The sequence below is a fragment of the Leopardus geoffroyi genome, chromosome C2, assembly GCF_018350155.1.
Source record: "Leopardus geoffroyi isolate Oge1 chromosome C2, O.geoffroyi_Oge1_pat1.0, whole genome shotgun sequence".
NCBI classification, from domain to species: domain Eukaryota; kingdom Metazoa; phylum Chordata; class Mammalia; order Carnivora; family Felidae; genus Leopardus; species Leopardus geoffroyi.
The window spans coordinates 71,847,457-71,910,810 of record NC_059333.1 but is presented as its reverse complement, the minus strand read 5'-3'; the positions used below and the strand labels follow the sequence as shown (position 1 = coordinate 71,910,810).

The window sequence follows — 63,354 nt, the reverse complement described above, 5'->3', positions numbered from 1 at the left end:
CCAAGAATGTAGGCTTAATGCTCAAAAATCAGTGTACCCAGCAAGATCCCACCTATGTATATACCTCAGTGAGATGAAAACATATGTCCACATAAAAGCTTACACGTGAGAGATCACAGTAGCATTATTTCTAATAGTCAAAAGCTAAAAACCCAAATGTGGTATACACATACAATGGAATATTACTTGATAATAAAAAGGAATGAAGTGAAGTAATATCAAGTAATATTATGGAAGATGGCAGAGTAGGAAGCCATTCCTTCACGTAAATAGCTACTGAGCTGGCAAGAACTGTCTGAAGTAATTATTCTGGAGCTCAGGAGTCTAGTTGGATGCTAGCAAAGTCCAGGGCAGAGCTTGATGAAGAGCATAGTAAATTTCAGTAAATTCTAGTCAATTTTAGCCTTTCATGTAGTGGCCACTATCCCCCACTTCCCGGCCTCAGAGCAGAAAGCTGAGAGGAGGGATGGTGGCCCGTGATCCTGGTGCAGCTTCCTGGAGCCAGGGTAGGCAACAAGGATCTTGTCCTCTAAATATCAAGAGTTGTGTGTTTTGGGGCGCCTGGGTGGCGCAGTCGGTTAAGCGTCCGACTTCAGCCAGGTCACGATCTCGCGGTCCGTGAGTTCGAGCCCCGCGTCGGGCTCTGGGCTGATGGCTCAGAGCCTGGAGCCTGTTTCCGATTCTGTGTCTCCCTCTCTCTCTGCCCCTCCCCCGTTCATGCTCTGTCTCTCTCTGTCCCCAAAAAATAAATAAACGTTGAAAAAAAAAAATTAAAAAAAAAAAAAAAGAGTTGTGTGTTTTGACTGACACTTAGTGCTTTTGATCACTGCTTTTGAGCCCCTGTTGGCTGAAGTGACTTACAAGGGTTTTAAAGAGACATGATTTCTCTTTGGGAAACAGACATTTAAGGAAATCTTTGTCAGGTCACTGGCTGACTGCAGAGATAACAGAAACTTGAATGACCACACACAAGCAATACACACTTTGCAAAAATAGTTTGGAAATGTCACAAACACATGGCTTTAATCCTTAACAAGCAAGATTTAACAATCTCTGAGGAGTGAGAATTAGATTTCCAGAATTACCACAACATAATGCTCAGTATGTCCAATTCTCAGTAAAAAGAACAAAACAAAACAAAACAGGAAACAGAAAGTACAGCCCACGGTGGGGGAAAAAATTGACAGAAATCACTCCGGAGGAAGCCCAGATACTGGAATTACTCACTAAAGATGTTAAATCAACTGCTTTAAATACGTTAAGTGAGCTAAAGGAAACCATGGACAAAGAACTAAAGGAAATTAGGAAAACTATGTAGAACAAATGAGAATATCGGTAAAGAGATAGAAATTATAAAAAGAAACCAAACACATTCTGGAGCTGGAAAGTAAAATAAATGAAAAACTCACTAGAGATATTTGATAGCAAATTTGAGCAGTCAGAAGAAAAGATCTGTGAACTTAAAGATAAGGCCATTGAAATTATCCAGTATAAGGAGCAGAAAGGAAAAGGATAAAGAAAAATGAACAGAGCCTAAGGGACCCATGGAACACCATCAAATGTACCAGTGTAGGCATTATCCCCGTGCTAGAACCCAGTCCCAGCCTTCGTTGATATCCAGCTGGTCCTCTCAATGAATCCCTTGAGGTGCTATCTCATCACCCCCAACCAAGTGCATAGAGACTGGGCCACATATAATCCTTATATGTAAGTCCTCAGCTCCACTAAAATAATGTTCACTCTCTTCCACTTGTTTTTGCAGCACAGCTTTGGAATGGCATATACATGTATGTGCTAGAGCGGTTAGGGAGTTGGGTTAAAAGAGAATCAGAGTTTGTATCTGGGTCATGGAAATGCTAATCCAAATTCAGTCACCACTCTTAAATTGTTGGGTATCCTTGGGTAACGTGCTATATCTCTCAGAACCTCAGTGTCCTCACTTCTACATGAGGGGGTTAGGCCTGATGTTCTCTGATATTCCTTGTAGCTCTAACACAAAATCCTTCTCTCACTAAGAATGTGTGTTTCCTCTTTCAAACCCAGATTCAGTTCTCTCCTTTAAGGGTGCCATTATAATCCTTTCTTCTCTTTCCTAAGAGCACAGATGTACTATTGATGAGACTGTTAATCTGAATTTATCTTGTAGACATTCTTCAGGCACTTGTTCAGGTGTCCTGGGTGTTCCCCGTGGTCTAATGATCTGATCACCTCTTTTGGGGCTGTTGATATTAAGGTGTCTTAGATGACTAAAACTGATTATTCCAGAACTTGCCTTTTTACTATGGACAAGCCCACTATTGCAGGAGTTGTAGGTTAGTATCCTTGCTGATGGTGACTTGTATTTGCTGTTCTGGATGTTTTCCTGGTTTCTGACATACTGACTGCCTTATCTTCTGGAAACAATTTTCTTAAGTTCTAACCCACAGACCTATCTATCTTGACCTCGTTTCAGCTGGTGCTCCATCTGGACCCAATTTCCCACTCTGTTACCATAACCAATCACTTGCCGTGATTTGCAGACTACCTAGGGGGAAGTGGAGAGCAATTATAAGTTCTTGAGTAAGGGAGTAGGTTAACCAGTGTTTTAGAAAGATTAATGGAGAATTAACATGGAGACAGAGAGGCTGAAGTCAGTAAGGTCAGGAAAGAACATTTCCAGTAAAACACCATTCAAGAGTATAAATATCACAGTATCATCGTGTCACATCCTTAAAGTTTCCAGTGAAGGGAGAAACAGAGGCCTTCTGATGAAAGGCTTTGTTCCACTTCACAGGGAAGTAAATGCATAATTAGATACGTAGCATTTCAAAGGTGCTTGATTACTATTTATTTAAATGCTTACTTATTTTGAGAGAGAGAGAGAGAGCAAGCGGGGGAGAGGCGGAGAGAGAGGGAGAGAGAGAATCCCGAGTAGGCTCTGCGCTGTCAGCCTGGAGCCCAATGCAGGGCTCAGTTTCACGAACCGTGAGATCATGACCTGAGTGAGCCGAAATCAAGAGTCAGATGCTTAACCGACTGAGCCACCCAGGCACCGCCTTGATTACCATTTAAATGAATAAATGGTGTGGCGAAGGTGGGTCCTGGGCCTGGATTCTCCCTAACTGCGCCGAGGTGGTGGCTGAGAGGAAGCCAGTCTGGAGACGAGGCAGGAGGGTGGAGCCCTGTGGTGTTTGGGGTCTGCACAAAGTGCTATAAGAGGAGCTGGATAAAGATGCTGTAAAGGACCTGAGGCTGGTTTCTGGGCAAATGAGAGAGCTAGGGGAGTAGGGGAGACAGAGCTGGATTTGAGAGTTTGGATTCGGTTGCCCCTTCCTCAGATTGCTGTGACCAAATGCAAGTGTCTGGGAGTCAACATCATTACTCTGGAGGCAGCCACTGATGTGGGAGGCTGTATCCACGCAGGCCTCACTAATTCGGATGTGTGCGTGCGTGTGTGTGTGTGTGTGTGTGTGGTGGGGGGAGAGGTTAGTAGACATGAGCTCACCAAGCTGAAAGGGTGTCTCAAAAAAGCAGCTGCTGGGGCTTCTCTGGGATGGTCATTGTTGGAGCAGCAGGAGAAAGGAACAGACCACAAAGGACTGTGTTGTGTCTACACTACCAATGGGGAGATTTAACAAAAGGAGAGAGGAAAGGTGAAAAAATACCTCCTCTCCATTTAAGAATAAGCCCTGACAGCTCATTTCCAAACTTAGTACAGTGAATTCCAGGGGAAGCTAGATTTCAGGGACGTAAAGGAGTAGGTAGAGCATAAAAGGAGCCAGGCTTCAATATGTTTAGTCACTAGCAGTTTCTGGATTATGTACATTGGGCCATGTCTTACATGACCATGCCAGACACTGGCTGGACACATAATAAAATCTTGAGAACCTGTACCACTCGGTCCTTGTTCGTTACTAAACTTCAATTCTAGGTGTCCACCAGGGGGCGTCGGAACCCAGGTCTGTGGTGTTCCCTTCTGAATAGCCTGTGTTGATCCAGGGTTTGTAATCTCTTGGCTCATTTAGCCCTTTCTCTAGCTGGGCAGAGGGGCAGGTGCGTGGGAGCAGCTGGCAGCACCTCCTCCCAATGCCCTAGTAAGGTTTTGCAACTGTCTGAATTGCTTAGGGGCATATGAGCCGGCCCATCTGAGCAGTTCCAGGCAGCTCTGGCTTCCTTGATAGGGTAAAGGCACAGTGTGTTCTCAGTCCTGGGAGGACATGGCCTGGGCTAGCAGATAGCCCCATGCCTAAGAATTCCTTCAGAAATCCCTCCCCTCAACCTCCTCCAGTAAGAGACAATTGGTCTCTTAGTCTCTTCCCGACTAAGAAATCTTCTGCCCTTTTTCAAATCGGTTTGTTTGCAAATTGGTTTGTTTCCAATGTAATTATTCTGGGGTGGGGCCTGGCCATCATTGTTTTTAAAAGCTTCTCATGTGATTCTTATGTGCAGCGTAACTGAGACTCTCTGGGTCCAAGGCCTTGCTGCTCAAAGTGTAGACGCTTGATAGGAATGTAGGGTCTGAGCATCCCCTTCCAAACCTGCTGAATCAGAATCTACATTTCAAGAAGATCCCCAGCTCATTCAATTGCACACTGGAGTTTGAGAAGCACTGATATAATCAGTATATTGTTCTGCTTCACCCATGCTCATTACCTGGCCTGAATCGGAGCCTCCACAACTTTCTCAAGCTGGAGCAGTGGGCTTTGGGAGCAGAAAGTTTTGAGTGTGACCTGCAGAAAGAAACCGGTTGTATATCAAGAAGTAGAGCACATATGCACGTATAATGAAACAAAAATGTCACAAACACAATACCTTTATTAGCTGTGATGCACTCTCATTCATTCAATATACATTTCTGGCACCTACTAGGCAGTGTCGTAGGTGTCTGTGCCAATCTGCTCGCAGACAAAAACCTCTGTCCTTGTGGAGTTTACATTCTGTGTGTTGAGAGCGGGGAGGAGGGTTGTCAGAAAGTTAAGAAGTCATGAATATGAAGGGTATGCTAGATTAATATAACAGTTATTTAAAAATTAAATTTGTGGAAATGCAAGCTGGTGCAGCCACTCTGGAAAACAGTATGGAGGTTCCTCAAAAAACTAAAAATGGAAATACCCTACGACCCAGCAATTGCACTACTAGGCATTTATCCACGGGATACAGGTGTGCTGTTTTGAAGGGACACATGCACCCCCATGTTTATAGCAGCACTATCAACAATAGCCAAAGTATGGAAAGAGCCCAAATGTCCACCAATGGATGAATGGATAAAGAAGATGTGGTATATATATATACAATGGAGTATTATTCGGCAATCAAAAAGAATGAAATCTTGCCATTTGCAACTACGTGGATGGAACTGGAGGGTATTATGCTAAGTCAAATTAGTCAGAGACAAAAATCATATGACTTCACTCATATGAGGACTTTAAGAGACAAAACAGATGAACATAAGGGAAGGGCAACAAAAACAATATAAAAATAGGGACGGGACAAACCATAAGAGACTCCTAAATATGGAGAACAAACTGAGGGTTACTGGAGGGGTTGTGGGAGGGGGGATGGGCTAAATGGGTAAGGGGCACTAAGGAATCTACTCCTGAAATCATTGTTTCACTATATGCTAACTAATTTGAATGTAAATTAAAAAAAAATAAAAAATAAAATAAAATAAAAACCAATATGGATAGGGCTAGAGAGTATAATGCTAAGCAAAATAAGTCATTCAGAGAAAGATGAATACTAAATGACCTCACTCATATGTGGAATTTAAGAAACAAAACAAACAAGCAAAGGACAAAAAAAAAAAAAAAGAGAGACAAACCAAGAAACAGACCCTTAACTATCGAGAATAAACGGATGGTTACCAGAGGGGATGTAGGAAGATGGGAGAAATAGGGGATGGGGATTAAAGAGTACACTCATGATGAAAAATAAAATAAAATAAAATAAAATAATTTTAATAAAATATTGAAAAAATTCTGCTGTTTGTATTTTCTCTTTGACACAAAAATTGTTTAATAAACTTTACATTTCTAGGTAGAAGAAACTTTGGTTTCTGACTTTTTTCCTATTTTCTAATTTTACTGTATTTTAATAAAAGAATATCATCTGTTTTGTTTTTTTAAAAAATAAATAAAATAAAAATTAAATTTGGAAGTGCTTCTAGATGCTGGTTACGTCCTGTTTCCTGATCTGGGTGCTAGGTACCTTCACTTTGTAAAATGTGCACGTGTTTGCACTTCTCTGGATGTATGTCATACTTTAATCAAAAGTTCAAAAAAATTACATTCTCATATTTTCTATTGCATTATTGTCCTCTTCCACTAAAAAAAAAGCCAGTTAAAACCTACTGAATTCAGTTCACCTCCTATGCATAGGTTGCAACAGTAGTTTAAAAAAACATTGCTCTATAAAAACAAAAAACAAAAAACAAAAAACAAAAACAGAACAAAAACCCTTCAGCCCAATCACTCAGCAACATTCACCACTCTTCGCTGAGCACTTGCTTGCTGGTATGAGCCAGGCTGCCCTGTCACCACCTTCCTTGTCCTCCTGTATACCCTGCAGTGCAGTCATCTCGAGGTGGGGATTCTTAAGGGCACCCCATAAACCTCCCTCAAGCAGCTTGGTTCGCCTCCATTTAGAACTAGACCTGACAAGCCCTTCTCCCTGCAGTCACTCTGCTGTGGGCAACCTTCCTCAAGTTCCAGATCTGGGAAGAGACTGGTACAGGCACGTTAAAGGGTTGGGGTTTATCCCCACAGCCACCTTTAAGCTCCTGAGCCTTATGCTTCTAGACTGTGTCTCATTTCCTCTAATATGCTGTCAGCTCCCTGAGGGCAGAGCCGTCTTCCTAGGTGTCTCTAGGCGATATAGTACTGGACTCACAGAACAATGCAGGGGAGACAGACAGCCTCAGGGACCTCTCTCAGCATAGCTCCTGGTGCTCAGCGTGGTGGTGGAGAGAGTCCAAGAGTTGGGACTAAAAAGGATGGAGGAAGCTTTTCTGTGAAACTAAAGCTCCAGATAACCTTGCACTAAGCATGTAAGAAGGATGGATCTGGCTCTTGTGGGCAGGTGGAGGGGAGGTGGAAGAATGGGGACTTGGGCTCCCTTAAGAAAATCACCTAGCAGGACTGACCAGGATACAAGTGCTTTGCTTCTTTGCTTTGATGTGGAGCTTGATTTACAGGCAGAAAGCTTGCTCCAAATCAGTTGTTTGCATCTATTGACTCCCAAATTTAGTCAGACCTTATACATCCCAAAGTGAGGCTCCTGGGTTTGGCATTGCTTTGTTGTGCATCAGTGGTATAGGGCAGACTTTGGAGTCAAAAACTGGATCTGAATCCTGGTTTTAATGCCACCAGCTGTATGACCTAGAGCAAGTTACTTAACAATGCAAAGTCCATCTTTAAAATGAGGATGGTAATATGTAACATCATTTGATTGTGGTGGCCGGTAGATGAGAATACATGCCAAACGCAGGGCCTTACCCATAGGAAGTCTCCATAAACCTTAGCAATTGTCATTACCGATGTAGTGTAAAGGAGCTTGGGAGAGGACTCCCCTCAGATTCCTTCTCCCTGACTTCTTCCTCTGAGATCAGGCAGCAAGGGGGAACTTGGCTGAACCCAGAGGTGGCGTCAGGAGTCCTGCCTGCCCTAGACCCTCCCTTGGACCAGGTAGGGTGCATTCACCCCATGCTCTGGCTTCCTGATTAAGGTAAGCTGCTACACACACTGTTATCAAATGATTTAGTGGAAAGATGCCCAGCCTATCTCACAAGGCAAGACACCAAGACCCAAATCCACCCAGTCCAGCCCCCCCTTAGGTGTCTCTAACCCATCCCGATCTGCCCTACTGCTTCCCCCACCTCCCGCCAGGGCCCTTGAGCTCAATGCTGGACAACAGGGGTGCAGAAAGAGTCATCCTACACAGTTCTTTGATGTCTGATCCTTGGGACAATTCTCTCTGGACTTGTTTTATTATCGTACACATTGCATAGATGAGGTAGTCAGTAACAGTGTCAACTGGCCTTAAACCTTTGGGTTCTAAGCACCATGCCTCAAGGCTGCCTCCAACTAGCTAGGATCTGGGTGCGATAGCTGCTCTATCAATGGGAGGAGGACCTCTGAATTTTCTCCTTCTTTGTGGGTACAGGGAGGAAAGCACCCAAGAACGAGAGCGGTGCAGGAGGGAGGAAGGCCCCCTTTACCTGGGACTGTTTATGCCTGTGTTCCCAGCAGAAAGTGTCATAGGTCTGAAACCACCTCTCCCTTGTTGAAATGTCCTCCTTTGGCCCCAGAGAAAGGATGGGGGTGGCCCAGGTTCCCAGGCCTCTGGGCTGCTGCTGAGAGATTATGACTCAAGTCCACTTCTGCAAACACTCACTGGATTGTGGCCTTGGAAACTTTCCAATCCAACCTCCTCATTTTAGAAACAAAGCAACTGAGACCAGATGGAAGTGACTTTTTACACTGTCACGTGGTAAGTGAGCAGCTGCTGAACTGCTGCTACTGAGAATTCGAGACTCCTGTTTCAGTGCTCCTCCACTGGGCCCAGTTAACTGCACAGTCTCAGTGTAACTCCCTACCTTCGACTTCGTCTCTCCTCCGGTAGACACACAGGAAGGCGCAAGCTGTGCCTGGGGTGGGGGAGATTCTGGAGAGTAAAGCAGGAGGATGGGTAGTGGGACTGGAGAGAGGAGAGAGGGGAGGAGCTAGCGGGACCTGGCTCCTTAAGAGGGCGGGCCAACCCTGCTGGACTCCGCCCCCCTGGGGCGGCGCAGGCGCAGGCGGGCTCCAGGAACTCAGGCGGGAGGGCGGGCGCTCCTGGCTCCCGAGCCGGCGCGCGGGGCCGCAGCACCTGCGGGGGCCGGCGCTGGGCGCGGCGCCCGGCGGGCGGACGTCGACGCCGGGAGGCTAGGACGGGGAGGCGGGCCTGGGACGTGGGGGTGGCCGCGGAACCCGCGGGAAGGCCAGCCTGTAGCCCCCTCCCCAGGGGGACCGGGCGGAAGGAGCGGGGCAGGGGGCGGTGTAAGCGGGCGCCGAGGGCAGCACCATCTGGAGGGGTGGGACCGCGCGGCCTCTTGGGGGCAGGCGAGTGCGCTGGGCAGTGCCGGCGAGGGGCCCCGAGCGGGGAGCGCAGGAGGAGCGCGGCGGACTCAGTCCGGCGCTGCCGGAGCAGCAGCCGCAGCGGGTCGGAGTTCTCAGCTGGGGCCCGCAGCTGCTCCGCGGGCTGAAGCTCGGCGTGGAGGAGCAGGGGGGCGTGGGTCCGGCCGTGCAGGAGGAGGGCGGGGTGGGCCCGGGGGTGCAGGAGCGGGGCGGCCGTGGCCACGAGCCCAGCCTGGGGGTGGTGTGGGCTCCGCCGGACGGCGCGGACTGGAGGCGCCCGCCGCCGTGGACGGGCTCGGCGGGCTGGCCTGTGGTGCAGGAGGAGGGGTTGGGGCCCCGCAAGCAGTACCAGGAGAAGGGGGGAGGCAGCCCCGCAGTGCAGGAGCGTGGGGAGGCCCGCGCCGGGGTGCAGGAACAGGGGGAGGGGAGCCCACGCAGGCTGCTGCAGCAGCCCGAGCCGCTCTCCGAGTTCGGGGACCGTTCCTGGGAGCGCGGGGAGGGGCTCGAAAGTTCCGGGGAGCCGGGGGCTCAGCACTGGGAGAGCTGCGGGCGCCTCAGGCGGGAGGCAGTGGTCCTGGGAGCGGCCCCGACACGCCGCGAGAGACTCGAGCTGGTGGGGAGGGCCAGGCCTGTGGGGCCCCAGGGGCCTGAGGGGGAGGGGCGCCTGGGGGTGCAAGAAGCAAATTGGTTGCCCGGGGTGCAGGAAGGACAGGTGGTGCGGGCTGTCCAGGAGACATACCTGGACGGGAAGGGGTCCCAGGAGGGAGAGGGGCCCCCCGAGGGGCACAGGATCCGGAGGCGCCGGCGGAGGAGGAGGTGGTAACCTACAGGCCGGCTGCCCAGCGCCCGGATCGCTCAAGGGCCGTGGTGAGCGCAAGATGTAGGGGTTTGGGGATTGGAGCATTGGAAGCCGCTGCCCCAGAGCGGGCAGTGTGTCCTGCTGGATCCTCTTCTGCCACCTCAGCCTGGACATCATCGAAACTGTGTCTGCAGGGAGGCAGCCGAAGGCAGCAGGTAAGGAAACCCAATTCCCTTCCCAGCGGGAGTTGGTGTGTTTTGAAGCAGGGGGCTGCAGTTATTTCAGGAGAGGGTAGTCTCCAAACTGCTCTTGTTCACTTTGCTGTGTTTAAACCTGGGGAGGAAGGAAGCAGTGCAATTTCAACAGCGAGGCAGGACCCCTCCCCCCAGTACTAAAAATGCCAACTAGAGTGATGGGGCATTTCCTTAGAGTCTAGACTGGAGGTGAGACTGCGAGGCTACCAGGCCTGGGCAGAAGGCAGAGAGGGGTAGCCCTAGGCCAAGGTTGCGGAGGAGGTAGTCACCCCTCCATCAGTCTGCCCCTGGAGATAGGAGTGCCTCCGTGCCAGGGCTGGGATGGTGCAATCAGCACAGGTTTTCTCAGGTCCTCAAAACAGATTCCAAAAAAGGGAAGGGGCAGCATTGCATTAACCGGACTTTATCTAGTAACCCTGTTAGCCATGTGATGTGAGTGTGGCTGCCAGTGACTTGAGCACGAGCCTGACCTGCTCCCGCCACACCTTCTTGTCACAGCTGATTAATAATCGAGGGCTCAGAGCCAAGGATGAATAGGGGTAGCAGGGCAGAGAACTACTGGTGAGGCCTTCTGTCTGGGTGTGGGCTCTAGGCCTCTAATTTGAAAGGGACACTTTGAGGAGAGGGTGTTTGTACTACTGGACTCTGGGCATTCTCTGTGGCCCAGAGCTCAGCCCCACCCCATGGAGGTGGACAGCTGTGGCATCATAGGTTCTGTACCAGCCAAGGCCAGCTCCTGTCGCAGCCTAGAGGTGGGGCTTACAGGGTGGGGACTAGATTTGGCTTCCTGTTGACTCTCCGGTGGCCCAAGTGCCAGGCCTACTCATTCCTGGCCCATAGGGGGTTGGTTGGCCAGTTTATGGGCCTCATCCTCCTAGGGTTGTTCACCTCTTACTTGGCATTTATAAGTTCCTGCTCCAATGGCCCTCAGGTTGGGGTGGGTGCAGAGTTGCTGCTTGCCTTAGCTGGGTCCTATGTCTGAGTCAGGTGGCCCCAGCCGCTTGTCTAAACCAGAGTGGGTGGAGATAGTCCTCTCTAGTCTGGACAGGGGGAGTGGTGGTGGTGGTGGCTGGGGCAGCAGAGCCATAGGCAGGCAGCTCCTGGGACTATGCTGGAGGAGCCGGTTAGTCTGCTCCTCATGCAAACCCCAAACCGACTGTCAGCTTCGTCCCACGTCCCACGCCTGCCTGTCACACTGCTACCCCAAACACTCATGCACCGGAAGTTCAGCTGCTGTGTCCACGGTGCCTGGCCCTTCTGGGGTGTCCAAACTGGTTCTGGCTCTCTGGAGCCAATGGAGAGATTTGTCTGTTCTAAACACATAGACATAAGCATATACCTTTATCCTGTTTCAGGTCAACTTTTTTGAATTTGTGGTAGATGAAGAGAAGCACTTTGACAGTTCTGGGTTTAGACCATCTACTACCTGTGTAACCTCCTGGGGCAAGATAACGTCTCTGGGCTTCAGTTTCTGTGCAGTGGGCCATGGTTTTCCTTACACTGTCCTGAGAGCAGAGGGCTCAGTCCCCTTTTTGGCAGTTTGGTGCCCACTTTCCCGGGACCCCTGCTGGCAGATGTTGGGGAGGAGCTGTCTGTGCTCCCAGACCTTTTCCTCTGGTCCCTAAATTCACAATTATCCCCTGTCCTGTGCTTTATTCTGGAGAAGGAAGTGGTTATTCTTTTTGTTTTTAATAGTGGCTTTGGTTATTCTTTTTGTTTTTAATAGTGGTATGAATATATCTGTAAAACCACCACCACAATAAAGATAATGAACATACCTATTATTCCCAACCAACCCCCATAGTTCTTTGTGCCCCTTCCTAATTCCTTCTTCCCGCCCCTCCTTTGCCATGCCGTTTCCCCAGGCAACAGACTGGTCTGCTTTCTGTCACCATACATTAGTTCACATTACCTGGAATTTTATGGAAATGAAATCAGACAGCATGTGTCCTTTTTTGCCTGGCTTTTTTTTTTTTTCAGCATAATTATTTTGAGATTCATGCATGTTGTGTAAGCTTCAGTAGCTCATTTTTTATTGCTGAGTAGCATTCCATTACACATATATGCCACAGTTTATCCATTCACCTGATAATGGGTTGTTTTTAGTTTTTGGTTATTACAAATAAAACTACTGTGAACATTTGTGTAAGTTTTTCTATGGACATACTATTTTATTTCTCTTGGGTAAATCCTTAGGACTGGAATTGTGAATCATATGGTAGGTATACATTTAACTTTTAAGAAAATTGCCAGACTTTTTTCCAAAGTGGTTGTCTTATATTATATACCTACTAGTTGTAGGGCGCCTGGGTGGCTCAGTCAGTTAAGCGTCTGACTTCAGCTCAGGTCACGATCTCGCAGTTAGTGAGCTGGAGCCCCACATTGGGCTCTGTGCTGACAGCTCAGACCTTGGAGCCTGCTTCAGATTACGTGTCTCCCTCTCTGTCTGCCCCAACCCTGCTCACACTCTGTCTCTCTCTCTCTCTCTCAAAAATAAACATTAAAAAAACTTTTTTACATACCTACTAGTTGTATATGAAAGTTCAAATTCTTCCACCTCTTTGTCAGCACTTGGTATGGTCAGTCTCTTTATTTTAATTTAGCTTTTATTTTTTTTTTAATGTTTATTCATTTTTGAGAGAGAGAGAGAGAGAGAGAGAGACAGACACAGAGAGCGAGCCGGGGAGGAGCAGAGAAAGAGAGGCGGACAGAGGATTCAAAGTGGGCTCTGCCCTGTAAGTAGCAAGCCTGATGCTGGGCTCAAACTCATGAACCTTGAGACTGTGACCTGAGCTGAAGTCAGATGCTCAACCGACTGAGCCACCCATGTGCCCCAGTTTCTTTAATTTTAGACCTTCGAATAGGTCTGCAGTGGTTATCTCCTTGATTTTAATTTGCATTTCCCTAATGACTAATGTTACTGAGCATCTTTTCATGTACTTATTTGCCATTTGTATATCTGGTGATATGTCTGTTCAAATTGTTTACCCATTTTTTAATTGTGAGGGTTTTTTTTGTATTGAGTTTTATGAGTTCTTTATATATTCTGCATACAGATCCTTTATTGAATATGTTGGGATTGGATATGTTTGATTTGCAAATATTTCCTTCCATCTTTGGCTTACATTTTAATTTTCCTTACGGTGCCTTTTTTGATGAGCAGAAATTTAAAATTTTAATGAACTCCAGTTTAACAACTTTTTTTTTTGTGGTTTATGCTTTTGGTGTCACGTCTAAGAAATCTTTGCCGAACCCAAAGCACAATGGTTTTCTCCTGTTTCTCTTCTAGACATTTTATTTATTTATTCTTTTTTTTTTTTTTTAAATTTTTTTTTCAACGTTTATTTATTTTTGGGACAGAGAGAGACAGAGCATGAACGGGGGAGGGGCAGAGAGAGAGGGAGACACAGAATCGGAAACAGGCTCCAGGCTCTGAGCCATCAGCCCAGAGCCCGACGCGGGGCTCGAACTCACGGACCGCGAGATCGTGACCTGGCTGAAGTCGGGCGCTTAACCGACTGCGCCACCCAGGCGCCCCTTATTTATTTATTCTTAAAACAATTTTATTTTTAAGTAATCTCTGTGTGCAATGTGGGGTGCGAACTCACAACCCTGAGATCAAGAGTCTCATGCTCTACCGCCTTCCCCCTTCTAGAAATGATTTTTAGGTTTTACATTTAGGTTTAATGATCCATTTTGGGTTAATTCTTGTGTATGGTGCAAGGAATGAATTGAAGTTCAGCTTTTTTGCTTGTGGAGATCCAACTATTCCAGCACCATTTGTTGAAAAAACGTGTCCTTCCATGGAATTGCCTTTGCACCTTTGTAAAAAAATCAATTGTCTGTATATGTGTAGATACAATCTGGGCTCTCTTGCTTCATTGGTCATTTTGTCTATCTTTATCCTAATACCACACTGTCTTGATTATTGTAGATTTATAGTAAGTCTTGAAATCAGGGTAAAACCTTGAACGTTGTTCTTTTCAAAATTGCTTTAGTTATTCCAGCTTCTTTGCACTTCCACATGCATTTTAGAATCAATTTGGGGATAATTTCTATAAGGAAGCCTCCTGGGATTTTGATTGGGATTGCATTGAATCTGTAGATCATTTTGGGGGAAATGTCCATTATCTTAGCAATATTAAACCTTCTGACCCATAAACAATATATGTGTCTGTATATGGACTTTTAAGAATTTCACCAGTGTTTTCTAGTTTAAGTATACAGATTTTTCATGTGTTTTGTCAGATATATACTTAAGTATTATGTAATTTTTTTGATGCTATGTAAATGGTATTTGGCTTTCTTACTTTTTTATCTTAATTTTGGTAAAATATATATAACATAAAATTTACCATCTTAACCATCTTTCAGGGTATGGTTCAGTAGTGTTAGGTACATTTACATTGCAACTATCACCACCATCCATCTCCAGAACTTTTTAATCTTGCAAAATTAAAACTCTGTACCTATTAAACAATAGCTCTCCATACCCTCTCCACCCTAGTCTTTGGAACCACATTCTACTTTATATGAATTTGGCTATTCTAAATACCTCATAGGAGTAGAATCATGCAGTATTTGTCCCTTGGTGAATGGCTTTTTTCACTTACCATACATAATGTATTTGGAGTTCATCCATGTTGTGGCATGTGTTAGAATTTACTTCTTTTTTTAAGGCTAAGTAATAACCCATTGTATGAATATGCTACATTTTGTTTATTCATCTGGTGGTTGTTTCCCACCTTTTGGCTGTCGTCAATAATGCTGCTATAAAATGGTATTGTTTTTAAATTTCTATTTCCTATTGTTGTTAGTATATATATATATATATATATATATATATATATCCAATTGATTTTTGTATATTAATCTTGAATCGCACCACCTTGATAAATGTATTCTAGTAGCTTTTTGTAGCTTCCATTGGATTTTATACATAGGCTGTCATGTCATTTGTTAATAAAGACAGTTTTACTTCTTTCTTTCTGATCTTTATGCCTGATAATTACTTGTTTTTCTTGTCTAATTGCACTGGCTATATCTTCTGGTATAAAGTTGAGTAGAAGAGGGGTTACTTGTTCCTTCAGTCTTTTCACCATTATGCATGATATTAGCTGTAGGTTTTTCATATATGATCTTTATTAAGTTGAAGAAACTTCCTCTGTTCCTATTTTACTGAGATTCTTAAATTTTTTATTAAAAAAAATTTTTTTTTAACGTTTATTTGAGAGAGAGAGTTGAGAGCACGAGCAGGGGAGGGGCAGAGAGAGGGAGACACAAAATCAGAAGAAGGCTCCAGGCTTTGAGCTGTCAGCATAGGCCTGACACGGGGCTGGAACTCACGGACTGCGAGATCATGACCTGAGCCGAAGTCGGATGCTTAACCCACTGAGCCACCCAGAAGGTCCTGAGATTTTTAATAGGAATGGATGTCGGACTTTGTCAAATGTTTTTTCTGGGGGCACCTGGGTGGCTCAGTCGGTTAAGCGGCCGATTTCGGCTCAGGTCATGATCTCCCGGTCCGTGAGTTCAAGCCCCGTGTCGGGCTCTGTGCTGACAGCTCAGAGCCTGGAGCCTGTTTCAGATTCTGTGTCTCCCTCTCTCTGACCCTCCCCCCCCCCCCCCCCCCCCCCCCGTTCATGCTCTGTCTCTCTCTGTCTCACAAATAAATAAACGTTAAAAAAAAAAAAAATAAATAAATAAATAAACAAAAAATGTTTTTTCTGTGACTATGGGATTTTTTTGTTTTAGTTAATATGTTGAATTACATTGATTTTCAAATTTTTGTGTTTTTTTTTTTTTTTTTTCAACGTTTATTTATTTTTGGGACAGAGAGAGACAGAGCATGAACGGGGGAGGGGCAGAGAGAGAGGGAGACACAGAATCGGAAACAGGCTCCAGGCTCCGAGCCATCAGCCCAGAGCCCGACGCGGGGCTCGAACTCACGGATCGCGAGATCGTGACCTGGCTGAAGTCGGACGCTTAACCGACTGCGCCACCCAGGCGCCCCATAAATTTTTGTTTGTTTTTTAAATGCTTATATTTGAGAGAGAGAAAGAGAGAATGAGCAGGGGAGGGGCAGAGAGGGGGCAGGGTAGAGGATTTGAAGCAGGCTCTGCACTGGCAGCAGTGAGCTTGATGTAGGGTTCGAATTCACGCACCCTGAGATCATGACCTGAGCTGAAGTCAGTCACTTAACCAACTGAGCCACCAGGCACCCCTGATTTTCAAATGTTAAACCAACCTTGCGTTCCTTAGACGAACTCCACTTGGTCATGGTGTGTTATTCTTTATATGTATTGTTGAATTCTGTTTGCTAGAGAATTTGTTAAGAATTTTGCATCTGTGTTTATGAGGATAGTTTTCTTTCCTTGTACTGGCTATGGGATTCATAATACACATCTTTATTTTAAAAAAATTTTTAAATGTTTATTTTTGACAGAGTGAGCAGGGGAGGGGCAGAGAAAGGGGGGTACAGACGATCCAAAGCAGCCTCTGTGCTGGCAGCAGACAGCCCGATGTGGGGCTTGAAGTCACAAACCGTGAGATCATGACGTAACCTGAAGTCAGAAGCCTAACTGACTGAGCCACCCAGGTGCCCCAGGATTCATAATACACATCTTTAATCACAGTCTGCCTTCAAGTGATAATAGTATGAAAATTTATATTTTTATTTCTCTCCTCCTTTTATGCTATTATTCAGAAATTATCCTTACACACGTTGTAAACCACGCTATTTGGTATTATTTGTGTTTAAACAATTTACTTTTTAAAGTAATGTACATAATAAAAATGTCTTAGGTGTCTACCCCTGTAGTTGCTATTTCCAGTGCTTCATTCTTTGCATAGATCCATATTTCTATATGGTATTATTTTCCTTCTGTCTGAAGGACTTCTTTTGACATTTATGGTAGTGCAGGTTGGTGATGAATTCTTTCAGCTTTTGTATGCTTAAGTTTATTTAGCTTTTATTTTAAAAAGATATTTTCATTGGACTAGAACTCCATTTCATTAGTTTATTCTTTCAGTACTTTAATGATGTTGTGCCACTGTCTTCTCATTTTCATTTCTGCAGGAAATCTGTTGTCATTTTTTTTTTTCTTAAGTAAGCTCTGTGTGCCCTTCATGGGGCTCAAACTCACCACCCGAGATCAAAAGTTGCATGCTTTCCCAGCTGAGCCAGCCAGGCGCCCCCTCTGCTGTCATCTTTATCTTTGCTCCCTGTCTATAACATGTCTTCCTCACCCTCCCCAGCTACATTTTAAGATTTTCTCTTTATTACTGATTTTGAGCAATTTGATTATGAGGTATGTTGGTACAGTTTTCTTCATGTGTCTTGTGTTTGGAGTTCATTGAACTTTTTGAGTCTGTGGGCTTATAATCTTAATCAAATGTGGAAATATTTAGGCCATTATTTCTTCAAATATTTTTTTCTGTTTCTAGCTCTCTCTCCTTTCCTCAGGGAACTCCAACAATACAAATGTTAGGCCACTTGAAATTGTCCCATTGCTCACAGACGCTTTGTTCATTTATTTTTTTTCTTTTAAATTCTTTAAAATTTAATATTTATTTTGAGAGAGAGAGAATGAGCAGGGAAGGGGCAGAGAGGTAGACACAGAATCCGAAGTTAGCTCTAGGCTCTGAGCTGTCAGCACAGAGCCTGACATGGGGCTCAAACCTATGATCCGTGAATTCATGACCTGAGCTGAAGTCAGATGTTTAACTGATTGAGCCACCCAGGTGTCCCCCCTATTTAAAAAAAATTTTTTTTTCTCTTTTTAAATTTTTATTTAAATTCTATTTAGTTAACATACAGTGCAATATTCTTTCAGTAGCAGATGCTTTGTTTATTTAAAAAAGATTTTTTTTTCTTCTCTGGAGTTAATTTCAGATCATTTCTATTATTGTGTCTTCGGGTTCACCAGGTTTTTCTTCTGCAGTATCTAATCACCTTTAATTGCATTCAGTTTATTTTTTTCATCTCATGCAATGTAGTTTTTATTCTAGAAGTTCAATTATATTCTTTTTAAAAATATATGTTTAAATTTTTAAAAATCTTTATTTTTGAGAGAGAGAGAGAGAGAGAGCAAGTGGGGAGGGGCAGAGAGAGAGAGAGGCACAGAATCTGAAGCAGCCTCCAGGCTCTGAGCTGTCAGCACAGAGCCTGATGCAGGGCTCAAACTCACAAGCTGTGAGATCATGACTTGAGCTGAAGTTGGATGCCCAACTGACTGAGCCATCCAGGTGCCCCTTAAAAAATATTTTTAATAGCTATATAGTTTTATAGTAATAATAGTTTTAATAATTGTTTTAATGTTTAATTATTTTAATGTCCTTGCTAATTCTACCATTTGTGTTAGTTCTGAGTTGGTTTTGATTAATTGCTTTATCTCCTTATAGGTCCTAGTTCCTGGCTTTTGGCATGCCTGATAATTTTTTATTGGATGCCAGACAATGTTAATTTTACCTGGTTGGTTGCTGGATACTTTTGTATTCTTATAACTATTCTTGAGCTTTATTCTAGGATGCAGTGACTTGGAAACAGTTTGATTATCTTGGGTCTTGTTTTTAAGACTTGTTAGGACCAGAGCCATGTTCAATCTAAGGCTACTAATTTTCCTGCTGAGGCAAGACCCATCTGTGAATTGTACCCAGTGCCTACCTTTTCTAGTTTGGCTGGTGGGAACAGGCACTTTTCCCAGCCTTGGGAGCACCAGGCATTGTTACTTCTAATCCTTTTGGGTGGTTATTTTCCCTACCCTTGGGTAATTTCTACACATTCACATAGATGATTAGTGCTCAGCTAAATACTTGAGGGGAACCCTTTATAGACTTCTGTGGTACTCTCTCTTCTTTGCTGCTCTGTTCTGTGAACTCTGGCCCCCTAAGACTCCCCAAACTCTAAGCTCCATCTCCTCAACTCCTGGAGTCTTTTGGGGTCTGACAGTTTCCCTTCTCTGTGCTGTAGCCTGGAAACTCAACCATAGGGCTGACCTCTTTTATTTCCTGACTCACAGGTATCACTGTCTTTAGTTCCCTGATATCTGGTATTTTCAAAACCATTTTGTATATTTCGTCCAATTTTTTGTTATTGCAGTCAGGAGAACAAATCTGATCCTTATTATTCCATCTTGGCCAAAGATGAGAATTTGAATTTAATTCCCCCATTGCTACCCTTCTACACTTCCCATCCTTCAGTCTCTTCACTCTACTGTCTGTGTTTATTGTTACGGTGTAGTAAATTGTGATGACTTTTCCTTTCCTGCACAACTTTTTGTTCTTCCTGGAGTTGCTTTTGTTTGTTTGCTTAGTTTTCTGTGCACCTTTCAATTAGCCAAATTCCAGTAGCTGTCTAAGTTTCTCAAGATGTCAGTTCCATCAGATATTCTATCAAATTTATCTTTCTGAAGAAGTCTCTTTCAGAGCCTTGTGCCCTGAAGCAACATGGTCTGGTTGGTGTCTATCACAGGTGCTTAGCCATCCTCTTGGAACCTCCTTTCAGCATCTGGGCATCTCCTTCACTGCTCTTCTGTGTTGGATCTCCTGCATCCCATGTCTTCTCCTTTGTTGGTTTACTCTCTAGTTTTGGTAGAGTCTGTCCTTTAGTAGCTTCCTGAGGGAGGAGGGTGTATGGGTGGGAGATTATTTGGAGACCTTGCCAGCCTGCTATTCACTCAGCTGAATATAAAGATCTCGGTTGGAAATTGCTTTCCTTCACATCTTGAGGATATTGCTTTTAGGTTCTAGAATTAACACTGAAGTCTAAGGTCACTCCAAATCCTGTATGGGACCCTCTCCCTTGCCCCAAAGTGTGTAGGATCTTCTCTTTATCTCCAGTATTGTGTTTTGTAATGATTTCCTAATTAAGTAGCTTAGTATGGGTCTGTTTTCAACTTGTGCTGTATGCTCAGTGAACCCTTTTAGTTTGGAAACTTGTACTTCAGGTCTGGGAAGTTTTCTTGTATTATTTTGGTCATCTCTCTCTCTCTCTGTCTCTCTGAGCTCCTTTTGTTTAGATATTGGACCTTCTTATACTGATCATCTGGTTTTCTTTTCTTTTTTTTTCCTCTCCTGTTTGCCATCTTTGTGTCTTTTGTTCTCTGTTGCAGAAGATCTGAACTTTATCCTCCATCCCTTCTATTGTAGTTTTAGCAATTATGATAGCAGTAAATGTCTGTTGATACTATTTTCTCCCATGTGTGACATGGATGAGGTAGACACAAAACTACTAAATTCAACTTTAGTAATAGAAACCTTGGGAGAATGGGTTAGGATTTTTGATTAGGGAATTATCCACATTTCACTAAAAAACAAAACAAAAACAAAACCTCCTTCCCAAAAGGGCTTATTAACCTGATAAAGTTTCAAGGTCAAGGGTAACAAAAAATTAGATTAAGATAAGTGTGAGAATTTGATAAGGAAAACATTCTCAGACTGAATTTATTGAGAATTCAGTAGAATGATTTTTTTCATCCATATTAATGGGACTCAGAATTGAGAATCACTATCAGTATAATAAGTAGTCCCATAAACTGATGCTCATGGCTATGATGAGAAGGGCCTTTGAGAGAGTGGTCAGTGTCAATAATGGGAGAGAACATCTGAGAACAGGACTGTTCTGGCCAGGTCAAACGAATTGGCACAATTACAAGCTTTCTACAGAGCAATGGTATTCAACCCCAGTCTGGATTCATCTGAAGAGGCTTCAAACTACGATGTCTCAGGGGGCGCCTGGGTGGCTCATTTGGTTAAGCGTCCACCTCTTGGTTTCAGCTCAGGTCATGATCTCACTGTTCATGAGTTCAAGCCCCACATCAGGCTCCACGTTGACAGCACAGAGCCTGCCTGGGATTCTCTCTCTCCCTCTCTCTCTGCCCCTCCTCTGTTCTCTCTGTCTCTCAAAATAAATAAACTTAAAATAAACTAAAAAAAAAAAAAAAAAAAAGATACGCCTCAGGGGTGCCTGGGTGGCGCAGTCAGTCATTTAAGTATCTGACTCTTGATTTCAGCTCAGGTCATGATCTGACTGTTGTGAAATTGAGCCCTGGATTAGGCTCCACATGCTGAGTGTGGAGCCTGCTTAAGATTCTCTCACTCCCTCTCCTTCTGCCCCTCCCCTGCTTGCGTGTGCACTTGTGCGCTGTCTCTCTCTCTCTCTCTCAAAAAAAAAAAAAAAAAAAAATGACACTTCAGTCTCACCTAGGTCAAGTTGATTAGAATCTCAGTGGGTGGGGTCTACACATTGACACTTTCCTAGCTCCAAGGTGATTTTAATGCATAGCCAGGGCAAAGAGCACCTCCAGAGTTTATTGAAGACCCTTGCTTCTCAGAGTGCGGCCTACTGGACCAAAACATGTGTCACTTGGCAGCTTGTTAGAAATGGAGAATCTTAGGCCCTATCTCATATCCATGGAATCTGTATCTGCAGTTTAACAATATCCCCAGGTGATCTGTATGTGCATTAAAATTTAAGAATCACTACCTCATTTATCCATTCAACAGGTATTTATGAGCAAGCACCTGCCATGGGCCAGACTCTGCTGGGTGGGTTGGGGATGGGTCTGTTGAATTTTGTATGTACCTATTGTGTTTGTAATTTTTTGTTTCCCAATAATATCCTGTTCTTATTTTGAAGATACACTATCTTGTCTCTGAGGGTATATTAATGAGCATTTTTTGGTCTGAAATTTTCTTCTGCATAGTCTGTTTCCCCTTGGTTGCTTTTTTCTGTGTGTTTTGCTCTCTCTCTTCCATGTTACAGGCTTGTCTTGGGTGTCTGGTAATTTTGTGTTGTCTGCTCTCAACGGAGGATGGGGAACTACAGCACTGAATGGTCTTGTTGATGGAGTTTCTTTGTGTGGTGACTAGATGGGCCATTTGTTGGGAACTCCTAGTGTTGGTATCTTTATATCTTTCTTGGCCAGGTCAGAGTTGCCAGAAAAGACACTTGTGTCTCCTGCCAAGATGTGGAAGCCTGGCTCCATGTTCCAGGAGCAAGTCGAGAAGGGGATTGGGGTCTCAACATCCATGCATGCTTTCCTTGTTTGGGATGTAGCACCTGCCTGCTGCTCCCTCCCACCCCCCTGCCATCTTCCATGAAGCCCACTGTGCCAGTCTCAAGATGTTCCATTTATCCACTGTAGGGAAATCCCTGTTTTTTGCAGGGTGGTAAAGGGACAGTCACCCAGTGGCTCTGTATTGGGGAAGGAGTATGGTGGTGCTGGTGGTGGGGTCTTACTGCTTCTTAAATAGCTTTTAAATAATCCTCTATTTTTTAGCACTTCCCTCTCTCACCTCTTCTTCTTGTAGGGGTTTCTGGGGCTTCAAATTCCCAGGCCATTTGAGGATTCTGTGGGATCAGTCAGGTGCTTCTCACCTTGGGAGTTGTGACTTTTTTTTTTAGGTTCTGCTCCTAGTTGTCACTGGCCCATCATCTGCTTTCCAGCTTGTTGTGGTTGTTTCCTCTGCCATTCAAAAAATTTCTCTTGAGGGGCACCTGGGTGGCTCAGTTGATTAAACATCCAACTTCAGCTCGGGTCATGCTCTTGTGGTTTGTGGGTTTGAGCCCCATGTCAGGCTCTGTGCTGATAATTCAGAGACTGCTTCAGATCCTCTCTCCTCTGCTCAGATCCTCTCTGCCCCTCCCCTGCTCATTTTTGTGCTGTCTCTCTCAAAAATAAATAAATATTTTTTTAAAAATTCTCTTTAGAAAAATAAATTCTCTTTAAAAATGTAGTTTTGGAGGGGTTTTGAGAAGGAATGGAATTATGTGTGCGTGTGCAATTTACTGTTTTTTTTCCTGGAACCTCTGTCCCCTCTTTAAACTTCCTCATAGAATCCATGAATTCATTCAATATCCAGTATATATTTAATGAATAGGACTATAACTCTGCCCTCCGTGGGCTCACGTCATTGAGCCAAGAAATTTAGTGTGCATTTATTTGTATATGGACTGAATCCTGGCTTCAGCTCTTACTCTCTGCATGACCTTGGTCACTTCTTCAAAACGTCAATTTCTTCATCTGTAAAACGGGGATAATGTAGAATAATAAGGGGAAGTTTTTAATCAGTTAGTGAAGATAAAGCTTTTAAAGGACTGCATGTAGGGATCCCTGGCTGGCTCAGTTGGTAGAGTGTGCAACTCTTTGATCTTGGTGTTGTGAGTTCAAGTCCCACATTGGGCTTAGAACTCACTAAAAAAAATAAAAGTAAATAAATAGATAAAAAAACATTGCTTTCTATTAAAAAAAATAAAAGAACCTGCACATAGTGTCTTCTTGAGGACCCAGAACATAACTTCCCTTTCCTGTTTCCCCAAAACCCTAACACAGGGTGAGCACATAGAAGGTGCATGGTGAGTGACTGAGGCGGGGTTTGGAGTGAGAGTTTTGGCTTGGTCTCTTCCTTCAGCAGCTGTATCTCCTGGGAGCCCTGGAGCCAAGGGCCTTAGCTGGGTGTAAGAACAGTGGGCTCTTCCTGTCTCTGCCTGTCTCCTGTATGCTGTGTCTTCTAATAAGGCAAGGCCTCCTCTTCCTGGGTCCTTAACGTTTATTAATCCCTGACCTTGGTGTGGCTGCTCCTCTGTGTCTACAATCACCACTGCTCTGAACTATTGATCTCCCCTAGTTCCTAGGGATCTGTTTCCAAAGATAGCTCCGTAAGTGCCTTGTTTCACAAGTCCCTTCCCCTTTTAGGATCTCAGTTTCTTTATTGCTAAAATGGATAGGCAGGATATAGTGGGAAGGTAGTCCAACATTTCTTTTACTCCTAGGTTCAGTCCCTTTGTCTCCTGGGCCCTGCAGCCTGTCCTTCACTGGGTGTTGCTAGCTCCTGGGGTTCTGGTATGGACATGGTCCAGAGGGGATGAGCAGTCCCTCTTGCAGAATAAATGCTCTACCATTCACAGCTCTGGCTTCTTTCCCCACCCCACCTCCGGGGCTCAACAATAGGCCCCTTCAGCTCTAGGCTCTTGCTGAAGGGGTGGGGGTGGGGTGAGGCCTGAGCCAGCAGGCAGAGGACCAGCCAGGCAGCCTCTGCGCAGCCCCAGCCCTAGAAGAGCTCTGGGAGTGGCTGGCTGCTGGGAGCTGTGCTGCATCCTTCCTCCCTTCCCGGGAGTCACTGCATCGCTTGGTGTTGTGATGATGCCTGGGCCAGAGGATTGGCAAGAGGCAGCTCTCTGCAGTGGCCTGCATCTGAGCCCTGGCACCAGGGTGTGCATGGTGTGCATGTGCACAAGACCCAGACAGCTGCCGGAATTTATCCTCTGTCACACATGAGTAGGGTTTTGTTGGTGGGAGGAGTGCTCCAGGAATGTGTTAGGGCTCTCAGTGTCCTGTCTCTGAGTGTCAGGGTTGGCATGCCAATCTTGAGCCACTGGAGCATGAAACAGCAACTAAATACTTTCAAGATCAAGTTGGTACATGTGGGGAGGTATTGAGTTCAATGTGGGTCTGGATAGTGGATAGGTTCTGTGTAAAGGTAGATTCTTTCCTTTCTTCTCTGAAAGTCACACCTCCTTTTCTGTTGGAGTCGAAGATAAGGCATAGTGGGTCCCTGTATCTGATCTGGGTCCCTGCTTCTGTGCCCTGCCTTCCCACCCTGTTACTCCCTTGACCCCCGTGGTGAGGCTGGGATGCCTGACAAACTGAGCTTCCTTCCCATCAACATTGTTGTATCGCCTACCCCAGCTGTCCCTGCAGTCTAGTGAGAATGCAGCCTTCTGCAGAAGGCCGATTCCTGGCCCTCCCTCTGCATAAGCAACTGACTGGCCTTGTCATCCCTGGTGCTGAAACGGCTTTGTGGGAGCAAAGTAGCTTACTGGGACTGGAGTGGCTGTAATGAGATTGGCAGCCCCTCTTTCTATGAAGGTGCTTGCTTTTCTGGATTAGAAATACTGGGAGGGAGCAAAGCCTGGGCGGGGGTGGGGTGGGGGAATGAGGCTTATTTCTGATACCCTCTGGAAGTAAAGCAGGCCCCCTTTCTCCAGTGTCCATCTTATGGGTTTGAAGTCTCTTTCAGGAAACTCCTCTTGACCAGATACCTTGCCAGCTTCTGCCTTCAAGTTGATAGATAAAAACAGCTGGTTACTTTACAGGGTACAAACTACAGTAGAGGTGTGTACATAGAATCTCTCAGTAGAATTATATATTGATACAGAGTGCTATAAGAACAGTGAGCCTTTAAGGATCAGAGCGTGATGGATAATTTGAAAATTATACATTGATTTGGCTATTTTCCACATGTACTACACTATAGTTGACTGTTGAACACGTGGGGGCTAGGAGTGCTGACCTCTCACACAGTCTAAAATCTGTATATAACTTTTGACTCCCCAAAAACTGAACTACTGATAGCCCACGGTTGAGTGGAAAACTTAACCAATAACATAAACAGCACATATTTTACATTTTATATGTATTACGTACTATACTCTTAGAACAAAGTAAACTGGAGAAAAGAAAAGGTTGTTATTAAGAAAATCATAAGAGAAAATACATTGTACTGTACCGTATTGAAAAAATTCACACGTTAGTGGACCTGCACGATTCAAACCCATGTTGTTCAAGAGTTAACTGTATTGTGTGTTTATACCATTCCTGTTTTCAAATATTATTTTAACGGAATAACATGGGAAGCATGGCAAAAATAACCATTTAGAGGTAGGAAATGGCAATTTACAGAGGAGATGACATGGGTCTTGGGGATGTGTTGGAATTCATCATGTAGACAAAGAGAAGGACTGTCACAAAGAGAATAGCTCAGAGACATTAAAAATTTTTTAATGAGAAATGTTCTTTTTTTTCCTAAAGTTTTCTTTCTTGATTTTTGAGAGAGAGAGAGAGAGAGAAAGAAAGAAAGAGAGCAAGTGGGAAAGGGGCAGAGAGAAGGAGAAAGAGAGAATCCCAAGCAGGGTCCACACTGTCAGCACAGAGCCCAATATGAGGCTCTAACTCACGAACTGAGATCATGACTTGAGCTGAAATCAAGAGTCAGATACTTAATTGACTGAGCCACCCAGGCACCCTGAAACATTAAGATTCAAGAAGGGAGTGGGGCGCCTGGATGGCTCATCGGTTAAGCGTCCAGCTTCGGCTCAGGGTCATGATCTCAGGGTCTGTGGGTTCAAGCCCCACATTGGGCTCTGTGCTGACAGCTCAGAGCCTGGAGCCTGTTTGGGATTCTGTGTCTCCCTTTCTCTCTGCCCCCTCCCCCGCTGTCTCTGTGTCTCTCTCTGTCTCTCTCAAAAACATTTAAAAAAAATTAAAGAAGGGAGTGTGTGTAGGGAAGGGCAAGTATTTAATTTGGCTGGAATATGGATATTTGAAGAAAATGATGAGGTATGGAGGTGGACAAATAGGCAAGGGGAGGATCTTGAAGGGCCTTGTATTTGGCTCAATGAGGAGTTACAGAAGGATATAAGCAGGGGAGGGACTTCAGATGACAATAATAGCAATAGGCAGCTGTGTGCCAGGTGCTGTACTAAGTGTGCTGTTCATTATCTCACTGAATCTGCACTCTGTGAAGGAGGTGCTGCTATTTCTTCCCATTTTACAGGAGAGGAAATTGAGTCTTAGAGGTTAAGGTATTTGCCCAAAAGTTGCTCAAGTACAAAGTGACAGAGCCTAGATTTCAGATCTGGTCTGTCTGACTCTTGATCCTAATGGTATTGATTGGGAGGACTAATGAGGAGGCAGAAACAAGATTTTGTGTCCTGCCCAGTGGGGAAGGTAGGAAGTTATAGTTGCAGGGGGGCCAGGGGTGAGGTTTCTAGCCTGGGTGGCTGGCATTGGCTTGTGATATTTTCAGTTGGGATATAGGAGCATGCCTCAGCTAAGTTGAAGGGGGTGATGATGAGCTCAGTATGGTTATACAGAATTTGTGGTACTTGTGCATCCTCCTGGTGGAGCTGTCCTGTAAATGTCTGTAAATGTGGGCCTAGAGCTTCAGGTGGTCAGAAATAAAGACAGACAGCACATGGTAATTGGAGCCCTGGGGCAGGGGAGGGAGAGGAAGTGACCCCCCAGGGAGCAGAGCATCCACTGAGAAGAGAAGGAAGGGTGAGTTCAGAAGTCTTGGGGAAATATCAGTAGTTAAGGAGGACAGGAAAGAGGCTCCAGGGCTAGACTTGGGGCCTATGGGCCCAGCACCACTAGCAAATATGCCTCAGCTTTGCCTCTCCTCAGAACCACAGCTGCCAAGCTCTCCTGGGAGGGAGGGGGCCCCTGTGTCCTGGAGATGGAGAGGGTGTGGACAGCCATGGTGTGTGTCTGAATCACCCCCTCTCTCCATTGGCCCCAGGCCAGCCTCCTCCCCAGATCTGTGTGATGTCAGAACTGGGCTGACCTGAAGGTGTGGGGTTGTTTGGTGCAGTTCCCTCTGGGATGAGGTCCCAAGGGGAGCCAGCCTGGCCTTGGTCCAGAAGTTTGGGGCCTGTGTATGGAGGGGTGAGTTGAAGTTGACTGGGCTTTGTGGGGCTGGCATGTGGAGGCAAGATAATCCTCTGGCTGGGAGAGGAACTATAAGCCCCCCCCCCTTCCTCCCAATATGTTGTTTTCCCTCTAGAGCTTAGAGAAGAGGGAGGGCAGGGGTGGAGAGGGCTGGCTTGGAGGTGAGGTTGGCATATATTCCCAAGAATACGGTAGATTGTTTTGGAAAAATCTCTTGGCCGGAAATTACATGTCATGTCTGCTCCTCAGTGTGGATTTGTCACTTCACTGATGCTGCTGGAGAGGCTGGGGGAGGGGAGTGGACAGCAGAGGCAAGCTGGTTCCTGGCCACTCCCATCTCTCTTTAGAGATATGGGGGCAAGTTGTAGACTACAGGGGTATACATGTAGGGTAGATCCCCCAAGTTCTAAAGGTAGTTTGGATCCTGTGGGAATCTTGGCAGGATGGCATTAGGAAGGGAGGGTAATGGGGGGTGGGGGGGTGGGGAGGAGATAGGGAGAAAGCAGGAAGGAGGAATAATTTGGATCATACCATTCATCCAGTGAAGGGAAGAATGGATGGGCCTGGCATTTTCATGCTCTTTTTCTCTGACTTTGGGTCAGGACAGCTTCCTGACTTTGGCTGGGTTCTTGCAGCTTCCCACAAAACTGCTATAGCTGCTGTAAGATACCCAGGGACTTCTGCCTGGATTAGATCTCCTGCCTGGCAGGGTCATCCCCTACCTCAGCATGCTTCAAGGTGAAGGAACTTGTGAGGAGATTGAGCCTTATAGGAACTCACCCAGTATCCTCTTGGGGTCCCTTTCCTTAGCCTCAAGGTTGAGTTGGTTGATGGGAGGGCAGGTGTCTCAGCATCTCCCTCCTCCTCTGCCCCAACCCTCCCGGAAGTGGAGGGTGCCCTGAGCTCAGCCCTAAATACCTGGTACTAAGGAGTCAGTGGATGCTTCAGATGCCAGCACAATGAAAGGGTGTGCGTGGGGCGCCTTGAGGCCCTCAGGGCGGGAGGGAGAGGAGGAGCCTCTGCAGTAGGACTTCCTGATCACTAGGCAATGGCCTCGCCCCAGTGCTGGGTGGCAGAGCCCGGCGTGGGCACGTGTTGGAGCAGCTCCTACGGCGGGGAGTGTGGGCACTCGAGGCACTCTACTGAGGCCAGAGGTCAGCCCCAGCACTGTGCCCTGCCCTGAGCTCCCCTGCGCACAGCCTGTGCAGTCTTGGGGGAGGGGGACGGGGAGGCTAGGGAGATGTCAAGGCTGGGCTGGGAAGAGGCGTGGGGCAGGGGCGGGCTGTGGTCTCCCTCCTGGTGCCGGAGGCGTGGCTTCTACGACTGGGCAGGTTCTCGGGGCGCTGAGCGAGTGGAGAGCAGTGGAGTGCGGAGTGGAGCGGCAGGGAGTCCGGCAGGTGGGCGCATGCTTGGAGCTTGGTGGAAGCCGAGCGGATTGGGGGGATAGGCTTCAGGCCCCAGTGAACGGAGGGGGGATCTCAGGCCGAGTCAGGATGGGGCTCCTTTTCTGTGAGCCTCTTGGATGGACCTCCTTATGTGGGAGGTCTTGATTCCCCAGGACCTAATTGGTGGCAGTGGAGCTCAGAGATCATGGAGGTAGCCAAGGGGCTGAGGGGAGCTGTGGCCCTGCGGTCAGTGGAGGGGGGTCGAGGCACCTGGATGTCTCCGGGGGTCAGCAGGTGGTGCTGCGGAGAGGGGAGAGGCGGCGGCTCCTTGGAATGGAGGCTGGGGACGTGATTGGGGGAGGGGCCAGTCGCAGGCCCGGCATAGGTGACGGCGACCATCCAACCATCCGGGCTCGGCTCCGGCACTGGCCAACCAGCGGTGGATATGAGGCTGTGGGTGGGTATGCTGTGGGGTACGGACCGGCCTTCTCGGTTGAGGCGCTCAAGCAGCCCCTGCCCTCCTTCTGGAGGATGCTGGAGGCCCGGCCCCTCGGGACGCAGGGCAGTGACGCTGCCGCTGCCGGTGCCGCTGGAGGGGCGGGGGCTGCGGGAGGGCTCTGCTCTCCTCCCTGGCTCTAACGCCCGGGAGTTTGGGTGCCATGGGGGAGAGATCTGCATATCAGCGCCTGGCTGGGGGTGAGGAGGGACAGCAGGTAATGGGAGAGGACTGGGGGATAGCCAGGTAGCTGGGTCCTAGACCCCATCATCTGCCAATGAGCTGAGGGCCCAGCCCTGCTCCGCAGCAGCCTCTCAGGAGTGAGGGGCGTCTGTGCTTCTGGGCCCCAGGACAGATCCTGGGGGCTGAGAGGCTGGGTAATGAGGTGTTTTTGTGTGTATGTGGTGGGTGAGGGGCAAGTCAGTGGTGGGAAATTACTGATGCTGCCACCTGCCTCAGTGTCTCCGGTTTCTCTGGGACCCAGTTAAACTGCCTTTTGGGCTTTCTTCAACACCCGGTGGGAGCACCAGAAGCAGTGCCAGGCTTTGGGTGTAGTCTTTTATGGGCACTGAGTCCTTGTTCCCTGGACATTCCTGCTTACTTTTGAATATGCATATCAAGCTAAATGCCCTTATTTGCTTTAGGAAATATGATCGTTATTCTTGGGGCTGCTTCCCTTCTGCTTGGAGATCAAGCACTTTCTCTCTTGGTCGGCAGAGGGCGATAGCTGACAGGACTAAGGGGGACAGAAAAGGTGGAGGTTGTTTTCCGTGTCTGAGAGAAGGGGTCCAAGAAGTGGCCTGAGCTCTGACCAGGCTTTGCTTTTCCTCACAGCCTTTTGCAGCTGGATTGCTGACCAAGTTGCTGAGGCTTGTTCTTACCCAAGGTGTAAGGGAAGAGTCAGGCATGGGGTTCTGAATGATTTGGGACACATCTTTTGGGGGTGGCTACACTCTTTAATCTGGCCATTCTGATCCAGCAGCCCCCCTTTTGCAGTAGAGGGAGTAATTTTGCTTAAATTGTCCCCTAAAGTCAGGTCCCTGGGGCTCCTTCAGGGTGGTGCTTGGTGGGAAGTAGGCAGTAGGCTTCTCTGAGCCAAGGGCATTGTCTGCCAGGGTTTTGGGAAAAGTCATTTCCAGTGTGATCTCAGCCCGGCCTTATCTTGTCTATTAGCTCTGACCCCAGCCTCAGACTGGTGATTCACTGGACCAAGGGGAGGCTATACCTGGCTGGATCCCCGAGCTTTGTGTGGTAGATGACACAGGGATGAGGAGGAGGGACTGAGAGCTTGAGAGCTGGCATGTCCCCCAACACCCACACCCCCTACCCCTCCACAGGGTTGGACCAGGAAATGGCTGACCTTTCAGGTAACCTCCCTGCTAAGAAGGCTGGGCACTAAGAGAGGCCCTGGAAAGTGAGCCTAAGATGCTAACTCCCCAAAACTCTCACCCAGCTGTCTGCCCCACCATCCAGCTGGGGTTCCCAGAGCTGGTAGCCAGCTGGATAGGGACAAGAGAACAGTGTACAAGAAACGGGCTCTCTGGACATGGCTGCTGATGGGGGGAGGGGTTGCTGAGGGAGCCTGCGAGGACTTCCTGCAGCTGTCAGGTGTGTCTGGGGGCTGTAGTGAGGGGGGTGTAGGAGCAGCTGGTACTCTTGAGGAGGGGCAGAGGGATCATTTGTCAGCTGTAGGAACATGGGGGGCCAATGGGGGCTTGGTGGAGTTTCTCCAGTTCTTTTTAGCTGAGGCTGTTGCCTGTGTTTGGGGGTGCTATACAAGAAACATCCTATAGCCTAGAATCCTATTGCTTTGGAGTGAGGACATCCCAGCAGGGTCTAGGGGCATATTTGTTTGTTTAGAGGGGCTTTGGATCTTAGCTAGCTGGTCTGGGGGAGGAGGCACCCTGGATGTTGTGGGCAGTGCAAGGCAACCCCAGGGGAGGGGGTGGAGATTCCTCACCCCCACAACCCCCCTCGCTCTTGGCTGGACTGCCCCACTCTGGCAGGCTGCCGGCCTCCTATTTCCGTCGGGCACCAGGGTAACAGGGCCACATTAGGGCCTGAGCCAGGAGACGCCCAGCCAAGACTGGGACTGGGAGATGGGGGAGGGTCTCTGAAGGGTCTGCCTGCAGGGCCCAGGAATGTCTGTCTGGGGTCCAGGCCCTCAACTCAGGCTGTGTTCTAGCCCCCACAGCCCCAGACAAGCCCATGTAGGAGCCTGTAGCCCCTCTTTGTACGTTGCTGCTTGATTCACATAGCCCCCACCCTAAAATCCCAAGAGTTGTCTGCAGCTATGGGGGCTGGGGTGGAAGCCAAAGACAGGGGGCCTTGTGTATGGGGAGGCAGGGGGGCCAGTGCGGGTGGCTGGGAGGAAGAGTCCCCTCATTCCCGCCACCCTTTTGGCAGTGATTCAGAAAGGTCCTTTTTCAGCCAGTGTCAGAGCTGCTCAGCCGGGGAGGGAGGGACGAGGGAGGGAGGGCAGTCAGGCGGGGGAGCCAGGGAGTAGGGCTGAGCTGTGACCACTGCACTGAAGAGAAGTCAGAGAAACAGGACAGAGGACCCAGGCTGCAGCCAGCCCAGAGAAGAGCTCACCTCCTGCCAGACTAGCCAGCTGTGGAAACAGCTGTGCAGCAAAGAAAAGGAGCCCACCCTCTTCTTCTGTCCCATTTCCCACTCCTGTTGTGGGATTTGGGGGACTCCTGGAGCAGGTCTTTGGCCAACTTCCCTTCTGGGCAGAACCTTAAATTCAGGAGCTAAAGGCTCTGCTCCCTCATATCTTGGGCCAAAGTCCCAGGGTCCCAGTCAGGGGGTCCAGCTCCGTGGAGATGCCAGCAGCCCGTCGGTTCCCTGGCCTGGAGCTTTCTTTCCCTCTCCTGGCCAGACTACGGCGACGCCTGTACACAGTGAGTGGGGGCTGGGGATGTGGGTAGGACTGACTGGGGACTGGGTCAGCCCCTCAGAGCCAGCACTTCACTGAGGAGCAGAGGACAGGACCGGGAATGGCTGAGGGCTTGATAGGGGTTCTGAGACCAGGGCCTCTCCCCTCAGCTGCTGCATTCTGGTTAGTGAGCATGTTAGCAAAGTGTATGCGGGAAATGTGCGTGTCTGGAGAGTGCCACGCCACACGTCAGACACAGGTGTGGGACTGTGGGTGTGCTGGGGGCCAGGCACACGCACAGCTGAAGACTGTGAGCAGGGTGGGGGGGAAAGCTTCAGAGACAAAGAAACTTGGCGGGGAAGGGGCACTTAGCCAAGGGGAAGGGGCTTATCCAGGGTCACCCTGGTGGTAGAGACAGAACTAGGACCCTGATTGCTTTCTTCTCACTGGGATCCCAGTGTTCTTCCCTGTCCCCCACACACCCCTACGCAGAGCAACCCTGTCCCTGGGGCTGGTGAGCAGGGAGGGGAGTGTCCAGCTGAGCAGGGAGATCTGTTAGCTGGTGTCTCAGGGAAAAGGAACATGCCAGACTGTGCTTTCTGCACAGCTTCAGGGGAAGGGCTGTGTGTCTCCCCAAGTCCTGACCACCCAGGGCATGGCTTTGAGCAGTTGCCCCCAGAGGAGGGTGGGAGTGGGGAGTCTAGAACCCTAAGACTTGGAGACTGGGCAAGAAGAGGAGGGAGACTTCAAACTGCTTGCCCTGCTGGCAGGCCACATCGTGGGGCATGTAGTGGGTGCAATTGCTTTGCTCCAGGGACAGGGTAGTGATGGTGGAAGTGCTGGCTGGCCCTGCCTGGCCAGGCTGCGGAGAGACATGGCCTAGGTCAGTGATTTTCACAGTGCACCTTTGGGGCCTTCTTCTGGAAAGCAGCAGTGCCCTGCCCTCTTAACGTCCATGCACTCCCTTGTGTGTAACAAATGGTTTTGTTGAGGATAAGTGAGTTAATACAGCTAAACGCTTAGAACCGTGCCTGGCATATAATAAGTGTAGTTGAAATGTTAGAGTTATTTTTGTAGTTCTTCTTAAATAAAAATAATAAAAATATAACTTTTTTACTGTGTGTGTGTAGTCAGTCAACACGATATCACCTGTAGTATAAAGGAGAAATAAAAGGAAAGTGATGATAGCATTTCATGTATTCTGGTATGTCTGTACACTCTGACGTGATGAGGTAGTCAGTGCTAACACCTCTAGGAGGACCACCGTGGAGGCAGCGTCTACAAGTGCTGACCGAGAGCGGGGTTTGGAAATAATAAGGGCAGGTTGCCTTCAGTGACATTTTTCTGATTAGTGAACAACTTTTGCTAAGTTCTGAACAAAGCAAAGGTCAGTGTTCCCTCATTTTACACCATAGTTCTGTTCTAGAAGATTCAGTGTGTATTAAAAACCAAAAAATACATTTTTGCTCATGTTAAGATGGAATTCGATTCTAGGTTCAGATGTTTATTATAAACCAGTTTTTCACCCGCACGAATTAAGTTGTGTGGGATTTGGGGACAATGTGTGAGACTCCCCTGCACATTACAGGATAACTTACATTCTTGTCCCCCAGTCACCCACTAAATGCCACTAGTGGCCCCCCAACATCCAAGAATGTCCCCTAGGAGGCTGCACAGACCTCATGGGAACCATCTAGGTAAAGGGTCACAGCTTGAAGTTTAAAAACCCCCCTCTGGCCCAGCTGCCTTGGTGGAAGAGCCAGGGTTTGAACTGAGGGCTTCTTATTCCCGTTTGTCACTCTTTGCGTTGCCCTGAGCTGCCTGGGAAGCTCTGATGTCCTGCTGCTAGGCTGGCAACACCGCTGGGAACTGTGGGGGCAGGAGGCTCATGCTCCGCCTGGGCTGCAAGCGCCGGCTTCTCTTGGTGAGCCTGTGTTGAGAGCTGGAGGCCAAGGCCACCTCTGACTTGTGGGGTGTCGAGGGGCAGCTGGACTTTTCCTTCTTGTGGGTTTTCCTCCGTGGGGATTGAACACAGGTCAGGGGCCGGCCTGGACAAGCTCTCAGCTCTGTTGGGTCTTACTTGGACAAGGATGGGCTTGGTGTCTGGTGGGCCAGGCTGCTTTGTGTTATGGGTGCCCTGTCCTCTTTCTCTGGACCGCACAGAGTGTAGGTCAGAGGTCATTCACTGGTGGCCTATTGGCTGATTATAGCCTGCACATGTGTTTTGCTTGGCTTGCACAGCATGTGTGTGTGTGTGTGTGTGTGTGTGTGTGTGTGTGTGTATTTCAAACTTGAATTAGTCGATATAATTAAAAAGTCAAGAGAAACATGTAATGTTAAGTGAAAACAAGGAACAGAATGGTGTGGGTAATGGGTAAATGTGTGTGTGTGGGGGCGAAACAAAGTCTGGAAGGATGTGTAAAAGTCATTTATGGCAGCTGGTTTTGGGGACAGGGGGCTAGGTGGCTGTGCAGTATGGCAGGGAATGAGACTTTATGGCTCCTGTGTGCTTTTTGAATATCTTACCATGTGCATATATTACCTTTTCAAAAAGAATTTTAGTGGTCAGATTTCACATATAGATTCAGATTTCCAGTATTTCTTGAAAAAATTAAAAGCTTTGATGACATTGGGCAGTAGTCTATGGTGACAACTGTTGATGGAGCTAAGCAGGGCTGCCTCTTTGAGCTGGCATCTGAAAGCTGACCCCAGCCAGCCTTTGCCTGCCTCTTGTCTTCCACTCACTGTGGTTCTAAGGGCACTTGAGTGGTCTGTGGGATGGTGAGGGGACAGCCTCTGGTGGTGTCAGGCATTGGGTGAAACTTAGCTAGAGCTCATCTAGTCCACAGTGCTTTCTTTCCCTGGGGTCCACCAGGTCCAAGGAGCCTCTGGATAGGTCTCAAGGGACCCTGCACCCCCCCTCCAATTGTTTTTTTTTTTTCCTATTTTTTTAATGTTTATTTATTTTTGAGAGAGAGACAATGTGTGAGTGGGGGAGGGGCAGAGAGAGGGAGACACAAAATCCGAAGCAGGCCCCAGGCTCTGAGCTGTCTGCACAGAGCCAGACATAGGGCTTGAACTCATGAACCGTGAGATCATGACCTAGCTGAAGTCGGATGCTTAATCGACTGAGGGGAGGCACCCCTCCCCCACCAATTGTTTTTTAAAATATTTTAAAAATATTTTTTAAGTAATCTCTACAATACAAAACCCTGAGATCAAGAGTTGCATGTTCGACTGATTGAGCTAGTCAGGCGCCCCACCCCCCAATTTTTTAATGGAAACTTCATGAGTAAGAATGTGTATGTTTTCTTGGAAACATAATCGATAGTTTTCATTGTTCTCAAAGGGCTTGTGACTCTCTGAAAGCAGAGAGGTTGATCTCATATCACTCAGCCACAGATCACAGAGTTTGGGCTTAAGACCCTGACTCCAGGGCCTGGGCTGTATTCCAGTTACCCTAATTCTACCCTTGTTGCTGGCAGGAAGAGGGGCACAGGAGTATAGGCCATTCTGTACAGCTGTTTTGGGGAGCAAGAACATGGTTTGAGTCCTTCCCTTGAAGCAGTTTAGTAGAATGTGGGTGAGCCTAGGACGCTCAGGACAGGGTCCCCTGCCACCTCCCTGTACCCCTTGGTCCCTGAGCCATTCTTCCCTCCCCACAGAGGCTGGGGAGCAGCAGCATGCAGCCCGAGGAGGGCACGGGCTGGCTGCTGGAGCTGCTGTCCGAGGTGCAGCTACAACAGTACTTCCTGCGGCTCCGCGATGACCTCAATGTTACCCGCCTGTCCCACTTTGAGTATGTCAAGAATGAGGACCTGGAGAAGATTGGCATGGGCCGGCCTGGTAGGTGGGGATATTGGCCTTGCTTGTTGCTTCCCCACTGACCGTTTACCTCCTCTATCCTCAGGATTGCCAGTTGGAAGAGCCCTCCTCCTAATTCCATGGGGTGGCATAGCTGAGAACTCTCGCTGCATCAGTAGATGCTGCACGCAGTGAGTGCATGAGAACAGTTAGCAGTTGTAAAGGTGAACTGGAGTGTGAGGAGAATGAAGTCATACTTAAAGCTCTGGATTCTCAGGATTGAAAAAATACTGCTTTTGGTTTGTTCAGACGTTTGTAGGATGTATTTCCTCCATCTCCTCCTCCTTTATAAACATGGCATTGAGTCTGCTCTGTTCACCATTCTGAACATCAGAGGGGTCAGTGTCCAGAGATCTGTATGGAGAAGAGAAGATTAAAAACCCTCAGATGATTTGCAAATTTTCTCTTAATCTGTCTGTTTTTCTCTCTCCCTCGCAAAGATCTGCTTTAAATTGAACTCATTCTGTCTCTTTCCCATGCACAAAAATATGCTCTATAAGTTTTTATCCTAAAAGTAGTGATCATAGCATCTAGAAGCCATGGTATTCCTTGTAGAGCATTAGAAACTTATTAGTATATTCAACTTAAAATAGCTGAATAAGTAATAACGTGCTAAATTAGACACTGACGTAGACTACTTTGGGATTGGATAGTTGGTATCTGATGCTAGTAACAATAAAATTTTATGGGAGAAAAACACAAAATTGGGTAAATCCTACACATTGCCTTTTTTTCCCCCCTTGAGGGTTGGAAAAAGACCACTGCTGTTCAATTTTGGTGGTTAAACACCTCCATCTAGTTCGAGAACCACTGCCTAGAAGTGGAATGCTGTGACCATCTGGCTAACTATGGCCCCTGGTTGGTTAGAATGGTCTGTTTCCTTGGTGTCATTGGGCAGTATCTAGTGGTGGGCCCACCCCAGGGGGACCAAGGAAGCATGCAGGTGGGGGCCCTGGGGGCTGTGAACTACCTTAACAGCATTTGATTCCCCTTTTTTCTCTGCAGGACAGCGGCGATTGTGGGAGGCTGTGAAGAGGAGAAAGGCCATGTGCAAACGCAAGTCTTGGATGAGCAAGGTGCGTGAATGAGGAACAAGATGGGGTGGGCAGCCTTGCAGGCCCAGCTCTGATGTTAGTCTTAGGAAACTCCCCCATTCCCAGGCAGGTATGATCTTGTATTTTGTACAGACCTCCCTCCTCCAAGGTCTTACCGGGCAGGGTACTTGTAGGACCACCCAGCTAAGTGTCTGTCTCCACCAGAGATGGCACGTGAGTAGCCTGTGTGCGGCGATGGCTTTACCTCCCCTCCCGCTGTGCAGTGGCGCTGGGTGTGGAGCAGGCACCCGTTGACAAGTGCGCCGTAACTTGATCCCTTGCTCAGTCTGAGTGTTGGGGCCAGTGTCCAGGACAGAGTGGTGGGGACTGTCTGGACCTAGCACATCTTTGCCTTGCTTCCCTCCCCCACCCCCCGCCCTCCCTAGTCTGCAGAGGGTTTCTCTGGTCATCTGGCCCTGCTGACCACTTCCTTCCCCACAATCTGCCCCCCTTTCCCTTTGCCCTAATTTGGGTCTGTGGAGTGGTGAGTCCCTGGTCTGACTCAGTGGAACTTTGCCTATTGTCTGGAAGACAATGCGAGAGGAAGTGAACCAGCCAGGGGCCTTCCCTCCCCACTTCTGGCCTCAGGGCTGGGATGGGGGGTGGGCAGGGCAGAACAGCTGGACTAGGATTGGGCAGCAGAGATTTCCTGGCTGCGATCTGGCAAAGGGGCTGTCTCTTGGGAGCCTGTGGCCTTTTCTGGGGACACTGTCCTGGTCCCTTGCCCAGGTTTTAGGGAAGGATGAGTTTGTCGGGCGGGTGAAGGTAGGAGGGAGGAGCTGTGCGGTGTGCCAGGGTTTGGGGATCTTGGACCACCATGCAGGAGGTCTTCAGGTCAGTCAGCGAACCTCTCCAGACTTGAGGCATGTCTTCAGTAAAACTGTGGTGGTGGCACTTGTGCCCAGCTCCCCTCACGGGGCGGCGGAAAAGGTCCCTGGAGATAACGGCTGTGAAGGGCCTTGTTAGCTGAACACTGCTTACAAACATAAGGGATTTCAGTTACTAGGATGAAGGACGGAGCAGTGGCTAGAAGAGGCTCTCAGATTGGAAACGCGCCTACCCCATACGGACAAGGTTCTGCCAGCCTTTGAGGGGCAGGGGCCCAACTGGACAGAATCTGCAGCCTGAGGCCAAGGCTTTGGAAGCCCCAGTCAGACTAATGGGGCCAACTGTGCTACTCAGGGTCTCCTTCCTTCTGTCCCTTGACCTTTGACCCCTTCCCTCCACATCCCAGGTCACAGAGTCACCTCCAGTCTTCGTTTCCCAGCTCTCAGCTCTAGCTCCTCCAGAAGCCCAGCTGTCTTCCCAGGCCTTTCCCCAGCAAGACCTTGCTTCATCTGCACATACCCCCCCACCCCCACCCCGCACACATTCACGGTCCAACCTCAGGCTCAAATTATCCTCTCCCCTGGCAGGATGAAGGGCAGTCAGCTCCCCAGGGAGGGTGGAGACAGACAGCGCCAAATGGGCAACCCAGAGAAGGGGCCAAGGCTAAAAATGGACAGGGAGGTGTTTGTGGAGGGCCCCTCAGGCTCCTGCCCATCTGCTCTGGTTAGGGGCCCAAGTCTGTGCTGGGTAGGGGGATAGGGAGGGACAGGTGGTGCACAAGATGGGTCTGGAGTGGCTTTAGGCTGTCCCTGACCCTACAGCTGGGTGTGGGGCTATGGCAGTCATGAGCTACATGCCTGTCAGTCCATTTCTGGCAGATACTCTGAGGCCACACTGAGACTGTGGGTTCCTGTTTGAGGGTGTGATCTGGAGGTGGGGGGTGGGTGGGCCTCCAGCCAGGCTGCCCCCTGGCAGTTTGGCAAAGCCAGGACCTCTCTCGAGGCCTAGCCGAGGATCCTGTGGGCCGGACTGAGTGACTGGCTCTGGGACCTCAGAGTTCCATCTGGCCCCTGGCTGCCTTCAAACAGGTGTTCAGTGGAAAGCGACTGGAGGCTGAGTTCCCTCCTCATCACTCTCAGAGCACCTTCCGGAAGACCTCGCCCACTCCAGGGGGCCCAGCAGGGGAGGGGCCCTTGCAGAGCCTCACGTGCCTCATTGGGGAGAAGGACCTGCATCTCTTCGAGAAGCTAGGAGATGGCTCCTTTGGCGTGGTGCGCAGGGGCGAGTGGGACGCCCCCTCGGGGAAGACGGTAAGCTTTCTGGGTCATGTGGGGTGTGCCAGAGGGACAGGCCTCTAAGAGACTCTGGCAGAGTCCATCCCCACTCTCCCTCCACCCTGACCTTCCCCGACTCTACCCTCTGAGGCAGATCTTTCCCCTCTGCTGGGATGGTGGTGTGGCTGGGCACAGATCAGAAAGGGGCTTCCTCTGGACTACATGCTCAGGTTTAATTAGACACCTCTGTTTCTTTTTTCAATTATGAAAATAATTTACTTACTGTAAAAGTTTGAAAACTTTTTAAAAAATAAGAAAAAACAATTGTTTGTAATCCCCTCACTCAGGGGAAGCAGAGTTAGCATTTCTGCTTTTTTTCACCCCAGGTATTTTGTTGAATTTGGTGAAGATACAAATTTTGAATGCAACTTGTAAAACCTCGCCTTTTCATCTTGGTATTCTAAACATTTTCCCCAGAAAGATAGGTAGCATGTATACAATAAAGCACATAGTTCTTGAGTGGACAGCTTAGTGAATTTTTGCATATGCACGGACCTATGTGACCACTGCCCAGATCATGATTAAGAGCAGTTCCAGCACCTAGAAGGCTCCCTCCTGCCTCTTCTACTGAGTATCCTCTTTATCCAAGGGAAGCACTATTCTGATTTCTGTCACTATAGATTAGTTTCTTGTCATTATATTTACAGCATTTTCCTTCCACACCAAAAACATTTTAATATTCCATCTTATTACAAGATTTTAATATTCTGTCATCATACTGATCATCTCTTATTTTGTGGTTGCTGTTTAATCTGGACGTTCCCCCAGGAAGGAGAGGCCCAAGGGAGGGCTGCCCTCTCCCAGCCAACCCACAGACACCTGTGACGTACATGCTCATCCATCCAGATGAGCAGATCTGAGGCAGGGATATTTGGGCTGAGTTGGAGGGAGGGACAGGTTGGCTCAGAGTGTTGGGGCCTGGGACCTGTCCTGACTTCTGCTCCCCACTCTGGGCAGGTGAGTGTGGCTGTGAAGTGCCTGAAGCCTGATGTGCTAAGCCAGCCAGAGGCCATGGATGACTTTATCCGGGAGGTTAATGCCATGCATTCCCTGGACCATCGAAACCTCATTCGTCTCTATGGTGTGGTGCTCACGCCGCCCATGAAGATGGTGAGTGCTGTGGGCAGAGGGCAAGGTGCTCAAGCAGGGTCTCTGGGCCCCCCAGATCTGCCCCTCCTCCTGCCTGTGTGGTGGTTACTCCCTCCATCCTGACAAAGATGCTTTGGTCCCCCACCTGATGTGGCAGACTGGCTCCTAGGGGGCCCAGCCTGGTACTGTGTCCGCTGGAGCCCATGTCTGTCTTTGGATTTTGTTTGTGCTCATTGGCAGAGAGTTGCACTCACAGGAGGGACTGGCCCTAGGGTTTATTTTTTATTTTTTATTTTTTATTTTTTATTTTTATTATTATTTTTTTTAGAGTTTAGTTTTTAGAAATTCTAATCTGAGCCTCTGTGGGTTGCTTCTCTCGGGCCTCAGGTTCCCACGTTACCTGGAGGGAGAGGCTTAGGAAGCTGTAGAACTCTCAGAGGTCCCCCGAGGGCAGGCCAGGAAGGAGCATCCAGCTTGGGGCACTGAGGGAGGGGCAGGGCTCAGCCACGCTTATTCCTCCTGCCTCCTCCGTGGCCTCAGGTGACAGAGCTGGCGCCGCTGGGATCGTTGTTGGACCGGCTGCGCAAGCACCAGGGCCACTTCCTCCTGGGAACTCTGAGCCGCTACGCCGTGCAGGTGGCTGAGGGCATGGGCTACCTAGAGTCCAAGCGCTTTATTCACCGTGACCTGGCTGCCCGAAATCTGCTGTTGGCCACCCGTGACCTGGTCAAGATTGGGGACTTCGGGTTGATGCGTGCACTACCCCAGAATGACGACCACTATGTCATGCAAGAGCATCGCAAGGTGCCCTTTGCCTGGTGAGGGACAGGTGCTGCCGGCTCACAGGGCCTGGACCCCGTCCTACCCTTCTTGGTCCCTGTGTACCCGGGCCTCAGAGTTTCCAGGCCTTCTGTAACCACAACAGCCTTTGTCTTCTCTGGGTCTGGGATGCCCTTCTTGTGCGCAGTCCATTCACTCATTCATCCAGGAATTCTCTGGGCCCATGTACCAGGTACTGTGGTACACGGGGATAAGTGCTGCGGGAGTTCAAAAAGGCATCCTATAGGACTCCGTATTAAGCTTCTGAAATACCAGAAGTTCGCCAGGCAGACTGGTTGGCAAGTATGTTTCAGGTAGAGTTAGCTGCAGGCAGGGCCAGACCATACTGGGCCTTGTAGACTGACCAGGGATGTTTACCTGCACACTGAGGTGCTACCTGGCCCTACCCTAGCTCCTGTGTGAACTCATCCTGTGCTGACACCGTCGTGGTCCACTGGCTTTGGAGGCACCCAGAGGAGTGTAGTCTCCTTGTTTTGGGGCCGGAGGAGTAGATCTAGTTCTTGCCAGAGCACCCTTCTCACCCAGGATGCATGGTCACCCTAACTAATAACTGATTTTATATGTAGAGTGACCATACATTTCAGATTACGTTATGCCTGTTGTTCTGGAGTAATTAATAGCACCCCCTTCACACCCAAGCATCCTGGTTTGGATGGTAAATTATAAGGTCCCCTTATAATAGCACTGTGAAATAAGCAGATTATTGTTACTCGCATTTCACAGATGAGGACCGTGAGGCTTTAGAGATCTTGAGTGACTGTCCCTGGGTCCCACCCCCTTTGAGTGGGAGGGCCAGCTCTCCAGTCCTGGGAGAGAGTCTTTGATACTCCATTCGGTCAGCTTCCCTGTCGCTCTGTACCTCACCCCACCCCGGAATACCCCTTTGCTGGCCTCACTGCAGTGACATTTCTCTTCCTCACCTAAAAGGGAGTCCCAGAGGGAGTGTGGGATGTTTGGGTGAAGTGAGTGTAACTATTTCCACCCGTTTTGGTTCTTCCCCAGACCCTATCCAAATTTCCCACCCACACCTTCCTGCTGAAATGACCCAAATCCCAGGATCCTGCCCCAAATCCGGAAATTGTCATCCTCCCACCACAATTAGAAAACAGCCTGAGATCTTATCCCCTCATCAACTCCTGTAGCCTCTGACCTCCTGGCTTCCCTGACCTGGGAATTTCACCCTCTTCCTACCCCAGGCTTCATGTGAATAAAGACATGAACATAGATGATTTTCTCCATCTGTGCACCCCATAGTCAACATGTCCTGTCCCTGTTCACTTTGCACGTGTCCCAGTACCTGCTGTTGAGGCTGGCACACAGGGTAACAACACGTTTGTTGAATGAATATGTTCTGTCCATTGGGCTGATGTGGGTGGGTGTGCTCTGAGGGGCCTTCTTTTTGACCCCTGCCTCTGCCAGGTGTGCTCCCGAGAGCCTGAAGACACGTACCTTCTCCCATGCCAGTGACACCTGGATGTTTGGGGTAACATTGTGGGAGATGTTCACCTATGGCCAGGAGCCCTGGATTGGCCTCAATGGCAGTCAGGTGAGTGGCTGGAGATGTGCTCCCTACAGGATGGGTGGGGGTTGATTTGATTCCTGGTTCCCATCCTGGCCCTGTTGGAACTAGCTCTTATTTGCTGGAGTTCCTGTCCCCCTTGCCCGGTGTCTGCATGACCTCTCAAATAGTTGAGCAAAGAGAAGAGCCTCCAGTGGTCAGGAGAGGGGCAGACTGGGGCTTGCTCACATTCTTTTCCCTTGTAATAGCCACCTATCAAGAGGCCCCAGCCAGGGGATAAGGGTCAGAGGCCCAGGGATAGGCTCCTGGAGACAGACCTTTTCTTTGGGGTGCAGGCATGGCAGCCCACAGCTCCAGTTGTTCCATGGGCTGGAGGGAAGGTGGGAAGTGAAGATCTGGGTGCTCTGCTTGTGCTCAAACTGCACCACCCCACCACCAGATTCTGCATAAGATTGACAAGGAGGGGGAACGTCTGCCGCGGCCTGAGGACTGCCCACAGGATATCTACAATGTCATGGTTCAGTGCTGGGCTCACAAGCCAGAGGACAGACCCACCTTTGTGGCCCTGCGGGACTTCCTGCTGGAGGTGAGGGCTGGTCTGCCCATGGGGGCTGAGGTATCCCAGCAGGGGTCAGTCCCAGGGTGGGCAGTGACGGGTCTCCGCCCCCAGGCCCAGCCCACTGACATGAGGGCGCTTCAGGACTTTGAGGAGCCAGACAAGCTGCACATCCAGATGAATGACGTCATCACCGTCATCGAGGGAAGGTAGGGAGCGTGAGGCTGCGCCTACACTGCCTTGAAGGGTGCAGGGTGGAGGGGCCTGCTGGCTGAGAGCTCTTCTGCCTCCAAGGTTCCCATGGCAACACAGGCTGTGGGGAGCCTGAGCTGTGCAGTAAGGGGAGGACAGGCCCGGGTCCAGTCTTGAGTGCCTGGGGTTAAGTACCAGATGCTGCTGCTAAGAGGGATTTTCCCTGCCTAGCACCACCCTTTCACCCTTTTCCCACTCGGCTCCAGCCCTGGCTGTGTGGGTCAGAGCCAAACTGCCGATATGGTGAGGCGAATGAAGTGGCTCAGCCTTGGCCCTGGGGCCACAACTAGGGACTCTGGAACTCCTGAACATTCCTCTCATCCTGTCTTTCTTCCCTTCCCACCTCCTCCCAGGACAGGGACTCTAGACTACCCGGCTGGGTACCTGTCAGAACCCCAAAGCAGCCCCACCCTCTTCCTGGCAGTCTCTGCCCTCCCACTGAGCCCCACTGTCGCCTCCTGGGGCTCCCCTCCATTTTCTGCTGGGCTGCCCACCTGGGCTCCTTTGTCCCCAGTCCCCATTCCTTACCCGCCCCTGCCCAGACACCTGGGACACACGTCTCTGCCTCCAGGCAGCATCTCCTGAGTCATGTCTCCTACCTGTAGCCCCCATTCAAGCCCTTCTGCTAAGGAGGCCCTACCCACCACTCACCCCACCCTCTGTTATCTGATCCCCAGGGCTGCCAAGGAACTGGTTGGGGCAGGGCGGGGTCGAGGTGCCTTTGGGGTAGGGGGTGAGCATGGAGGACCAGGAAGAGGAGCAAGGCAGAGGAAATCCCCTGTGGTCCCAGCTCCTCTGACTCAGAGCCAGGCAGGGATGAGGACAGGGTTCGCTTCCTACAGAGCCCTTTCTACCTGGGCTTCAGGTCTGGGGGTCTGGGGCCTTTAGTTCATTCAGTCTGTGCCTCATGGGGTGTTGGTGAGAGGGGAGAGCTTCTGCGTTTGGTCAGAGTGATAGGGTAGGCCCTGGAGCCCAAGCTGGTTGTGGAGGAACATGACCTACCCTCACTGTGGCCCCAGCACCTCTTCCCCAGGCCAGGGCTTGCCTAGCCTTTGGGCCCAGTCTGAGAATATGAATGACAAACCAACAAGTTGTGGGGGTGAAGTTTGGGGAGTTGGTGGTAAACGAAAGCAGAAAGCTTTTAGATGGAGAGAGGCTCAGGGGACAGGAAGGAAGACAGTCTGTGGGTTTGGGGCTGAGGAGCCAGACAAGGGACTGGGGCGCATTCCAGAAATAGGAAGATTAGGGTGAGGGCCCGTCTAGAGGGGCATGGCAGGGTGTTAATTCAGAAGTCTGGACCTATATCCATTCCTACCTACAAGAGCAGGAGGACCTTGAACCTGACCCATCTTGTGCACCGTAGCCCTCAGGTCTTTACCTCCCCCATCCCTTGCTCTCAGTGGGGACCCAGTGGTCCCCAGTGGGTGACTCAGTTGCTTCTTGTGTTCCTGGGGTGTGTGTCTCTGGAGCTGGCACCCTGGGTTACCACCAGAGCTAGGCGGGCAACAGGTGGGGCCCCAGGGGAGCCGCTCCTCTTGGGAGGCACTGTGGTCGTGCCCTGCCCTGCCCTTGCGTCACAGCCTCCGGTTGGCCTGGGCTGCTGGCTCCGCAGCTGCCTGCTAGTGTGGGCTTGCTGGGCTCCTCCTCCAGGGCCACGGCCGACTTGGACCACAGTGCCTGCTCTTGGTTCCTGGAGCTGCTCAGGAGGTGGGAGGTGAGGGGCAGGAGGCCACAACAGCTGGTGAGGCTTTGGGGGTAGGCCTGTATGCAGATGGTACCAGAGCTTTAACTCTGCCCCCTTGTTTTTTCAGTGCCCAGATGTCTCTATGTTTGTTTGGCTGACTCTGTCTCCATGTCTCCTAGTGGAGGGGCTCTCTGTTCGTGTGTGTCTTTTTGGGTCTGGGCTTGTACGTGTGGGTCTCTGTTTCTGTGTCTCCTCTTAGCCTGGCTCTCTGCTCTGTTTCTGCTCATCTGTCAGCCTTGGACTCCTCTTGCGGAAGCCGTGCCAGTGTTTGTTTCCAAGTGGAGTCTGAGAGCCCCCTTGTCCCTGGCTCTGATTGGTTCTGTAGGCTGTGTTTCTCAGGGTAGCAGGCGGTGGGCAGAGACAGGACACCTAGATGTTTTGCTGAGCCTGTGAGGTGCTGTCTAGATGGAAGGACAAATGATGACTTGGGTCTTTTCCATGGGTTCTTACTTGGAAATTAGGATGGCTGGCAGCTGTTTCATGTTCCATTTTTATAGATCTAGAGAAGGGAGACAGAGGTTTTGAAGTCCATCTTCTGGGCCTTGGCCTGGTCTGGCCTGGTGCCTGGAGCCTCTGCTCCCAGTGGTAGGTAGGGGAGGGGCATGCAAGGGCCTAGGTTGTCTCTCAAAACCAGGGGTTGCCTGGGTCTCTCAGAGAGAAGTGAGTGGGGTGGGGTTTTGAGCAGAATAGTCAAGCAACATTTATCAGCCATTTCTGGACTACTTTAGACCAGGAGTGGGACAGAGGTCTGAGATTTCCAGAAGCTGGTCCCAAATAGAGCAGGGGCAGCCTGCGGCATGTTCTCAGCTCAGGCCTTGGCTTCCCTGGTGCCACTCCACTTTGTACTTGTCCCAGGATACTGACAGGTAGCAGGAAATAGAGAGTTCGTGCTGGAGGTGCTGGCCCCTTCTCCTGTTCCCCCAGGGACTTCTGTCCTCACTGCAGTGTCTGCCCATGGTAGGCCTAGCCCTCCCATTGCTATGGAGACTCTGGCCTGTTCAAGGAGGGGGAGCGGGTGTGGCCAGTGCAGGAGGGTGGGGAGGGTGGCCTCAGTCCTCTCTGAGCTGCTGGTACTTCGGCCCTACTGATTCTCAGAGGGGCACAGGTAGGCAGCACGATATAGCATTGGCCATCTCAAGACTTACATTTGAGCCTTGTCGAGAGGATGCTGCTTCCGAGGGTGTCTGTCTTACACTTGCCCTGCCCTCCAGCTCCCCTCCCCTAGTAGCACAGATCTTTTGGGAAGTGATGTCGGGACTCCCAGCAGTCCTGGAGGCTCTTGCCTCGGCCATACCTATAATAAAGGGAGGTGGGTTGGCATCTCTCACTCTCAGAAGTGGGTCCAAAGGAGCCCCTGTGTGTTCGGCTGTGCTGGCAAAAGGAAGGGGGTGGAGGGAGTGACCTGCCAGTCTGGCCTTGCTCAGGGTCGACACAGGGAAGACAGGGTCACAGGGTGGAACTGGCCTTGGACATACTTCCATTCTACTTTGAACTATCTCTCTGCCTCGGTTACCTCTCTCACCCAGGTTAATGAGCACCTCTGAAGAGGTGTGGAGAGCAGAGTCCAATGTCCAGCCTGGGGTTGGTGTTTAGAAGGTCTGTAAAGGGTTACGCAGAACCCAGGGAGCCATTGGGTGCAGGGGTGGGGGGGTGCAGAGAGCAGGAGGGGGTCCCCTGGTGTCAGGCATCCCTCTTCACCCTGCTTCATGGGAGGCTCTCGACCTCAGCCAGTCCCTGGGACTGGGGTGCTAGGGGACGTTCTCTTCTCGGAACAGCCCTGCTGTTTTCCGATGGGCTTTGTCCCTTCCTGGGTGTTGTCCTCCCTTCTTGCTTCCTTTCCTGCCCTTCCCACCCTAGGGCAGGGTGTAATCACAGGGCTGCTGTGTCTGGTGGTAGGCTGGTCAGCGGCCCTGTTTATGGGGAGGCTGGGCTCCTAGCCCTCTGCCGCCCCACCTCTTGGCTTCCCAAGCACTGCTGTGCTCATGGGGTTTGACTTGTGATCTCCAGAGCAGACTGATTGAGGTCGTGCTGCCCCAATGGGCCATGTCACCTCATGGAGGAGGGTCCAGGAGCTCAGCCTCCATCCGCCCTTGGTCCCTGTGGTCTGGCTCCAGTTTGGAGGAGACCTTGATGCTCCTGGCTGCCCAGGTGGGGGTTGACTGGGTGTGTGCATGTGTCCACCACAGCAGCATGAGGCTGCACTACCTCTGCCTTAGCTCAGATTCTGCCCATGTCGTCTGGTGTGAGCGATCCTAGTGGCAGACAAAGGAGCTGCATCCTGCCACTTGAAGTGTCCAGGAGGGCACCATCCTACCCCAACCCCCACCCCAGGCTCAGGCTTAGGCTATGTCAGTAGAGGTTCTGTGTCTGAGATCAGAGTGGGGGGGGGGTGGTCCCACAGTCCAGCTGCACTGGGAGGCTGGGTCCCCTTATAGACCCCTTATTTAAGACAAGAGTAGAACTCCCCAGGAGATGACCGGGGTTAAGGGCACAGGTCCCACAGCCCTGCCTAGAGGTGGTGGAAGACACTGGAGATACAAAAACTGGTGATGGGAAGGCGTGGGTTGCTTGCAGTGCTTCCAAACTCACAAGGGGCTGCATGCAGGAGACAGAGTGTGGTTGGGGGGCTTGGCTCCAAGCCCAGTGCTAAGGCCATGGTGTTCCCTTGGCCTCTATAGCTCAGGATGCCCGGGAACTGGGCTGAATAGCAAGGTCAGGTGTCCAGAGGGTAGGGGTACAGGCCTTGCCAGGGAGGAGGGAGGCAAGGCAGATTTATAGGAAGGGTGGTAGCTGCAGACTAACAGCCAAATTTGAATCCTGAGTCTGCTATGATCTGTCTGGGAACTGTAGGCAAGTCCTGTCACTTATTTGTAACCTATCTGCTTATTTGTAAACTGCCGGAAAAGGTTGTCTGACCCACCTAAGTGTCTTAGGGTAAGGTGTGTGTAAACAGACAGGCCCTGTACTGGGAGAGTGACAGGTCGTGGGGCAGGCAGGCTGATGACAAACCAGCCTGGTCTCAGAGCCATAGCCCTTGGGTCCCCTCCTGCCAAGATAGTCAGATATATTCTGGCTGGAGAGAGCTTGGAATGAAAAGGGTCCCACTCCCTGGGGCCACCTCACACACCCTGGTGTTCACCATGTCATCTCTGTTGAGCAGGGCTGAGAATTACTGGTGGCGTGGACAGAACACCCGGACACTGTGTGTGGGACCCTTTCCTCGCAACGTGGTGACCTCCGTGGCTGGCCTTTCAGCCCAGGACATCAGCCAACCCCTGCAGAATAGCTTCATCCACACGGGACATGGCGACAGTGACCCCCGCCACTGCTGGGGCTTCCCCGACAAGATTGATGAGTGAGTGCATTTGTGGGGGTGGGGGTCACCTGTGGCTCCAGAGTCAGCAGCTCCTCCCTGGGCATGCAGGCTCTCACTGCCAAGGTCCTTGTCACAACAATAGGGCAGAGGGTCTCTTATTGCCCGAAAGCTGTTCCCTGTAGGCAGAACTGAGGTTAGGAGCTTCAGAGGATGGAGGCACACTTCTGTTTGGTGGAACCCCCCCAGAACACCGACCTTAGGAACATGGACTTGAGAACAGCCTCTGGAATGAGTTCAGCAGGAGGGTTTCTGTCATGCCCCCTAGTGTTTGTGTAGAGTCTGGGAGATGGAGCCTGCTGGGTCAAGCCCTGGGGTGTGTACAGGTGCCAGGGGGTGAGCTGGGGGCCCAGAGAAAGAGCTCCCTGTGGGGAAAGCCCAGGAGGAAGGTTAGGCAACACCCCCTGCCCCTGCGTGCTCACTCTCTACCTGGCAGGGGGTTCAGTCTCCTTTAAGTGAAAGGATGAGGTCACTGGGGACCTGTCCTCTGCGGAGGACACAGAGGAGAAGAATTAGTCACTTCCTGGGTGCCCTACCCCAGCGAGCCACCTGGCAGCTCCTCAGCCCAGGCTTCATGCCTCTCTTCTGGCCCCAGGAGGCTTCGAGGCAGCCCTTTCTCCTCTGACTTCCCCTGACATTCGGTTCTGCCCTGAGAGGCACAGTGAAGCAGGCCTGCCCTCTTGCCCCCACACACCAGAACCCGAAGCCCTGGGAGAGTAGCTGGTGTGAGCCAGCACGGGCCTGTGGGAATTGGGGCGAGGTGTGTAGACGCCCTCCAGAAGGTGGCCCGGCACCCTCTGCCCTGCTGCTGGCGTGCTGCGGCCAGCCCAGCCCCATTCCTCCAGGCTTTCATCAGCTCAGTGACTAAGTCCCAAGGCCTGACAGTCAGCACAGGCTGAATCGGGAGGGTGAATTCAGAGAGGGTGAATCGGGAGCAGGGCAAGTGGCCCAGCCCCTCTCCCACCTGGCAGCGGGGCAGAAGGGTGCCTCCTACACACCCCGACAGGGGACCGGGCCCGGCAGGACAGAAGAGAGTGTGCCGCAGGTGGCTGCTAGACGTGGGTTGGGTGCCATGGCGGTAATGGAGGGCCAGCTCTGCCTTTGTAGGGTATTGTTGGAGCCCCTTCAGTCCAAGCCTTTCACCCTGCAGTCAGTTCTGTCTCTGCCCTCTCTCCATTACACCCTCCCTGAGTACGGTCTTCGGGGAATCGCACGTCCTGTGCTCCAGACCCAAGTCTGTGCGGGGCTTGGACAAGATGGTCCCCTACATGCACTCAGGGTTTTGTTCTCTGCCTGACCCCGGGCATCTCTTCCTGAGGTTCCCCACGACCGTCACCACACCACACCCTTCCCCTAGCCCCCACCCTCTGACCCGGTTCTCTCCCCACAGACTGTACCTGGGAAACCCCATGGACCCTCCTGACCTGCTGAGCGTGGAACTGAGCACCTCCCGACCCACCCAACATCTAGGAAGGGTGAAAAGTAAGAGCCTGGCTCCCCAGTGCCCCCTAGTTCATCAGCTGCCCAGGAAAAGGCACTGTCTTGTGCAGGCACTCTGAGCTGGCTGTTCTGGCTCTGGGACAGTTGGGCCAGGGCTGCCGGGGGACAGCTGTGACCCGGCTCTGGCTGGGTGTGGGGTGGAAGATGAGAAGCAGCTGTATCCGCCGAGGTGGGCATCCTCGGCCGTCCTGTGTTGGCCTGCCCACCTCAGCTTCCCTCCTCCCTCCTTCCCGCCGTGCTCAGATCCTGGCTTTCCTCACCCCCCCCCTAATCCTGCTGTCCTCTCCCAAGCCAAAACCACCCCACGGGCTTCATGTTGGCCAGGAGCCTCATCCATCTCCCGGATCCTGTGCCTGTTGTTCCGGAACCCGTTTTTCCCCATCCTGCCACCCCATTGCTTCCCATTGCTCTTGGGTGTGTATGTCCACTCACTCCTATTCACTGCCCTCTCTCTGTCTCTCTCCACACTCTGCCCTCTTGTCTGGCTGTCTTCCCTCCCCTGTTCTCTGTCTCTCCCGCTCTGTCCCCTCTACTCTCCGCATGGCCTTTCTTGCAGGGGAGCCTCCACCTCGCCCACCTCAGCCTGCCATCTTCGCTCAGAGTAAGTGGGGCTGCTCTCGATGCCTTGGCCCCTGCCCCCGCCCCCTCTCTCCTCTCATTCCTCCTCTCCTTCTGAAAGGTACAGAGCCCTGGTGGGCTGGCCGGGCGGGAGGGGAGGTGGGATGTGTGCTGTGAGCTCGTGCCGCTAACCTGGCCCAGCATGCCTGCCTCTCCCCCGCCTTGCAAACACCTGGGCTCCTGGAGCAATTGTGTGGTCCTGGTCCCCCCTCTCCACCGTCACCTGGCCCTGCTCCACTCCCTTTGGGGCCTGCAGAGGCTGTGTCTGGGCTTTCGTGGTGGCTAGTCAGGAGCTCTGTGCTCTTCCAAGGACAGCTCCTGTTGCCCTTAATGGTGGAGGATTGCCCATAGCCCGCTGCCTGCACTAGTGGTGTGCTGTGTGCCATAACGGAGTGGGGGCAAGGGATTACCAACCAGGCCCAGGAGCCCGGGATACCTGGGGTCTTAATGTGTTGTGTTGGGGTATTAGGCAGGCAGGTGTGGGGTGTTGCTTGCTCTAGCTGAGATGGAGGCAGGGGCTCATTAGCCTGTGTGAAGAGCTCATGGCGTCGAGAGCAGGTCCTGTCCTCCCGTGTGAATAGGGTTGGTGTGCCTTGAGAATTTTGGCAGCTGAGGGCTAACCTCTGGGGGCATTAGGAGTGGGGAGTTGGTGGAAGACACTTGTCTTTCTTCCCGTCCCCCTGACACTGCCTTCTCGTTAGGATCTCCCTCTCTATCCTAGAGCCAACCTACGACCCAGTGAGTGAGGACCAGGACCCTCTGTCCAGCGACTTCAAGAGGCTGGGCCTCCGGAAACCAGGCCTGACCCGTGGGCTGTGGCTGGCGAAGCCCTCAGCTCGGGTGCCGGGCACCAAGGCAGGGCGTGGCGGCGGGAGCGAGGTCACGCTCATTGACTTCGGCGAGGAGCCCGTCGTCCCCGCCCCCCGGCCCTGTGCACCCTCACTGGCACAGCTGGCCATGGATGCCTGCTCCTTGCTGGACAAGACTCCACCGCAGAGCCCCACTCGGGCACTGCCCCGGCCCCTGCATCCCACACCTGTGGTGGACTGGGATGCCCGCCCGCTGCCCCCGCCTCCTGCCTACGACGATGTGGCCCAGGATGAGGACGACTTTGAAGTCTGCTCCATCAACAGCACCCTGGTGGCTGCAGGGGTCTGTGCTGGGCCCAGCCAGGGTGAAACCAATTATGCCTTTGTGCCTGAGCAGGCGCAGCTCCTCCCTCCCCTGGAGGACAATCTGTTCCTCCCACCCCAGGGTGGGAGCAAGCCGCCCAGCTCGGCCCAGACCGCACAGATCTTCCAGGCGCTGCAGCAGGAGTGCATGCGGCAGCTGCGGGTCCCGGCTGGCTCCCTGGTCCCTTCACCTGGCCCAGCCCCAGCGGGTGAGGACAAGCCCCAGGTGCCCCCCCGGGTGCCCATCCCCCCGAGGCCCACTCGCCCACGCGGTGAGCTGTCTCCAGCCCCCTCAGGTGAGGAGGAGATAGGGCGGTGGCCTGGACCTGCCTCCCCTCCCCGGGTGCCTCCCCGGGAGCCCCTGTCCCCTCAAGGCTCGAGGACCCCTAGCCCCCTGGTACCACCTGGAAGCTCCCCGCTGCCGCCCCGGCTCTCAAGCTCACCTGGGAAGACCATGCCCACCACCCAGAGCTTTGCCTCAGACCCCAAGTATGCTGCACCACAAGTGATCCAGGCACCCGGCCCACGGGCTGGTCCCTGCATCCTACCCATCGTCCGTGATGGCAAGAAGGTCAGCAACACCCACTATTACCTGCTGCCCGAGCGCCCACCCTACCTGGAACGCTACCAGCGCTTCCTGCGTGAGGCCCAAAGCCCTGAAGAGCCGGCCCCCCTGCCTGTGCCCCTGCTGCTGCCCCCACCCAGCACCCCAGCCCCTGCCGCCCCCACTGCCACTGTTCGACCAATGCCCCAGGCTGCCCCAGACCCCAAGGCCAACTTCTCCACCAACAACAGTAACCCAGGGGTCCGGCCACCAGCCCTGAGGGCCACTGCACGGCTGCCACAGAGGGGCTGCCCTGGGGACGGGCCAGAGGCTGGACGACCAACAGACAAGATCCAGATGGTGAGTACTGGGCCTGGCTGCTGGTTGGAGGGGCAGGGGCCCAAGGGCCCGGGAGGAATGGGCCCAAGCGGTGCTGATGGGTAGGTGGGTGGGTGTGCCCAGCTGCAGGCCATGGTGCATGGGGTGACCACAGAGGAGTGCCAGGCGGCCCTGCAGAGTCACAGCTGGAGCGTGCAGAGGGCTGCCCAGTATCTGAAGGTACCACCACCTCCTGCCCACTCTGGCTTTCAGGGACCCTGAAGACTGGTTCTGCCGCTCTCACCTCTTTTTGCCCCTCCCTACTATCCTGCCTCTGGCTCTCCTCTGCCCCTACCTTGGCCGGTGCCCTTCAGCCCCAGTGTGTCCCATGGCACCACCCTCTGCTCCTCAGGTGGAGCAGCTCTTTGGGTTGGGTCTGCGGCCGCGAAGCGAGTGCCACAAGGTGCTGGAGATGTGTGACTGGAACCTGGAGCAGGCAGGCTGCCACCTCCTGGGCTCCTGCGGCCCCGCCCACCACAAGTGAGTGAGCCCCTCGGGGAGCATACCCCCCTAGAAGAGAGCCCCACGCCTCGAGGGCCTCGCAGGGCCGGGAGACACAGAGCTGCCCAGCTGGGAGGAGGGAAGGCAGCCCCCACCCTGGGATGCAGGCAGTTCTGGGTGAAAACAGTTTCTCCTCAGTGCATTTAGACTTTGTAGCCACTTGGTGCAAAGGAACTAATAAGTAAAGAGAGGGCACTGGAGCCTCTTCCCCTTGTGGGGGCTTGCTTCCTAACCCCACACAGCACCCTTGAACCTGCGTCAGGGAGCAGCAGTTTAGGGCTCAGTGATTTCAACATATTTCTCACCTCTCCATTTCATATTTCAGTTTAAAGTTTTAATGCCATTTTAATGGAACGCTTAACCAAAAATAATCCCATTACTTTCCTGTTAAAAATTTGTATGTGGACATGTAACAAATGATACAAATGATCTGTAGTATAAATGTAAATATATACATCATAAATGAGAATTGTATCAAGTCAGAGGTAGAGATATGGGTAGATCCCAGCATTGTCCTCGGAGGGACGCTGGTGGGTGGGGGGTTTTGGAGCTGGTGGGCCCTGGCAGCAGATAGCTGGAATTAGAGCCCAGCCTTCCGCTCAGGGACGGAGTCAGCTTGGGCAGGTTTCCCGACCTCTCCATCCTCATCTGTAAAATGTGTACTAATGAGGGCCTGGCTGGCTCAGTCAGTAGAGAGTATGATCTCGGGGTCGTGAGTTTTAGCTCCACATTGGGAGTAGAGATAACTTAGGGGGGGGGGGAAATCTGTACAAATGACAGTATCTACCTCATAGAAATGACTAGAAGAAACGAGGGATGCATCTGTCAAATCACACAGCAAGCGTCTGGCACATGGGACACCATCACCGAGTGTCAGCTGTTAACTTGTGGTGATTCTTACTAATTTGCATCCGAAGAAACTTAGGCTTTACCGTGCCTATTGCCCTCTGATAGTCTAATACTCAGTAGTGCTGTTCTCTCTCTTTTTTTAATTAAAGAGAAAAAGGCATCCCAGGATGGTAAGTTCCAAAATCATTGCTGACTTTTCAACCGATTAGCCCACCACCAAGAGGCCCTCCTGTGCCCACGCACTCTAGACACTCTGTTGAATCAGCCCCTGTATTGATAGAGGGGCTTTCTCGTTGTTTCCCGTCCTTTAGGCGCTGAGGTGTCTGAAGAGCCAGAGGGTCTGCCCTGAAGGAATCACTTGAGCCTGTCCATCTGACAAGGGTGGGGAGAAGACCTGCCCAGGCCTGGAGGACCTGCTGCCACTTGCCGTGGCAGAGCAAAGCCAAGGCAGCAGGAGACTGGGAGCCCCGCCTTGCTGTCCCTCCCTTACCCAGTGCTGTCCCTGCAAATTTGGATCAGCTCTTGGTGCCCTTAGCCAAGGGGTGGGAAGGAACCCCATGAAGGCAGGTCTGGTGGCCGCCTCAGCAGGCCCTGCAGCTGACCTGCTTTCTGGCTCCAGCCCCTGGTTGGGCCTGTGGCCGGAGTGTGTTTCCATGCTCTGCCGGTGGGGAAGCCGGGCTTGACTCGTGCAGGGAGGATGTGTTGGCCACACAGAAAGGTGGACCAGCACCCAGCAAGCCCTCCCCAGGGTAGGGCCCTTCTCCAGGGATCCCCTGGAGGGCATTTAGGGTGTCGGAGAGAATGTGACTTGTGGCCTCACCATGGATATGTTATGGGACTAGGCTGGTCTTAGGATCTTGTGCCTGGAAATAGCCCTGAGTGGCTCAGGAAGCAGAGCGAGGGTGCCAGAGTGTTTTCTGGCAGGGACCAGGGCCCAAGGGCCCAGGGTTGGAAGGAGACCAAGGGGGCAGCTGCCCTGGAGGGATACCAGTGCTTCCTCTTTGACCCAGCTCCTCCCCTGTGCTGTTCTGTGTTTTCCTACCAGCCCGTGTCGCCAAAGTTGCTGCCCCAGCTATGGATACCTGCTTCTTCCAGAGAAATAAAGTTAGTTTCTATTTTATGTTACTTACTTGTGACTGCCTGTTTCTTTGACTCTTGGTCCGCAGCCTGAGGCCCCGGGGCTTCCCAGGCCACCACCATCTGTCCAGGGTGGCAGTCCTCCTGGTGCCACCTGTGGACAGAGGGAGGAAGTGTGGGCCCCGGGTGACCCTGGCAGAGGGGCAGAGCCCCTGCTGATGTAGTCACTGACTCTGTCTCCATGGTTTTGCTCGAGAGTTCTATAAGGCCATATATACTGCAGGAGAGAGCATGTACGATAACTCACCTAGTTAGAGCTAAGCCAGAACCTTTAGTAATGGAGGAAAGCTTCAATATGTATTTTGTTTTTCTGAATATTTCATATGGTTCAAAATTCAAAAGGTGTTGAAGAGTCCTCAGTGAAGTCTACTGCCCCAGCCGCCACCTCCCCTCCCCAGAGGCTGCCTTCTTGTCTGGTTTTTTTTCACAGTACATTCTGAAGGGTTCCATGGCCATACTGAAAGAGTGTCCCCATTCTTGTTCAGGGGTGCCTGGGTGTGTGGATGTACCACAGTCTGCTTAACCAGGCCCCTTGGGCTGTTTCCAGTCCTTTGCAATTATAACCGTTGATGCAATAAATGGCGTATATGGATTATTTTGCACCTGCAGGTCAGTCTGAAGGATGAGTTCCCAGGAGTGGAACTCCTGAGTCCAAGAGTATGTGCAGTAGTGATGGGTGTTGCTGAATTGCTCTCCACGGAGGAGCTCATTCCAGCAGCCACAGCCACCAGCGTGTGAGAGCTCTCTCCATGTGTTCCAGAGCTTTCTGATTTTGGCCAGTGAGATGGGTTTCTATAGTTTTTGCATTTCCCCAATGGGTGAATAAACATTATAAAAAGTGATTTGGGCCATTTATATTTCCTTTTCTGTCAGCTGCCTATTAATACCCTTGGCCCATTTAAATTTTTTTTTTTTTAATGTTTGCTGATTTTTGAGAGAGAGAGAGAGAGAGAGAGAGAGCATGAGCGGGGGAGGGGCAGAAGGAGAGGGAGACACAGAATCCGAAGGAGGCTCCAGGCTCTGAGCTGTCAGCACAGAGCCTGACGCGGGGCTCAAAGCTCACAAACCGCGAGATCATGACCTGAGCAGAAGTCAGATGCTTAACTGACTGAGCCACCCAGGCACCCCTGGCCCATTCTACAAAGTAAGTGATTAGTCTGTTACTGGTTCTTAGGAAATGACTGGATGAAGGGAATTAGCTCTTTGAGCTTTACCATGTGATCTGAACTTTAGGAAGACAGCTAAATCATGAGAGGGGAAGCTGATGGTTTAGTTTATTAAAAACAACACAAAGGCCATTTAGGATGGGCCTGGGTGCTGTCTATGTGTTTGCTGTTCCAGGCTGGACTGCTTGGTGGGCCCTCAGGCCTGGGAGGTCTGGGCCTTCAGATCCAGACATGTTCTGAATACCCTGTGTACTAAGTTAAGAATTCAATTATATTTTACTGCAATTTAAAAATATTTAGTCAGGAGGTGCCTGGGTGGCTCAGTCAGTTAAGCTTCTGACTCTTGATTTCAGTTCAGGTCATGATCACGCAGTTCGTGAGATTGAGCCCCATATTGGGCTCTGCACGGACAGCTGACAGCATGGAACCTGCTTGGGATTCTCTCTCTCTCCCTCTCTCTCTGCCCCTCCTCAGCATGCACTCTGTCTCAAAATAAGCACTTTTTAAAAATAAATAAAGGGGCGCCTGGGTGGCGCAGTCGGTTAAGCGTCCGACTTCAGCCAGGTCACGATCTCGCGGTCCGTGAGTTCGAGCCCCGCGTCAGGCTCTGGGCTGATGGCTCAGAGCCTGGAGCCTGTTTCTGATTCTGTGTCTCCCTCTCTCTCTGCCCCTCCCCCGTTCACGCTCTGTCTCTCTCTGTCCCAAAAATAAATAAACGTTGAAAAAAAAAATAAATAAAAATATTTAATCAAAATATATCACCCAAAAGAAAACATTAGTATGGTTAACTTTGGACTTTGCTGTTAGACCTGGATTCCATTCTCAGTTCTGTTTGATCTTGGAGAAGTTACTTAACCTTTCTCAGCCTATAATCTGGGGGACAGTAATCCTTGCTTTTTAGAATGGTGGTGTGGATTAAATGAGATTGCACAGGTAAAGTATTTTGCCTAGTGCATGGGCCATGATATGTACCCAATAAACTATAATCATTCTACGTTTTATTTTTTCATGTTGCTGCTATCAATAGCTTACATTACACAGTGACCACATCTCTTTGCGTGCAATTGTTTTCTCTTCCCATTTCCCCTTAATTTCACTTTATTTTTTTGAAATAATTTTCTTTTGCTATAAAGTCATTCCTTTTTTATAGATCATGGACATTTTCTTTTCTTTTTTTAATTTTTTTTTTTAACGTTTACTTTTGAGACAGAGAGACAGAATGAACAGTGGAGGGGCAGAGAGAGAGGGAGACACAGAATCTGAAACAGGCTCCAGGCTCTGAGCTGTCAGCACAGAGCCCGACGCGGGGCTCGAACTCACGGACCGTGAGATCATGACCTGAGCCGAAGTCGGACACTTAACCGACCAAGCCACCCAGGCGCCCTGATCATGGACATTTTCAACTCCCATTTTTTTTAAATGCTGTTTTTTGGTAAATGATGGCAGAGCTAGTACATCTTAGATATTTTGCAAGGGTGACACCAAAGGATCTGGGGGCTCCTCAGAGGATTGGGAAACCCCATGTACTTTTCTTGCCAGATACATAGCCCCTAAATCCTAGGGGCTTCCTGCTGTTTTTCTCACTTCTAACCAGCCTGCCAGTTCTTACGAGCATCTCCTGGGTTTGTTGAAAAGATCTTAAAGGAGGATGTTGAAAAAGCTGGCCCAGGTTCGTTTGCCAACAAGGAGAATCAATAAATCAGCAAAAATTCACTGGGTATCTTACTGAGTCAAGCCCTGAAGAGGGAATACAAGCTGAACAGTCTGTCCACAGGACTGTGACATTATAGCAAGGTGATAAGTCCTCTAAGATCACAATGTGCCCGATGCCTTGGGAGCAAAGGAGGTGGCTCCCTGGAGTAGGTGACCTTGTGCTGACTTGATGGGGAAGAATAGGCATATGTCAGGAAGGTGAGGGGGCGTGCAAATATTGCAGGTGGAGGGACTTGTGTAAATGCTCAAGTTTGGTAAGGCTGGAGGCCATCCTTGGGTTGTGTATTTGGGATGAGTTGGAGGTTGCTTTTATGTGATCCTGATTCTGGTGGGGTGAGGCAGTCCTGGATCACGCAGCCGCTGGTGTGATACCCAGAGGCCTTTGACCATGTAGATGAGGGGAGACAGCAGAGAATAAGCAGAGCAACGTAAGTCTATGTTTTTAAGAAGAGAGCTCTGCTTAAAAGTGGCTCACTGCTCCACTTTAACCATGGGTGGAGGAAAGATCTAGTAGATGTGTCTCACTGCACACTGGGAACACAAATGTGTTCTTAATTTGAAGCAAATACATTTTACAGAAATTTGACCTTGGGGAATGGAACGACCTCCAACTCTGGAATCCTTGATTAGAGCAGGGGTTCCCAAAGGCCAAGCCAGTGCCTGTGGTGGTCTCGGGTCAAGTTTTGGTCTGAGTTGAAATGGTAAGAATATGAACCATATAACAGTTTTTCTTAAAAGGTATTCAAGTTCAAAGTCTGCCTTTGTTCTGAGATTTTTGTCTTTCTGCATTTTTGGTATTGAAATGGCTATTTTTGTCTGGTGATGATAGTGATACTGGCAGGTGACAGATTTGTCCCCCTGCCCTTATGTGGTGATGCTATATCAGCACACACTCTCCAGCAATTATTGTAAGGATCCCTGAAATCTAGCCTCAGAACCGCGGGACAAAAGTGCTTTTGTGTTACGCAGCACCACCTATTGGCCAAAGAAGACATTGCAGTCAGGCTAAATTTCAGATGACAGAGAGAGAAGATTGTGTGAAAGTCATTGCCCAATAAATACATTAAATCCAAAAGCTGCTGGCCCAGGTCCATGGGTGCTAAAAGGGACTCATCCCAGGGAAGCTGGGAGGGGAGGTAACTGGTTCTCCTACCATCTGGAGCCAAATGGAGGCCAGCTAGGATTTAATGGTGGGAAAAGGGACTGGCTCTGAAGACCGCCCCTAAACCTAGGAAAGACACCTAGGTTCTTCCTAGGAAGAAGCCTAGGAAAGAAACCTAGGGGCTCCCTGGGGGGATGCTGTGGGCTAAGTGCATGCAGTCATTCACCAATGAAAAGTCCTGGGATGACACAAGTGCCCTTTGGGAAGCCCCAGCCACTACTATATATATATATATATATATATATATATATATATTTTTTTTTTTTTTTTAATGTTTTTATGATTGCTACACATGCTCATTGTTCATGGAACATTCAGAAAAGCACTGTGAGAAAATTAAAATTACCCAGAAAGGCACTTGGAATTTTGTTATATTTTCTTCGAGTTTCTTTCCTGTGTGTGTATGTTGTGTGTATTACAGTTTCACAAAGGCCATCCTGCTTATACTGTTTTGTAACCCCCTTTTACTTAATATTTTATACCACAGGCATTTTTCTATATCTTGAAACTCATTTTCTCAAGGGACATTAAAACACAGCATAGTTTTCATTCTATAGAAATGAAATGCAGACATTGTTATTTAACACCTTGTTAACATTTTTATTTTGCAACAAATTATTTTAACAAATACTGCTAAATGACTTTTCAGAAAGATTTGTCTCTTTTATTAAAACAAAGTATATGTGTTATTAAAGAGAGGACTTGTATTTTGGAGATAACGTTTTAAAATATTTTTGAATGAAGTCATCTGTTGAGGAAATGGATGGTTGGAGGAAATGGGACACGGGTTGATAATTGTTGAAGCTGATGATGGAGTAGGAGGGCTTATTGTAGTCCTCAAGATGAGGGATGTTCCTTTCCACAATAAAAAGCTCAGCAAAAATGCACGCGTTCTCCAGCTAGGGACATTCCCACTGGTCCAGCCGTCTTCTCTGAAGTCGCCCCTTGGAGGTTTCTTTGTTTCCATTGACACAAGGCAGACCCCAGGGATGCATAACTTCCACCTTTGTGGCTCTGGCACAGAGTGTTCAGAACCTCCTTCTCTTGCTAGCTTTTGCAAGGTAGAGTCAAGGTGGAGTTTTACAAACCACAGAGCCAAATCCTGAGGGAAATATCTCCAGTCCTGTCACCAGCCTTGTCACAGACCCCATCCCGTGTGTTCACCCTTTATCCTGAGGCCTTGCTACTAAAAGGGCTGCACGAGGTCCATCTACATCAGCATTACCTGGGAACCTGTTGGAAATGCAGAACCTGAGCCCTATCCTGGACCTACTGAACTAGAATCTTTGTTCTACCAAGATTCCCAGGAGGGGCACAGAAACGGTCAAGTGTGTGAAGCCTTCAACTAAGGCAGCCCTGCTCTAATCCCAAAGAGCTGGTGGGCCTTGGGAGGCCCCGCCTGGCTGCCAGGAGCCCCTGGTCCCCGTAGGCAAGGCTGTGCTACCTGTGCCCCCTCCCATGACCCATCACCCAGCCTAACTGCCCTTTTTTGAATAAATAATTCACTTAAAACTATATGAAAGGAATTTAGTTGCCAAGTATTATCGTAAATAATTGGAGACCATCAAAATGTACCATCATAGGGGATTGGTTAAATATAACTGTTTCATCCACAGAATGGGAAATAGCACCACAAATCAAAGAATCCTCAAAAATACCATTTGATTAATAATATTAAAATCAATGATTTTGAGATATGAGATTGTGGCTTTTTTTTAACTTCTACATTATGTTCTGCAAAATGGCTTCCTATTACAGTTTTTTTTTTTCAATTATTTTGGTGGTAAAATACACATATCATAAAACTTACGCTTTTTTTTTTTTAACTAGCTCATCCTAATGAACATGAAGTGGTATCTCATGGTTTTGATTTGCATTTCCCTAATGATTAGTGATGTGGAACATCTTTTCCTATGCTTGTTGCTTATTTGTCTCTCTTCCATTTTTTAATTGGGTTGTTTGGATTTTGTTGTCCTAATTGCCCTTTTGCCAGACGCCATGACCTGTGCCCCATCTCTCACCATCTGGTTTCACTGGCCTTGGGAATTCTGCTTTCTGCCTTTCTCCTCTCTGCAAGCACATGACGTGGGCTTGGTTCTCCCTCCATACGCACAAGCACCTTCTGTCATGGCTGTTCCTTTTTTTGAGGGAATTATCAGCCTGTTCTTGGAGGAGCAGCACCATGCATGTGTCTCTCGGAGTCCCCATATCTAGCCTGGCTCTACACCTGTCCAGAGACCGCTCGCAGTCCTGCTGATGGTCTCCAGCCCTTGTGAAATGCCACCGCCCCCACGGCTGCCCCACCGTCCTCACGGCTGTCTGTCCCAGTCCCTCCAAGTTCGGCTGCTCTTGTGCACGCGTGCATGGCCAGCAGCTGCCCAGTGGTTGTTCACGGCGGTCCTGCCTAGCTGCGAGCTGCCCTCTGGAGCAGTAACTAGGTTCTGTGGGCTCACAGCGAGTGAGGGGCAGGGCCAAGTTAGAAGGAGCAAAGATCAAAAATCACAGAAGCACTCGTGTGGTAGAAAATGGTGCCTGGACCTGGGTTCAGGGAGGCAGGGGAGAGCCCAGAGAAGAGTTGGAAAGGTGGCCTCAGGGGATGGTTTTGTCTCTATGATTAGGTTTTAAGCTCTAGAGAGCAGACTTGTATCTTATTCCTCCTTATGTGCTCTAGGAAAGTGTGTCAATTACTTGCTTTCATTGTTTTCCAGGTTAGCATTTCTATTTCATTTCCCTGCCTCACTCCTTCTTCCCTTCCTCTCTTCCTTTCCTCCCTCCCTCCTTCCTCACTCCCTGTTGGAACTGAGTGAGTGGCTTCCTTTGTGTACCTAGGATACATTAATTGTATGACATGAGGTCTGATGGTGGCAAATTGCTGGCTCCCGGTCCCTTTCTCCCCTGCCAGCACTAGGTGGCCACGTGGGGCAGTGAGCACCCCTGTGTCCTGTCAAGGGCAGGCCTTGTTGGCCTGTTGGCTGCCCACCTCTCTCACTTACCTGCTTCCCCTTAGAACCTCAGGAAGGTTCTGGCCATGGAGGTAAGGGAGAGCTGGTCAGAGAAGGATGGCCGAGCTGCAGAAAATCCACATCTGGCCCATGTTTTGGAGGAACGGTTTGGCTGCCGAAAGCCCTGGCGTTCTGAGTGCTATGTCATGTCTGATGGTCACCCTGTTTTCCCTACAGCCCAACCCACAGGTGAGAAGGCTAACAGTTTTCTCCAATCCTCACTTGTTTTTGTCTCAGTTGCACAGCTCCCGTTTGGAATAATTCTCATTTTCAACTCCTTTATGTCTCTACTAGGTATTTGGAAATTTCAAGGATCAACTACTTCCACATATGTCATCCAACCAACTTATTCAAACAACATTTGCTTGCATTCCTGCCGGAGGTACAGTCAGAAGCAAAACAGGGATAGGCTCCCGGGCTTGGCATTTGCTTAACGCCAGACAAGCTATTGTTCCAGCTACGTCCCCTACCAAAGAAAAGGAGTGGTTTTCTTTTTTTCTTCCCAAATAAAACATTTCCTTCTTTGCCAAAAGGACATTCTCATTTTAGAATTTCTGGAACACCAAAATAAAAAATAATAAAAAAATAAATAAAATCTTTAGCTCAAGTGTAGTCTGACACTTGAATATACAACCACCATGTAACATCTTGGTTTTGTCTTTTTCTCCCCCCACCGCGTTCACGTCGTGGTACATTCATAAGCACAATCCACTGAGTACATGTGCCAAAATGTCCTTCTTAGTCATTCCCCTTTGGGCGGGCATA

At 49.9% G+C, this 63,354-nt stretch overlaps 1 protein-coding gene across 26 annotated transcripts; it reads left to right on the top strand.

The window, feature by feature from the left end:
• The first annotated feature begins 9,737 nt into the window (after window positions 1–9,737).
• TNK2 (tyrosine kinase non receptor 2) lies at window positions 9,738–55,534 on the top strand. 26 transcript variants are annotated; one of them, XM_045502424.1, is made up of 16 exons: window positions 9,738–10,106; window positions 36,020–36,200; window positions 37,224–37,294; window positions 39,229–39,450; window positions 40,432–40,584; window positions 41,104–41,381; window positions 42,823–42,949; window positions 43,362–43,508; window positions 43,593–43,687; window positions 48,635–48,829; window positions 50,238–50,329; window positions 50,904–51,026; window positions 51,687–53,041; window positions 53,144–53,239; window positions 53,412–53,539; window positions 54,721–55,534. In XM_045502424.1, the coding sequence occupies exons 2-16, from the start codon at window positions 36,038–36,040 to the stop codon at window positions 54,725–54,727; spliced, it is 3,252 nt and encodes a 1,083-aa protein (XP_045358380.1). In that variant the 5' UTR covers window positions 9,738–10,106; window positions 36,020–36,037; the 3' UTR covers window positions 54,728–55,534. The 26 variants fall into 26 exon arrangements, with proteins under 26 accessions (XP_045358380.1, XP_045358399.1, XP_045358398.1 ...); XM_045502418.1 differs by lacking the exon at window positions 9,738–10,106 and adding an exon at window positions 27,475–27,592; XM_045502426.1 differs by lacking the exon at window positions 9,738–10,106 and adding an exon at window positions 28,893–28,992.
• The last annotated feature ends 7,820 nt before the right edge of the window (window positions 55,535–63,354 follow it).

Bases quoted from the DNA above. Each gene is read 5' to 3' on its own strand.
- TNK2 (XM_045502416.1), top strand. From the start codon at position 32,302: ATGCCAGCAGCCCGTCGGTTCCCTGGCCTGGAGCTTTCTTTCCCTCTC. The intron at 41,382-42,822 runs GTGAGGGACAGG...TGCCTCTGCCAG, and splicing joins CGCAAGGTGCCCTTTGCCTG to GTGTGCTCCCGAGAGCCTGA. The intron at 42,950-43,361 runs GTGAGTGGCTGG...CCCCACCACCAG, and splicing joins TTGGCCTCAATGGCAGTCAG to ATTCTGCATAAGATTGACAA.